The sequence below is a fragment of the Haliotis asinina genome, chromosome 12, assembly GCF_037392515.1.
Source record: "Haliotis asinina isolate JCU_RB_2024 chromosome 12, JCU_Hal_asi_v2, whole genome shotgun sequence".
Lineage (NCBI taxonomy): Eukaryota > Metazoa > Mollusca > Gastropoda > Lepetellida > Haliotidae > Haliotis > Haliotis asinina.
Genome location: NC_090291.1, coordinates 372,985 through 445,073, shown reverse-complemented (window position 1 = coordinate 445,073; position 72,089 = coordinate 372,985). Strand labels below are relative to the sequence as shown.

The following is a 72,089-nucleotide window of genomic DNA, read 5'->3' as shown; positions in this document are numbered from 1 at the left end:
AGTCATAGCCACGGCGGACCAAAAGTTGGGTATCAACCCCGATATTAACACCCCCTATATCCCACACATCCCACCACGTGAAAAGGGTATAGTGGCGCCACCCCCGGAGCCTAAAGTTCATGTGCCCCCCACACACACCCATATGCATGTGGGGTTACCCCCCTATCAGCAGCATATTGATAATAAAACGGCCCTAGTGGTTGGTGGGGTAACTTTGGGACTTATTTGGTTAAAGATTTCTTAGCCGCTACGTACACCAGACCCGCCACGGCAACGATGGCTGCCCACAGGTTTTGACTGAGCCACATGGCAGTTTTAGACAGAGCGCTCAACAACCACGAGACGATGCTACCCAGGATGCCGGGAAGGGCTTCGGCGGCTTTACCAGCCAGTTTAGCTAGGCCTTCCCCGAGTTTTTTAATCCAGTCTTTAACACCCCCACCGCCACTTGGAGTTCCGCCGCCGCCAGGTGTGGAGGGAACTCCCATAGTACCCCCTGTTAGTGACACCACCAGGGTTGATATAATGAAACCCAATGCAGTCAGAATGCTGGCGATGGTGATCCCTTGCTCCCGGAACAATATCCGAATCCTGTCTACGTATACGGCTGACCTGGGATCTAAGCTTTTCTTTGTAGCCGGACGCTGTCTCCAACCAGGTCTGCCTTTCATCTTCCAAATTACGTATTCGTTCCTCAATGGTGGCTTTCATAGACTCGTCCTCAGTTTCACCGAGTTTTTTCTTTTCATAGGCGATGTGGTCGTCTATCTCACTTATTTTGGCTGTGCTTTTCCAGAGCTGACCACGAATGGTTTGCATCAACAGGTCCAACCCCCTCAGTTCCCGAACGGTAAATTCGAGCCCCGGGAAGGGCTCGTTCTCGTAGTCGGCCAACATCTTTTTAATATCATAAGTCATGTTTTGATCTGATGTGGGGTCCCTGATGCCTTCCAGACCTTGAACTAACTTCGGAGGATACTGCTTAGGTCGCGCGCCACCGTAATCTATGAAACCTAGTTCATCTTGGACCAACTGACTTCCATGTTTACCAGCTAATGTTGATAAAGCAAGCGGTTCTCTAGTGCGTTTATTCATGAGATCGATCTCCGGGCGAGACTTCAAACGCAGCGTGCCATTGCTGAGGGTAAAATCGGAATAGTTCCTTCCCAACGGCTTGAGTTTGGATTTATTTTCAACTGCGTTGTAATAATCGTCGACGGCGCCTTTAAGGAGCTCGTCACCTTGCGAGAATGAGGTCTCCTGGTCATCATTGAATGCCTGGGCACTATCGTCCCACATATCATCCATAGGTATGTCTTCATCCATTAGTATTAAAAATATATTTCTTTTATATAACAATGTACGGTAGAAAATTAGATCCTTTCAGAAGATTGAGAGAGCCATTAGGTGCCAGAGCCGTGCGCCAGTCGGTGACTATCACCAACAATCCCAGCAAGATAGACCAGAACCAAACTCTGCTGGTTAGATTTCCAAACCTTGGTGAGAATGACCTCATTGTACCAGGCACTGTTCGACTGGCGTTCAATATCACGTTGACCTCCGACAACGACAAACGTGAGCTAGTGCGGAACGTGGGTCGAGCTATCATCAAGAAAACGACCGTCAAGATCAGCGGTAACGAGGTGCTGAGCATCGACGACAGCGACGTGTTTCACTGCTACAAGGATCTCTGGAAAAGCGATGGAGAACGAGTCAATGATGTGTACCAGGGTATCAGCAAATCAACCCGGGCGCGCATAGGGTATGTCTTCACGCAAGACCAACAAGACAAGCTATCGGCCGGTGAAAAGGCCATCGCTCTAGCATACGGGAATCGATTCTGCGTGCCGCTCGACTTCGAGTTGCTCACGGGACACGCGCCGTTTTACCAGGCCGCGCTGGGTGATAGGCTCGAATACGAGCTCACGTTTAACGACTATAGCAAAGTAGTGCGTACGCCGAACGGTGATGAGGCCAGTTATGCCATAGACAACATCTCTCTGGAGTTCGACATGGTCACTAGCCCGGAGCTGGCCAGGCAGGTTCGAAGCCAGTACTCTGGGAAGATGGCAATTCTGTACGATCGCGTACTGAGGCATAGATCAATCATGCGAGATAAGAGCGACACTGTGTGGAATATCAACCTGAACGTGCCGGCGAGATCGATGAAAGGTATCCTGGTCGTCCCCGTGGAGGATTATGAGCCATTCCAGAGGGACAGCGAGAAGTTTTTCAACCCCGAGATTGAAAAGGTGGAAGTGACCATCGAGGGTGTGCCCAACCAGCTGTTCAGTCATGGTATGAGACCACACCAGCAGTGGGATGAGATAAAAAAGCTACCAGTGGGGGATTACATAACAAAGGACCTGGACCTAAGCTCCGTGCAGATCGGTGAATACCTGACCACCAAGTACGCCCTATGGTTGGACATGCGATCCACGGATGATGATAAACTGCACGGTAGCGGGCGCCGTATAGATAACGGCAGCGAAGGGATAACCATCCAGATTACTAAGAAGGCTCAAACCGCTGGTAAGTTGAAATTATATCTGTACGTTATTATGGACGCGCAACTTAATATAGACAATGGGAGATTCGTGCAAGCCATCTACTAGTGGGGGAGACCCCCACACCCCCCGGGGGTACCCACAACTACCCACTGACCCACACTGCGCTATCATATGCGGGCAGACTGGCTGTGGGAAGACCGTTTTCGTGTTGGATATGTTGGAGGGTTACTACAAGGATGTGTTCGATAACATCGTTATCATATGCCCTACTCTGAGTATGAATAAATCGTACGCGCGACCTTGGGTGATGATGGACCCGGACGTACACAAAATCGACCCTGGAACACGCCTGCAGGACTGGTTGAAAGCTCTTCACGAGAAATTTAAAGGGGAACCGACGCTGTTTATACTGGACGACTGCAGCGCTAATCGCGAGATAACAAAAAAGAGAGACATGCTATCGTACCTGGCCTTCTCCGGCCGGCATGCAAATCACAGCGTCTGGGTGCTAACGCAGAAGTTCAACTCGGTGTTGAAAGACCTCAGGGAGCAGACGCGATGGGTGGCCTTATTTCACTGCAAGGACAGGGATTCGTTTGAGGAGTGTTTGAGAGAGAACGATGTGATGAGTAAATTAGAACGGGAACGGGTGAAGAAACAGCTCGCTGAAACTAAACACGCTAAGCTCGTTCTAAAGACCGACCAACCAGTAGCATATATAGTATGCTAAAGCTAAGCAAAAGCTAAGCAAAGCTAAGCAAAAGCTAAGCAAAGCTATGATATTTGAAGTATTTGTCGTGTGCAACTTAACCTTCATTTCTCTGTGTTTTGTCTGCATCGGGTATTATATAGTTAAAACTAAATCTTACTTGTTATATTATAAGATGGAGTGTGAGGAATTGCTCGAACAATTGTCGTTGGAGGGTTCCCCCAGTGGGGGTGTGGGGGATTCCCCCAAGCGAGAGAAACTGGTGGCATTGGCTGTTGGCGGCAAAGCCAAACATTACTTTGGAGACTACACTCCAGATAAAATTAACAAAATGTCAGCCGAAGAAATCGATAAGCTGTACGCTAGATACGAGTCCCGGCTCGGAGCAGAAATGACAAAGACAATAGGATCGGCTATGACCCAGATATACACCGGTATTGTATCACACTTCCTTCCCATTCCACCAGAGCGCCGACTTTACCTATGGGAGGACCTCGAGAAAGACCCTTTTATCGAACACGCCGTGAGCTCTATCAGCTGCGGGCTGTACCACAAATATGGCATGTTGTTGGCTCCAGTGACGGCGGCGATTATCACGGCAAAACATTGTCAATTTGAGAGAAAGAATAATAATAATAGTATAGATGGATGCTGCACAGGAAACCCCAGTGGAGGTACCCCCAACAGTGGAGGAGACCCCTTCACAGGAACCAGTGAGGGAAGTGACCAGACAGAAGAATCCTAAGAGAGTAGCTGCCGGTAAAAAACGGTGGTGTAACCAACATAAAGTGACCAACCCAACCCGACTGTTGTTGGCTGTAGGTGTAACTGCTGCCTTGGCTATCTCGTGGTTATATACACGTGAGGGACGTGAGGTGGTACCTGAGGTGGTAACCCCCACTGTGGGGGGTACCCCCACCGTCGACCCGCATATCATGTTATAATTTTAATATTTTATATCATATACATAATGTCTGAGGGGAAAACGTTCGTCAACGACGCATACCACGCCACAGTGGTCGCCAGTCTAGCAGTAGGGTACGCTCGGTTGACTAAAATGGTGCTTAAACAACCAACTATCAAGCTAGATTTCAACCTGCAGGATATGGGTATGCTCATAATGAACCTTGGTATGGCGATGGCCACAAAAGACATCCTAGTAAAACAAGGAATAATACCTGATAATATAATGAAATAAAATATAGGGATGGCCACGATAGCTATGATGGTCGGTGGGGCGTTAGTGAATGCCCTGGCATTTTCCGGGAGTAATTTCCTCTTCTCGAAACTACGAGATGATCACGCGGCTGAAATACAGGAAGAAAGGAAGCGGCACGATCTCGCTACTGAGAAATTACAAAGAGCACAGGCTGATTACACTAAAAAACGCCTCCAGAGGATCGATTTTATTAACGAACAACTCACGCGTGAAAACCATGCCGTTCAAACATTCAACGATGTCGATGAAGCAATGAAAGAATACTACCTACTAACTGGTAAACAATTGGAACCGCTCAATAAACCCACACTCGCTCAGTACTACACACCATCCAAGGGACAAATGAATCGTGAACTGGGCTTCATAGTGTTGGGTATAGCAGCTACTGCGTTGGTTGCAAAGCAATTAAACTAAAATACCTATATAAGTAAACATGAGACCCGCTCCATACCGATGCGAATACATACTTATGGGGAAGACCGAGGCCTGTGGTAGGAAATGCAGGAATCAGGGGTTCTGTTGTTTCCATATGGGAAGTCCTAACTACACGTGTTCTGTGTGTGGTATCGGGGTTAAAGGGCACTACTGTTTATGTAAAGCTCACGGAGCGAACGTAGTCAGACATCAACTCATATACGAGAATAAAAAAGGCTACATAAAAGAACGTAGGCGACTGCTCAAGATAGCCACTTAAGAGTTACCTCCCCTTACTGTGAACCAATTAGACATTAGTTCTCTTAGGTGTAAACACGATGTCTACTGTAAGCGAGCTCAAGAGGGCCGCAAAACAGAGAGGTGTTATCGGGTATTCTCGAATGCGGAAGCCAGCATTGTTGAGATTACTAGGTTTAGAAGCCCCTCCTACGGTAAAACAATTAAAAGCTCAAGCAAAACAGCTTGGACACACGGGTTATTCAAACCTGGGGAGAGCCGGGTTAACCGCATTGTTATCACATGCCCCCGTAGCAAAACCTCCCACTGTAAAACAACTGAAAGCCGAGGCACACGATTTAGGTTTAGGCGGGTATTCCCGTATGAGAAAACCACAGCTTGTAGAATTATTACGACAGAATAGAGCTATTGACCTACAGTTCGTGCGCACTGAGCGCGCTGTAGGCAACTATTTGAGAGGTTGGCGCATGCACGTTGATAGAAACATAGACATTACAGATATCAAGCCTCTGATAGCTGATAAGGTCAACCAGGAACTAAATAATCTAGGAAGTATCAAGTTTCAGATCACAGTGAAAATGTCGCTCGATAAGCAGGTTGGGAGTACCACTGAGTATGTTCAGCCTTACTTCCGAGGCCAACAAGAGGTCGTCACACATGCAGAGACCATTGACGCATCAATCGATAATAGTTTTCAGCAGATACGAGAATACCTAGAACGCTACACACACTTGGGGTCCGGGTGGGCTGTAGATAAAATCGATAACGTCTATCTAGACATAGCTAACTACGTGCCGTTCAGAGGCGGGTCATACCTAGCCTTGCCTCCCTACTATAGAAACAAACATGCCATAGTAAACGTTAAGAATAGAGGAAACGATTGCCTGAGGTTAGCTATCAGGTCAGCCTTATTTCCAGCTGACACTAATCCAAACAGGCCTTCTAATTATCCCCAAGACGATGGGCTTAATTGGGATGGTATAGATGAACCCACCCCAATATCCCAGATCACTAAAGTAGAAAAACAGAATAATCTGGCTATAAATGTCTTTGGGCACGAAGGTAACACAACAATAGTACACAGGGTCAGCCCGGTGAAGGATCGCCAAGTTATCAATATATTCATGATCCAGCGAGGTGAAAAGTATCACTACACGTGGATAAAACATCTCAGCCGGTTGTTGCACGACCAGTCGAAACACGTTGGGGAAAAACACTTTTGTGTACGATGCCTACACGGTTTCAGTCGAGCTGATTTATTAGAATCCCACCGGGATGATTGCCAAGGTGTGGGGCAGACGGCCATACGAGTCGACATGCCTAAGGAAGGTGATAATATCCTACAATTCAGTAACCACAAGAACCATATGTCTGTACCTTATATCATATACGCCGACTTCGAAGCCTTAGTTGTGGGTGGGGATTCCCCCACACCCCCTAGTGGGGGTAGCTTCACCCACAAGACACAAGAGCATAAAGCCTGTTCGTTTGGATACATTGTCGTCCGTTGTGACGGGGAAACGAAAGCTCCGGTAGTGTATAGGGGCCCTGACGCGGCTGAAAGGTTTCTAACGTGTTTACAGGAGGAAGAAAAAATTATTAGGAATGCATTGTATAGAATCGCTCCCATGCGTATGACCCGAGCCGACAGGCTAGCTCACGCTAGTAGCACTAACTGTCACGTGTGCGACTCACCACTTAACGGTGATTCGGTGAGAGATCACTGCCACATAACTGGTAAGTATAGAGGCGCCGCTCACAACGCGTGCAACCTCAAGCTTAAAATCAACCCTAAGACAATAAACATCCTTGAGAGGGTACGACTCACACTTGATCATGCAGGCCATCGCGAAAATCGATGGTAATATAACGTGCATCCCCAACAACATGGAGAGATACATCTCCTTCAGCTTAAACGGACTTAGGTTCATTGACTCGTTTCAGTTCCTCCTGTCGTCACTCGACAGTCTGGTCAAGGCCAACAATACCTTCCCTATCACCGATCGATACACAGACGCCGAGACTAGACCCCTGCTTATGAGGAAGGGTGTGTACCCCTATGAGTACATGGATAGTTGGGCCAAGTTCACCGAGACCAGACTACCTCCTATTGACTGCTTTTATAGCAAGCTGAATGAGGCGTCCGTCTCACGAGATGATTACTCGCACGCGACTAACGTATGGAATAAACTGGGTTGTAAAAACCTGGGTGATTATCACGACCTGTACTTAAGGACAGATGTACTGCTGTTAGCCGACGTGTTTGAAACGTTCAGGCGGACCTGTTTAAAGCAGTATAAACTCGACCCCGCATGGTATTACACCAGCCCAGGTCTGTCGTGGGACGCCTTGCTTAAAAAGACCGGAGTTAATTTGGAATTGCTCACAGATTACGACATGCACCTATTCATTGAGAAAGGCTTGCGAGGTGGGATTTCCATGGCATCCAAACGATACGCGAAAGCAAATAATCAATACGTGAAAGGTTACGATCCTAACAAACCAACCAATCACATTCTCTACCTCGACGCAAACAACCTGTACGGCTGGGCCATGAGTCAGTATCTACCTACAGGGGGATTCGAATGGGTACCCCACGTTGATGTTATGGAGGTTGCACCAGATTCAAACAAAGGTTATATCCTCGAGGTTGACTTAGAGTATCCCAAGGAATTACACACATCGCACAACAGCTACCCCCTTGCACCCGAACGTATGAGGGTTAACACAGACTGGATGTCTGAGTACCAACATAACTTGTCAGGTGGGCGTGTGACAGACGTTGAAAAACTCGTGCCTAACTTAATGAATAAGACCAAGTATATCGTTCACTATCGCAACCTACAGCTGTACCTGTCGTTGGGTATGAGGCTGACCAAAATACACAGGGTGCTCATGTTCGACCAGAGCCCATGGATGGAGCCCTACATCAGAATGAACACAGACCTACGAAAAAAAGCCACCAGTGATTTTGAGAAAAATCTCTACAAGCTCATGAACAACTCGGTGTTTGGTAAGACTATGGAGAACCTGAGGAAACGCGTGACCGTGAAGCTGGTTAGATCTAGTGAGGAAGACAAGCTCAGGAAATTGATAGCCAGTCCGGCATTCAACCGTAGTAAGATATTCACAGACAACCTGGTTGCCCTACACATGAAGAAAAGCCACATAAAATTCAACCGGCCTGTTTACGTGGGGATGAGCATCCTCGATTTATCCAAACACCTGATGTACGACTTTTACTACAACGAGCTCAAGAAACAGTACGGCGACAGGTGTGAAGTGCTGTACACTGACACGGATTCCCTGCTGATGGAGATTCGAACCGAGGACGTGTACGAGGACATGAAGAAACACCTCGATTTATACGACACCAGCGACTACCCTAAGACCCATACCCTACACAGTACGGTAAATAAAAAGGTCCTAGGTAAGATGAAGGACGAGTGTGCTGGCACGCCCATAGCCGAGTACATAGGTTTGAGACCTAAGATGTACTCCATACTGAAAGCCGACAATAGTGAGATCCGGAAGGCTAAGGGGGTTAAGAAGTATGTGGTGAAACAACACATCAAACACGCCAGATTCAAGGAAGCCCTGTTCAAGACCCGTACCTTTAGACATAAAATGAACACACTTAGAAGTGATGGACATAAGATATACGGACTGACTATAAACAAGACGTCCCTGTCGCCTATGGACACGAAACGTTGGATAGCTATTGATGGAATAAACACATACGCGTATGGACATGAAAAAATTTGAGGCTATTTACTACAGCCCGCGTGGGTACTGGAAAGGAGCTAACGCAGTAGATAAGCTAGCTAAACTAGCGCGAGTACCCCCGGAGGAAGCCAAAGCGTGGCTTGAAAAACAAGCCCTGTGGCAGATCTATTTACCGGCACCACGCTACGTGCCTAGAAGGAGGTTCGGTATTAACATACCTAATAGCATTCACCAGGCAGACCTATTGTTCCTACCCCACGATAAGAGGTACAAGTATGCCTTAACCGTAGTGGATGTAGCCAGTCGTTACAAGGAAGCCGAACCCTTGACCACGAAAGATTCGGCCCAGGTAGCCAGAGGATTCGAACGCATATACAAACGCAGCCCGCTGACGTGGCCAACAGAGCTGCAAGTTGACCCCGGACGGGAGTTCATGGGTGCCGTGTCACAACTGCTAGCCAAACACGATACAAAGGTCAGGCGTGGCACGGCCGGAGCCCATCGCAGCCAAGCCATAGTTGAGAGATTTAATAGGACTTTGGCTGAGCGCTTGTTCGGCTATCAGTATGCTAGGGAGATGACCACCCCTGGAAAACGATCGACTGAATGGGTCACGAGGTTACCCAAGGTGGTGTCGGCAATCAACCATGAAGTCACCCGTCTCACCGGTAAGAAACCGGCAGACGCTATCAAACTAAAATCACAACTGCTAGCCAAACACGATACAAAGGTCAGGCGTGGCACGGCCGGAGCCCATCGCAGCCAAGCCATAGTTGAGAGATTTAATAGGACTTTGGCTGAGCGCTTGTTCGGCTATCAGTATGCTAGGGAGATGACCACCCCTGGAAAACGATCGACTGAATGGGTCACGAGGTTACCCAAGGTGGTGTCGGCAATCAACCATGAAGTCACCCGTCTCACCGGTAAGAAACCGGCAGACGCTATCAAACTAAAATCAATAGTTGCAGAGTCGGCCGCTCCATTGCATGGGAAGGAGAAACAGATACCAGATAGGGCCCTAGTGAGGTATCTATACCAGCCGGGGGAACACGAGGGCGATAGCCGTAAGCGAGCCACCGATCCTATATGGTCAGTCAAAACTTACAACATAGATAAAGTGGATATGAAAGCCGACGAACCTAACTTGTACTACTTGAGAGATGGGCCAGGTAGGGGTTTTGTAAGAGAAGAATTATTGATCGTACCGTACGGCACAGTGTTACCTCCTACCAAGGCACAGTAATTACCGCCAACTTTTTTGTAGTAGGGGTAATAGTAGCAAGAGCTAATGGCCCAACCAAAGCCTTATTTAGTAAATAAGGCTTTGTAGAGACATTTTGTGAAAGTGTTTTAGAACTATCATTCCCTATACTACTTATGTCATTGTAAATTATGTATAGAAATGCATCCAACATCCATCAAACGCTTAAACAAATATAAAGTATTGATCTGAATACGCATAATAGCAGGCTAGCCGTACTGCTGTGTACACTACCGGGGAACAGAAACTTATCACCTGATGATGTGGCTCATAAAGAAGACACCAAGACGCTATATGATAGAAATATTTTTATACAAAACGTAATCATTTTCTATGCATGGAACAGAATCACCAATGTCCAGTTGATAGTAATCTGGTCACGGAACCAAGCAGAAGTGACGTGGAGTCAAAATAAAAAGTTATTCAATGTCAGATCATTCACACGATATTTTGTGTTTCAAGTAACATTGTGGAACTGTCCAAGTATTCAGCAGCATGTTAGACGATCCCTTGAATCGATACATGCCAAAACACGTCTCCTCATGGATAACGTTAGTCGCCGTTAGCCGGATGTTGTCAGCAGGAATTCAGTGCCACAGATCCAAGATAACTTGTTCGCGCTGATGTCAATTTTGCTGGTGGCGGTTGCTGTCAGTCAAAATCATCCAAGAGATGCTCTATCGGATTCATATTCAGAGATCGTGCTGGCCAGGACTATAAGGTGATGTTCACATTGTTGAGACAGTCTTGTACGAGTCTGGCAGTGTGTGGACGTGCATTGTCACGTTGCAAGATGAAACCCCTCGGGCTGTTGACGCACAAACAGTAAGACAGCTGGTCTCGAGACTTTGTATCTGTACCTTTGAACTGTCATATTTCCATGAAGGGCGGCAAGTCGTGTTCTATGCTGATCACAAATCCCGCTACATACCATGACCCATTTCCACCGACAAGGTGCAACTCTTGGACACAGTTTGGCCCCAGTCGTTTACCCCAGCGTCTGCGAACACGAGCTCGCCCATCATTTCGAAACATGTTGACTCTAGTCTCGTCTCTAACAGAACTCTCTGCCACACACGTCGCTGCAACCGATGTACAGTTCGAGCTCATCGTAACCTGCGATGACAGTGTTGATGGGTCAAAGCAATTCCACGAAAGGGACGGTGCGCTTTGTTGCCAGCCATACCGAGTCTTAGTACTTTTCGTCTACTGAAGCCGCTGGTGGTGTGTCCCAGAGGCAGTCGCCGCCGTTGACGTCGCTATAACGAATCTGTACCGCAGGTGTGGAAATAATTGATCTACTCACTTTTGCACGGTCTTGTATCTGGTCTGTCTGTTGGTAACGGCGCAACACGTTGCTGATGGCTGCTTGGCTACAAGTGAAGGCCCCCATTTCTGATGTTCGGCACTGTCATGTTCGGCTTGTGAAAGGCATTTGTGGTGTCCTTTTTGATAATGTATGGTTGCACTGTTCCATATTCGAATCCCGAATCTGAATATTTTGTTCGGATTTGGGATCAAATCCCGAATCTGAATATTTTTTTTAGATTCGGAGTTATGAACAACACTGTCAATATACATTATCTCACCCCTTCTAAAGTACTAGGGGCCGCTAGTAAACCTGGGTTTCGTAAAAACATGAAGACCCAAACCTACATTTTTCCATATTTCAGCCTCATATGCGGGTTTCGGCATTCGAATCCCGAATCTGAATGTTGGGTGTTCATGTTTGTAAGATTTTAATCCCGAATCTGAAAATATAATATTCATAGATACATAGATACATGGGTACACAGATAGATGCATAGACAGATACATAGATAAATAGATAGATACATAGATAAATAGACAGATACATAGATAGATACACAGATACATAGAGACATACACAGATACATTTATGATACATGATACATAGATACCTACATAGATAGATACATAGACAGACACGTAGATACAGAGATGCATACATAGACAGACACGTAGATACAGAGATGCATACATAGACAGATACGTAGATACAGAGATGCATACATAGACAGATACGTAGATACAGAGATGCATACATAGACAGATACGTAGATACAAAGACGCATACATAGACAGATACGTAGATACAGAGATGCATACATAGACAGATACGTAGATACAAAGACGCATACATAGACAGATACGTAGATACAGAGATGCGTACATAGACAGATACGTAGATACAGAGATGCATACGTACACAGATACGTAGATACAGATATGCATACGTACACAGATACGTAGATACAGAGATGCATACACAGACAGATACGTAGATACAGAGATACATACATAGATACGAGATGCATAGATACGTAGATAAGAGATGCATACATAGATACGTAGATACGAGATGCATACGTAAATACAAAATGCATACGTAGAAACGTAGATACATGATGCATACGTAGATACATAGATACATGATGCATACGTAGATACATGATGCATAGGTAGATACATGATGCATACGTAGATACGTAGATACATGATACATACGTAGATGCGTAGATACATAATGCATACGTAGATACGTAGATGCATGATAAATACATAGATACGTAGATACATGATACATACATAGAAACGTAGTTACGTAGATACATGATACAAACATAGATACGTAGATACATGATGCATACGTAGATACGTAGATACATGATACATACGTAGATGCGTAGATACATGATGCATACGTAGAAACGTAGATACATGATGCATACGTAGATACGTAGATACATGATGCATACGTAGAAACGTAGATACATGATTCATACGTAGATACATAACGCATATGTAGATACGGAGATTCATGATACATACGTAGATACGTAATGCATACGTAGATACGTAGATACATGATGCATACGTAGATACGTAGATACATGATACATATGTAGATGCGTAGATACACGATGCATACGTAGATACATGATGCATACGTAGATACGTAGATACATAATGCATACGTAGATACGTAGATACAGGATGCATACGTAGATACATGATGCATACGTAGATACGTAGATACATGATGCATACGTAGATGCGTAAATACATGATGCATACGTAGATATGTAGATGCATGATACATACATAGATACGTAGATACATGATACATACATAGAAACGTAGTTACGTAGATACATGATACATACATAGATACGTAGATACATGATACATACATAGATACGTAGATACATGGTACATACGTGATACATGATACATGCATGATACATTATACATACATGATACATGATACATACATGATGTGATACATACATACACACACACACACACACACACACACACACACACACATACACACATACATACATACATACATACATACATACATACATACATACATATTAACATTCGGGATTCGAATCCCAAATCCCAAATCCCGAATCCCGAATCCCGAATCCGTTTCTAACTTCATGTTCCTCTCCACATTGCATCCACGTGCTTCTGACTTTGTAACCCGCACCACTTGCTAGTTCCAGCGGTATCTGTTAAGATGTTCGAGCCTGCTACCCCCTTGTCACGTGTCCAAATATAATATTTCTGATTCCGTAGTCTCTCGTCGTACCCGTGATCGGAGAACAATGTACACTACACATCGGTGATTAACTGATACTTCAAGAGTCTTTTAGATTCTTTTTCTCCCAGTCATTATGTTCAATAATCCCTTGATTTACTACCAAGCAGTGATATCAGCAGTTCAAACTCGAATACCGCAATTCTCAAGAATGGGTTTGTTATACTCTTCTTGTAGTAAAGATGCATTTTTAACCTTATAACACTCTGTACACATTCATTTCGACAGCTTTCACTGTTTTATTTAATAATACGTTTTGATGTACGCATATCTGTGGAATCGTTATCCCTCGCCTACCTGTTATGGCAACACTGTTGCAAGGTGCGCACTTCAAACCGTATTACCCTCTAGCGAAGCATGCGAGCACAAAAAGCAAAATTTCATAATCTCGTGTTTATCGTCACAAAGACCGTGAAAATTGATTACCGCATATCGCCGACATTGCAAATGTACATCACATGCTATTTATAAATCTCGGATTTTGATAGTGTAGCTGCTAGTTTTATGGGCATTCTAGAAGTTGGTGAGTCAAAACTGAAACATACAGCTTTCTGGATTACAACGTCTTGTTTATTGTGTTGAATGATGTAGATTCTTACATCGTTAGATTTTTCACATTTAGCTTGATATAAGAATATACATCGAAACGTCGCTCATCGTAATGAACAAGCAGTTATAATCCATAAAGCTGTATGTTTCAGTATTGTAGCTGCTTTGCTGTCCTTTGTCAACAGGTTCTATACAATAACGTTAGTCTTCATTACCGAATGACATGTTCGGCTGAAATATTGCCAAGGCGACTATGAATATTTAACCCACTTACAAGGAAGTGTTCATGGGAAGAAATATAACAGATATCAACCAGGCAGTCGTACAGCTGGGTACGTGGGTGTGACCAAAACCGTTTCTACTTACACGTATAATGTATTATTCGCTTCTGAATTCACTACAACTGACATAAAAAACATGAACAACCACAAAAACAGCGTGAATGATAAACTAGGTGCACCATACTACGGAATGAAACACATTCACAAAGCATCTATCACTCAAACCAATGGTTACTCTCAGACCAATTAACACATCGCTGTATGGGTAGTAATGGTGCCAATACTTACTTCATCTGTTCCTTTTTTACAATCCAGACATTATCCTTCCTGGGAAACATTCCATCTATGATATCTAAACTTGTACGATGAAATAGTACAACGAAGTGGCTTGCACAATGATCCATCCGTATCATTAATAGAATTCCTTTAATGGCAGTCAGTTACATTGCGTATTAACATCTTTGTCCGAACGCAATAGCTAATATCATACTGAGACAATAAACATCAAATACGTGTTCTACTTTAAGTCTTTGAAGGGCATTTAGAAGTGAAATGCATAAGAATGAAGAATTTTATGGATATCAACTTCTTTGCGAGAACACAACGTTGCTTACTCCTTCATCAGGTGAATGGGAATGAGGTACAGAGCTATATTTATATGTACAGGTAAACCAACATCCAAGAATCAAGTTCACCGTGGAGACTGAGACCAACCAACACCTGTCTTTCCTTGATGTGTCCCTCCACACCACAGACGATGGACTCAGAACCTCAGTATACCGCAAGCCGACGCACACCGACAGTACATCAACTACAACTCCTGCCACAATCCTCAGATCAAGCAAGCTATTTTTGCCATCCTTACCAGACGTGCCAAAGCTCTCTGCCATCATGATGCCTTAAACAGTGAACTGGACCACCTCAGCAAGACATTCACTACACTCAACGGTTACCCTGCCCAACTCGTCACAGCCACCATCAACTAGACCCTCAAGGACCGAGAACCCCGCCTCAAGCCTTCTTCATCCCCCATCGGAGTAACCATACCCTACCTTAGCCCCATCAGTCATCGCATATCACGCCTCATCATGACCAAAGCCGGCACCGATGCCACCTTCTCCAGTGGCAAGACCATCACGACCTACCTAAAAGCCAATGGTAAAGCACCCAACTGTCAACAACCTAACCCGAGAGGATGCATCTACCAGATCCCTTGCAACTGTGGCGACCTATACATTGGAGAAACGCTGAGACCAATCAACACCAGTATGAAGGAACACCTGACCTCCGTCAACAAACTCAACCAGAAATCGGCCATCTCTGAACACATTCTCAAGAACCCTGGAGATTCAATTCGATGGGAGGACACTAGGATACTATCTACCAACAACAACAACTGGCGCCAAAGGAAACTACAAGAGGCCATCGAGATCCGGAGACTGAAACCAGCAATCAACCGTGACCATGGAGTGACCTACCAAGTGCCTGGGACTTGTTGATAAATTAATCTCTTCTATCTGTGTACATTCCATCTATGTAATTCATTAGTGTTTACACAACAGTGTGCCAATATATAGCCAATCCGCCTTATCATCATCCCTATCATGTACATCATCCTTAATCCTCATCCAATCATGTGTATGTCATCACCATTGGCTTCCATCCTTAATCCCCAATCATGTACATCGCCCTTATCCCCATCTGTGTTATGTAAACAAAATCTTACCATTGGCTTCTATCATTGTTATCAGAACTGTCGCCTTCCTTCCTATCAGTGCTTGTTTATACTGGCTTCCAGCTTTTGTTAACTCATTCCACTTGTTACTTTGTTATTGTTTACCTGTACATATAAATATAGCTCTGTACCCCATTCGCAATCACCTGATGAAGGAGTAAGCATTAACTTCGAAGTTGATATCCATAAAATTCTTCATTCTTGTGTTCTACATTGTTGATCCCAATAAATTAGACCTTGATTTCCATTAAACGTACAAAGAAGTTTCCCTCCAAAGACAGACGACGAGGCTGCACTCCGGACTGCCGCTCCAGAAGCTCCACCTTGAAAACGTCATCCACCACAGCCTGAACAGTATTGGGAATATTGGCAGAAACTTTACAGTATTGTGGTTAAGCCGCATATTAACATATGTTAAATGAAGTTACAAGTGTTGTTCACAACATGACGTTTCTACAATATGACAGAGTTAAAACGATTTCTTCAACGTCACTAATGGCATTATTGTTAATGTTCAATAAAATATGAATACCATAGTGTATCCCTACAGGTCTATACACACCTGATACTCTCCATTACTCAGAGATATCTGGATCCCCGATTCCTTTCCGATAGTTAACGGAAGCGGCGATAACACCTCAGTACCCCAACGATTGAGAAACTTGCTATTGATTACGGTCTTGTTTATTGCAAACTCAAAGTTAAATCTGAAATCTAAAAGGAACGGCGTGTCCTTGTCTGTCCTTAGATACACAGAACACCTGTAACAAATTAAGACCGAGAATAAAGGACTGGATCAAACCATACTGCCAAATGCATTGTTTGTGAAACAGTTGAAACACCTGGAAACCTTGTGGTTTAATGAACTGACGTTCCTATTATTAGTTTCATGGAATGAATAAAACCGGCTGGATGATTGACGTGTGACAAAGAATAATGACCAGAAGTTCCTTTCACGAAGCAGCCGTTACTGGGGTTAGCCTTCACTCGCATTCTTTAACATTGCAAATGTAAGGAAACCTGGGTTTGGGTGTCATGCTACAATTGGTTTCATGCAAATTGTGTAAATGATGGGTAGGTACAGTCTAGACAAGGTTACATTCGTGTCACCACTGGTCCTTAGTGATCTTTCATATATTTTCCGTCACTTGTTGGCATGTTATATGTTTATTATGTACCTGAGATTGATTAATCGCAAGTTTAAAGCATATAGCTTAGAAGAACTAGCCATTCGTCTCGAGTTGTTAACCTGTTCTTTCTTCATATTCTCGAAAGAAAGTGTCAGTAATGATACATCATGTATACTGTCTAGATAAGTCACGGGAATAGACGTGACCAGCAATTCGAATTTCAAGACACATACAGGGCCATTAACGAATTCATCTGAAACAAATTGGTTGCGTTGTAACAGAGAAGCAATTTGCCCAATCATCAGATGAGGCGAGATGACATTTCGTCCAACATGTATATGTGACATGTACTTAGAACATTACTATCATAAATGGTACGCTATTGTCCTGGGCACTATCAATGCAGACGTCCGAGGTCTCTCATTAACCCCTAATCGAATTTTCTGCTATAATGTATAGACTGTCTAACTTATTTAGACAACGAATAAAAACAACGGCATCGGTTAACAAGCGTATACTGCTAACAACAAGCGACGGAGGTCACTGACACACTTTTCACAAATATTGGTGACCTCACTATTGAACTTTAGAGTTCCAGTCGATGTTTTCCTCGCTGTATGTTGTAATTTACCGTACAATTGTTATAGTTTGCACCGACAAGAAAGTTCATGATGACACGTGTACGTGAGACGAATGTGAGATATATCTTCAATAACGAACACATGTTCAGCCGTGCGTTATTAAACTTCAAGTGTTGAGCTACTTACGTCACCTAACGACTGACCTGACAATGACCCGCCGTCAAGCATTTTGCGAACATTATCAAGTTACAATGGTCCGCTGATTTCTGTCAACGTGCGGGCGTTTTAATGATTACGTATACATGTATTGTAATTCTGTCCATTGCAGCTATAAAATGCAATATCAGCGTTCACCTTCATTAAACAAACTATCACAATGTTGTTGGTTCATTCTCTACTAAACGTGCATTTAGCAGATGATGGCATCACTTTGGGATAGTTATTAAATGTTGATCTGGTAGTGAATAATATATACTCCAAAATGTACCTTATTACCTGACAGTGTCAGAACATGTTTAAGTAACCTATAGTAACTGATTTTATTTATTTTCATTTATCTATGTCCTGTTCGAAATAGTGAACACATTTTCTAAACATTGGATCATATTGTTGTGTCGATAACATAAGTATATATTTAGTACGATTCCGATACTTAAGTATGTCAATGTTTTCCAAAGAGGTAGGTGTCTCCAATTAATATCAATGTCATGTCAGTATTTTACAATTAGTTGAAAGGCGCATGGTTTCTCAGTATTATGATATTTCAAAGAGTACTCTAAACTGTAAGAAGTACGCAAAAATATTAACTGATGCGTCTGAAAGTATGTAAAAAAACATTTTCCCCCAAATATGCGGATATTTTGTTATTTTCGTGGAAAATAATGATCACTGAGAGGAGACCTTAAACAAGCCTATGTCTTTAGAAAGCCTATGACTCTAAATATATATTTGGTCCCATTTAATATTCTCATCTAAATTAAAATGTACTTTTAATGATGTTCATAGCACATGTCCTATTTTTCTATTAATGGCACCCGCTCCCCTAAAAATGACCATTACCCGTTGAAAACAATGACCCATTTCAAACTGTAAGTTTGAAGTAGGTTGTATTAGGATAGAATATGTACAGTATTTTTTTCTCTACTTGCAAGAATTTGTACAGGGATTTTGAAAACAATACTGAAACAAATGACATGGGAATAACTTTCTGAGGCATAGAATATATTTCTGTACAGTACATTCGAACATTGTTTAGGGAGATGAACAGAGTGAACAGAGTGAACAGAGTAACAGTATTAGGATTCTGACTAACACTTTAAATGTTCGTGTTTTTTAGTTGATAGTGCTTCGAAATACCTTTTTCTAATTACCAAATATTCACAAAATGACAACATGTGATTTCAGTCAGTGAGAGGTTGTTATGCATGCATTGAAATATTACGTGTGACTTGAGGTTTACAATGTAGAAAGACTTACATATTGACTTTAAGGATTCCTTGATTATTGTTACAGGTGGTTATTGGCTACCATCATTGTCATCATCACAGCTGTCAGCATCGTGCCTGGCATTGCAGTTTGCCACACTGGAGCAGTCTAACAACATGTCTGCTTCTGAACACTTCATACCATTTAACACATATGCACAACGCGATGGTCGACAACTTCTTGAATATTCGTATGGCATGATTTCCAAAACGATTTCTGATATGGATGTACTGTCGTCCTTTTTGACGAGTAGATTCCCGCGTGTATCTTTATCCTTACCATGTCCATCTGTGGCGATTGGAATGCTTAGATGCCAATCGAGGCTGTTTCTCCAAATAGCTGCTTGATATTTTTGGCGTTGGAAAAGAGCATCAGCAGAAGGCAACAGTTCTCCCTATGTAACATCACCTCCTTTATAATAAAACTAGCGTTCCCGAATTTCGTTGACTTAAAAAATGTCAACTTTCAACTTTCAGATTCCAGTAACTTTTACCTTCCACAAATACTTTCCTAAACGTTTGGTACTGGAGAATTATTTTCAAAGCCTCAAGCTTTCCTTGTCCGGACAGAGCACTTACCGAATCACAACTAGCCCATGCATATAAACCAACTAGAGCACAACACACATCAACACCGAGAGCAGAAGTAAGCTTGCTTACATCCACGATACGAGCTCTGGTTCCACGGCTGATGCCTGTGTGGCTGCATTCAAGATCTTCAAAACCTTAGTGATCATCATTTGTCAACCTCATGCAGTGATTGCCATATGTCACAAACAATGACTCGCTGCCTAGCTTCTGTTCCTGACAAGCTTTTTATTTCCTTCCAACTCTCAACAAGCAGAGTTTCTTCCATTTGTTGATCATGTGACCTGGTTTCATTTGACCGAATAAAACTCCTTCTGTTAAGCCCTGAATGATGTCTTCTGTAGACAATTGATTTGTCTCTGTAAACAACAACCAGATCAACTAAGACTTGAGTCCTCACCATCATGCAGCTTTTGTGATAGAGCAGCATTTGAGAGTCCAGCATATGTATGGTTGTCGCCATGAAGCGTCTGGAGGATTACCATGGCATCAAGAAGTGCAGCACCTTGTTTTTGGTGGATTCAGCCTAAGACACGTTGCGTTCAAGATGGTTTGCAAACATAGTTTTAATTTGTTGGCCTTTTCAAGTCTATGGGACACGTCGCATTGATCATGGGAATGGTACCATGCCTTTTCTCTTGTCCAGTTTTCGGTTTGGGGTAATTAACACCAGAATTGCAAATAATCGTTTGCACTGTTTCCACACAATGTGTTTGTCAGTGAATGTTTCCAAGTTGAGCTGGTTTATTGCAGAAAAGGCGACCCCTTCGCCAGTTTATCCTGAAATTTGTTGTCTCTGTAGTGCAGTCAAAAGGCCCAGTGATACTTAGTGCAGTCCCTGGTGATTAACAAATTAGTTCTGTATGATTTCCAACGAATGGGTTGCACATAATGGATAAAAAGTGAGCGAGTATCTGATATCACACTTGTCCTTCTGTGTTCACGTTTTCTTCATGTCAGCATGGCAAAGGTTTTGTGACACTTGATGATGCTCTGCTGTTAGGTAGTACAGAGACACAGTTTCTGGTTTCATGCTGAAGCCTCGAGTTCCAGCGGTAAGTTCTGTATCTTTGCTGACAGTTTCCTGTGTGGCTGGTTCAGCAGCAGTTTGTCCAAAAGGATTTGTATTCCTACGCTGAACTGAAAACCATTTGTTATGGAAATGGTTGTGCAATTCTGGAGACATTTCTTAAAGTCAAGTTATCGTGCACAAGAAACAGGAAGATATCTTGTATGGTATAGCTTGTTCATGGCAAAACATAACGGTATTATGTCATGAATACACGTAAGATGGAGTACCAACTGCCTTCTCTACATGCACGTGTGATAGCAAGCAAGATTTCCATCAAATCAATGTAGGTCATCCAATTGGCTGCAAGATGTCCCCTTTTGTGGCGCAAAACATTGAGATAAGTTGTGCAGAAGTTGCAGATTTCTACCTCGGAACTGCTTTCAAGGATTTCTCATTGTCTTAAATGACTTATACATTGAATAAGCACACTTAATTGTCCAAGGACAAGTTCAAGTTGTTGGATATCCACATTTTGCTTTGCTGAAGCAATTACACATATTCCAGCCAATATGTTGGAAGAAAAGAATGGTGGATGTATCAAGAAGACGGACATTGTTACAGTCAACTTGCTGGAATTTGTCAATTTCTTCTAAAGTCGAATAGGAACAGGAATTTCCAAAACGATTCATAATCTTTATTAATCAAATATTGCCAATGAGAGTTTTGATAGCGTGTGTTCTACTGCCCAATGTTTTCCCACAATGACACCTATGATGGTATCTTGAACAACAGACCAGGAAAATAACAAAATATCTGTATTTTCGAGGAAAATCATAATTTTTCATACATTTTCCCAATTTTATAAAAATAATCATTTGAATCAAATTACATATCAAACTATGTGAAATTCAATGCTGACGACATTTTAATCCGACATTGTTTTCAGTGGGTGATGGTGAATTGTTACTAAAAGAGGCCACTTTAAGTGGAAAATAGGACCTGCGTTATAAACCTGATAAAAAGTCTTTTGTAGGTTGGATTCAAGAAAATGGCGATCATCTATAAAAATGGCCGCCAAAACGCATTTAGCTGAACATGGGTGGTGTCCATCACGTGATTTCATAAACTACAGATCTTAAGCTATATGAAAATCATAGTGACTGTTTGCCCCTCGATTTCCCATCAGTCAGATCCCATCTGGCTCATGGACTATTATGCGACCTGGATGGTATGATACATCGGCACCAGATCATGTTTATTTAGTCACACATGCCAAGGCCCATGTGTGAAGAGTAACGTCACAGATTTCATCTTCTGTAAGGGTTCATAGGTTTCGGTTTAGCATTATTATGCGTTGACCTACTACATGTTAGTTTTAGTACAAATGCTAGTTTTATACCCTTTCGTTTTGGTTTGAACCAGATGCGTGACTTTAGAGTGACACATACGTACGCGTGACAGTTTGACTATTTGGTAAAAATAGTTTCTTCGGAAGGTCAAATTAATAAATTTCTTCTTTCTGTATTTTGACCATATCGTGCACAAAGAAATACCCCCTTGGAGAAATATGAACATCTATTGTTCATTTCCGGTTTTTAGAAGAAAATCACATGTTTGTAATCACAGAATTAATGGTGGGAGTTGTTGGGGTTCTTTATCCAAACACTACTTGGCCTCCTTAACAGTGCCATACATACCCACTAGGCATGTGTTTTGTAGTGCCAAAGGTATCAAGAAAATTCAATAAAATACATTCATATCTGCTTCGTGCATGTTGTTTTGCAAATACTTGCAGCTAACAAGTGATGTAGGAACCAATAGCAATCCAGCCATTTCAGAAAAATGTTCCCCAAACCTTTCTCTGCAGGTTGCCTGAATAAATGATAGTGTTTGAGACAGTTTGTTTCTCAGGACGCACACCAACCTATTTGCACGTTTTCTGGACAATGGACCCTGAGTAACTGTGCAGTCAGACTTTCATGATGACAGCAGAAGTAGTCAATGTGAATAATCCATAGATCTATCACTGTGGAGCGAACAGGTATCTGTCATGAAGTGCAAGTGCATTGGTTCCCTCCCTCATAGACAAATTCTTTCATACAAATGCATAAAATCGGTCATTTACAATGTGATCGGGGGCTCTGACAAAACATCCACTTGCAAAGTTTGAGATCGATTGGATCACTGGATGAAGAGTTATTGACAAAAGACGGGTCCACGTGCATTTCCTGACAAACTATAGTGGCGTAGATCGAAGCTCATGCAGTTGATCGCTGCACTGTCTAGTCCAGTCTCGGGTATTTACAGACCACCAACATATAGCAGGAATATTGCTGATTGCGGCGTGAAACTACTCTCACTCACTCATTCGAATTCCTCATTACCTCTGAGGTGTCGTTGGGGTAGCCAAGAGAAAAACACTGAAATTGCTTTGAGGTCCACATGGCAGATCATACGTCTGGTTCACCTTCTAAATCAAATGCAAATATCGGTGTCAATTATTGATTACAAAATGCACAATGAGCCCTTCCTTCTAACGTCAACTACAACCACAGGTTTACTGAACACATCATAAACCATTATGTCATCTGGCAGCGGAATAAAAGTAGCTTATAACTATCGAAAGACTTCCAATTGTGCTTCCCCATAGTGATGGGTTGGAAACCAACCTGTTCATTATCCACTAAAATAATGTTCATTGGATTGTGACTGAGTGTGTATGTATCGTATTCTTGCAACTGTGTCGTTAACTCTAACATGCTCGGTACTAAGGTATTTAGTAAACAGATATATTTGCATCCCAGCATCCAAACAGAACTGATAACAGGCTGTATTGCCTGTTGATAGAATATCATTTTGTAAACAAACATTCATTTTTCTCGATTAGAAGGAAAATATGGTATGGGATATCTATCATACGTACTGGGTTCCTCCACCTGAACTTTCCACAGATATCAGCCACAGTCTTCCATTGGCCAGATGCATGACAGACACTGATGTTTCTCTGATGACAGAAGGTGTAGTCTTCCTTACAGGTATACCTTGCCATGGCACCCTGGTAGTGTCCGTCGTAGGTTATGCTGGCCCCGGCTACATCGGGAGGATGACCACATCCTCTAAAGTCTGTATAAATAATCACTTTCAAATGAGAATGCATAAATAAATGCAAGCAGCAACAGGTATTACCTACATTGACCTTCTGATATCAAGTCATTATCACACAATCACCTAGACCCCGAACACACAGTGAAATAGAGCACTATCACACAATCACCTAGACCCCGAACACAGTGAAATAGAGCACTATCACACAATCACCTAGACCCCGAACACACAGTGAAATAGGGCACTATCACACAATCACCTAGACCCCGAACACACAGTGAAATAGAGCACTATCACACAATCACCTAGACCCCGAACACAGTGAAATAGAGCACTATCACACAATCACCTAGACCCCGAACACACAGTGAAATAGAGCACTATCACACAATCACCTAGACCCCGAACACACAGTGAAATAGGGCACTATCACACAATCACCTAGACCCCGAACACACAGTGAAATAGAGCACTATCACACAATCACCTAGACCCCGAACACAGTGAAATAGAGCACTATCACACAATCACCTAGACCCCGAACACACAGTGAAATAGAGCACTATCACACAATCACCTAGACCCCGAACACACAGTGAAATAGAGCACTATCACACAATCACCTAGACCCCGAACACAGTGAAATAGGGCACGATCACACAATCACCTAGACCCCGAACACACAGTGAAATAGAGCACTATCACACAATCACCTAGACCCCGAACACACAGTGAAATAGAGCACTATCACACAATCACCTAGACCCCGAACACAGTGAAATAGGGCACTATCACACAATCACCTAGACCCCGAACACACAGTGAAATAGAGCACTATCACACAATCACCTAGACCCCGAACACAGTGAAATAGAGCACTATCACACAATCACCTAGACCCCGGACACAGTGAAATAGAGCACTATCACACAATCACCTAGACCCCGAACACACAGTGAAATAGAGCACTATCACACAATCACCTAGACCCCGAACACACAGTGAAATAGGGCACTATCACACAATCACCTAGACCCCGAACACACAGTGAAATAGAGCACTATCACACAATCACCTAGACCCCGAACACACAGTGAAATAGAGCACTATCACACAATCACCTAGACCCCGAACACAGTGAAATAGGGCACTATCACACAATCACCTAGACCCCGAACACACAGTGAAATAGAGCACTATCACACAATCACCTAGACCCCGAACACACAGTGAAATAGAGCACTATCACACAATCACCTAGACCCCGAACACAGTGAAATAGGGCACTATCACACAATCACCTAGACCCCGAACACACAGTGAAATAGAGCACTATCACACAATCACCTAGACCCCGAACACAGTGAAATAGAGCACTATCACACAATCACCTAGACCCCGAACACAGTGAAATAGAGCACTATCACACAATCACCTAGACCCCGAACACACAGTGAAATAGGGCACTATCACACAATCACCTAGACCCCGAACACACAGTGAAATAGGGCACTATCACACAATCACCTAGACCCCGAACACACAGTGAAATAGAGCACTATCACACAATCACCTCGACCCCGAACACACAGTGAAATAGGGCACTATCACACAATCACCTAGACCCCGAACACACAGTGAAATAGGGCACTATCACACAATCACCTAGACCCCGAACACACAGTGAAATAGAGCACTATCACACAATCACCTCGACCCCGAACACACAGTGAAATAGGGCACTATCACACAATCACCTAGACCCCGAACACACAGTGAAATAGGGCACTATCACACAATCACCTAGACCCCGAACACACAGTGAAATAGGGCACTATCACACAATCACCTAGACCCCGAACACAGTGAAATAGGGCACTATCACACAATCACCTAGACCCCGAACACACAGTGAAATAGGGCACTATCACACAATCACCTAGACCCCGAACACACAGTGAAATAGGGCACTATCACACAATCACCTAGACCCCGAACACACAGTGAAATAGAGCACTATCACACAATCAAATAGATCACTACCACACAATCACCTGGACTACTACCACACAATCAAATAGATCACTACCACACAACAACTTGCCAATGTGCTTCAATTACTGCCAGTTGTCTTAAATTGTTAAATTAGTGTCACCTGTTTTAGTTGAAGTACTGTTTGTGATACACTGCTACCGTCACCCGGTCTCAAAGCACTAGTGGCGCTTGTATAACGAACGGTTGAATTTTGCCATACATTTTGGGGCTCTTGTGATCACTTCTGAAGGTTATGATTAGACTTAGAAAAAACATTTTATATTTGGGATTACACTTTCGTAATAAAGTACAAATTCTAGAAATTTGTTTGTTGAATTTCATCTGGGATTCGAATCCACACTCTCAGAGTCAGGCACCTAATCGCCAGCACACTCCGATAAGGAAGTCGGCAGAGCGGGTTAGTCGCCTAACTTTGTGTGCTGGTGATTATTGATTAGGGACAATTGATGCTCAAGTACTTACGAACGGTTAATTATTCATTAATTCAGCAAGTTATCCATGAAAGTATAACGTCTAATCTGTACGTATATATAGCTAATCTATGGTTGTATACTGCACGCATGCATTGACACATATGCAGTATTAATATGTCTGAGTAATGAAACGTGAATCTGACAAGTAACTTAATCAAACGTTTCCTATACATCAAAGTTATCAATTTCTCATTTGTAGTTTTAGGAATGTCAATATGTTGCGGTTGAAAGTATTCTGATTTAAGTCATAAAATGTAAATGAAAAATATACACAATTAATTCATAAAATAGGTTTTTGATGCTAGTACTTCTCAGGTTATTTAGTTCATTTGTGGTGAAAGATTTCATCACAAATATTGATTACAAAGGTACCATTTCAAGAGAAATGCAGTTGTTCTGAGATCACTGAATATATTCAGCTGTGGACAAGGTCAACGTTGTCAGTCAAGGCTCACGGTTCAATGTTTTGTCATATCAGGTCACGACACCGTCAGTGGATTATCGTATAGTCGCTTATGCTGATTTCTGATTGGTTGATTTACGTGAGGTACAAGTAAAACAAGTATTATAATCCAACACATAGCGAAATATTATTGAATGTTTAACTATAACTGTATTATAATTTCCTGCAGTTAATAAATTCGAATTTGTACTATAATAGAAACTTATAAAATATTATAGCTGCAAACCTAAAGTTTCCAAATTAAGTTATTCCACTTCATAATATGATTCCCTGCACATTATCGTTCCCCAAAATCTCGAAAGTGTGATTTGTGACTGAACGAATTTCTGTGTTGTTTGTGTGCTGCAGACGGTTACCCCATATGATGTGCATGCATATGCAATTTCAAGTAAGAATTAAAGTATATATACAGATAGCTACACCATACGGAAGCGTATTAGGGCCACGGTGAAAATTTTTTTTGGGGTGTCACTATCTCCTACGTAGGACTTACTATCTTCTACGTAGAACTTACTATCTCCTACGTAGGACTTACTATCTCCTACGTAGGAGTTAGTATCTCCTACGTTGGACTTACTATCCCCTACGTTGGACTTGCTATCTCCTACGTAGGACTTACTATCCCCTACGTTGGACTTACTATCTCCCACATAGGAGTTAATATCTCCTACGTTGGACTTACTATCTCCTACGTAGGACTTAGTACCTCCTACGTAGGACTTAGTATCTCCTACGTAGGACTTAGTACCTCCTACGTAGGACTTACTACCATCCTACGTAGGACTTATTATCTCCTACGTAGGAGTTAGTATCACCTACGTATGAGTTAGGAATACTATCCTCTACGTAGGACTTACTATCACCTAAGTAGGACTTACTATATCCTACGTAGGAGCTATCATCATCTACATAGGGCTTATTATCTTCTACGCAAGACTTATTATCACCTACGTAGGACTTACTATCTCCTGCGTAGGACTTACTCCTATTACTACGTAGGAGATACTAAGTCCTACGTAGGAGATAGTAACACCAAAACAATTTTCACCGTGGCCCTAATACGCCACCGTAAGATCACGCCAGAATTAAAGATATATATACAGATAGCTAGATCACGCCAGAATTAAAGTGTGTGTGTGTATATATATATGTGTGTGTATGTGTGTGTGTGTATTATTATATATGTGTGTGTGCGTGCGTGCGTGCGTGCGTACGTGCTTGCGTGCGTGTCACACAGTTAAATAGAAACAATGCCGTTTTCTCCAACGTGTTTCATTCTATCTTCAGGGAGATTGTGGTAGTTACAGTATGGCGCCATTACATATTTATTATAATGTCACAATAGGAACAAAATTCTAGAGTGGAAAGGTCAAAGCAAAAATGTTTTAACATTGGTTTGAAAATTTCTGTGAAGTAGTGGTCATTGTAGTGGTCATCAATATAGTACAGTAAAACTCGACCAGAGACACAGGTCACTCACATCAGTATAGTACAGTACAGTAAAACTCGACCAGAGACCCAGGTCACTCACATCAGTATGTTTCAACCCATACAAATGTTCAATTCATTGTAACATACCTGGGACACAGATTGCACGGCCATGTCGATCTACTTGACACCTAGTGGTCACTGGACATGACATCACAAAACAGGGACCAGAGAGAGCCTAAAAGTAAACCATCCAAATGCTTATCTGAAAGCTCTGAGAGAAATGCTACTGTAATAGAAGACTTATCATAATTAAAGACTGATTTGACATAGGCGTCTGGCCATTAAAGCCGTGGAGATAATGGTTAAGTCAAAGTTTAAAGGACATCTGTTGCTAGGTGTTTTCATAACTAAATCATTCTCGTTGTTAACAGGGAAAAACGGAGCGATGATTTTGCAGGTTGTTTTACAGCACACGTCCAAACAACATTAGTAAAATCTGAATAATCGACAAAAAATAAGGTAACTAAGAAATTAAGCAAACGTCGAGGTGAAAGAGTGCATTATAACACACCATTGCACCCGAACACAACATCCAATGACACTCAAATTCCACATAATGAATTACCAACACGTGATGCACGTGCACACAGAAGTGAACATCTGTAAGCGTATTGGAGCTCTCACCACGGCAGGATCATCTCATTGCGTTAATGGCACTACGCAATACTGCCATCAATAGGAAATTCCGTACACTCACTGGGCGCCGAATGTCACTCAACCATATTTAGCCCGTCTGAAAGCAAAGCGACCTTTCAAGGGTGTTACCCTTACAGCTCACCATAGGCCCAAAGATTGTCATGGGCTAGGCGGCATTGGCCTCACACCATGTTCTCAGATGAGTCCAGGCTTTGCCTCAGATTCACAGATGGCAGAAAACGTAGGACGCGTACCGGTGAGCGGTATGACAGAGAACAATTATTGCCCATGATCGATATGGGGGTAGTCCTGTCGTGGTCTGGGGCGCGGTTACACATCACAGGCTAACAGATCTGGTCATCGTTAATAGATCCTTGACTGGTCAGCGATATGTTGATGAAATTTTGTGTCCTGTGGTGTCTCCACAGGCTAGAATCATGGGAGGGAATTTTTTATTCTAAGGTGATAATGCCAGACCACATTGGGCCCAAATTGTCACAGCTTATCTCTGACGAGGGGGCATACAGGACCTTTGTCCTGGACCTTTAAGTCTACAGACTTACAGTTGAATATCTATGGGACATTCTCGGTTGAAGGGTGTACGCCAGGCGCCCCGCTCAACCTGGTCCAGCTTGGAGTGGCTCCTCAGGAGGAACGGCGGGCTGATACACTTTCCAGGCTTTAAAAGTATTTTGACTTGATGCTGTATGTATATATTTGCATTATATCATTGTAATTTTGCCAGATGTCTCTCATTTTATTCATATTGTTCCATGTCATGTTATTGTGTTAGTTATCTTGCTATGTTTGTAACAGAAACTTTCTTTTCCTTAAGGGGATAGTGTTACGAGAGTGTATTTTCTGTAAATTGTATTATCAAATAAGTAATAATTAAACTACTCAAAAACAGAAACGTATAGGTAGTATTTTTCCGTGTAACGTTTCGAATTTGAATCATTGGTGTCAATGTAATCAGTATATCTATGGTGCACGCTGTCTTCAAACATTTCCGAGTCTGAATCCATTGTCATTGAGGACAACTCGCCAAAATGCACCAAAATCTGTTTTTCTCAATAAATGCAATAAATTGTGAACGGTAAGATATTCATGAGTTTCCTTTCCATTCATCATTTCCAATAAAAGTCGTGAGGTTTCAATGCTCTTGCGACAGTTGACAACCTTATATTTGGTGTTAAAGTCATGCCTAGACTTACCGAGGCTCAGCGCAACAATGCGATTGGTCATTTGGAGACTTGGGAGTCTCAGTCTGAGATTGCAAGGCAACTGAATGTGACACAGAGTACCATAGCAAGACTTTGGAATCGCTACCTGCAGCAATTTGACAGCTCGACGTTGCCGTGACGAAATCATCGGGCCTCAAGTCCTTCTTCAGCACGTTCGGTCGCATACAGCAAGAATAACCAGGGATTTCCGTGCCCAGAACAACATTGAGCTTCTTGACTGACCCTCATGATCACTGGATATTAACCTGATTGAACATTGTGGGACGACTTGGATCGTCGTGTGTGACAGCGTGACCCTCTGCCACAAACAGACGCCACATCTGTGGCCTTGAGTAAGAGTACCAACTCATTCCCAAGCACTTCCAGTCTACGGGACGTCGATGCCAAGCAACCATTGATGCTAATGGTGGTCACATAAAATACTGACTGCTCTGCGACCTTGACTCTGGAACACTTGTCATTTGTGACTACAGTTTCTTGCAGCATTGGACCGTTAATGTTCATTCGGGTATTCTTCTTGGCTGCCCTGTATTACTGAACCTTAAGTGTATATATTGATAACAATTTTCAGCTATGCGTTTCGTTTTTGAGTAGAATTGATTGGGTCACAGCGTTTAGTGATTTGAGTGGTAATTATTATGGGTCATTTTTCGTATTATAAATGTTCAGTGCTTTAAGTATTTTGGCAGCAGGCTTTAAGGTAGCGCTTTAGAGTTACCTCCTCATGAGTAAGTGTTTTGATTAGTTGAGCGTACTTCTAGGAGATAACGAGAGAATTCGACGTTGATGGCGATGGTCGCAAAGTGCTCGAATGTTCTTGAATCAGTGATCCCTATATAAAGGCTGATGTCGTGCTGACGACGGGACACACACACGATTAACTGGAGTACATTAAACTTCCTGCCTTTGTCAACGTTCGACCTACATAGCTGCTGCCTGACCACTCACTGTGTTACATTCAACTGCTTCTCAAGCCAAGATTTTAGTTTTGACTGCTAAACTAGCACAATATTAATGCATTGCACTCTTAACATCCCTGGTTTCTTTTAAATAATGTTTGCCATTTGTTATTCCAGGGAATGCTGCTTTCTCTAAAGCAGATTGTGGATTTTGCCTGGACGTAACCTCCATCAAAATGTACACAATGCAGATGCAGGAGGAGAAGTTGCACACGTCCTTACTGAAAGAACACTAACTATGCAGTTCATTAATCTTCTTATTACATGAACTTTAATGACAAGAAACACGCTCTCCAAAATAAAGAAAAACAACTTTGTTATTTTGTTGCTATTTTCACAAGATAACTACATCAAGTCAAGCAGTATGTCAAATAGAGAGCAATTCTTGTAAATAACAACATGAACAGCTAAAACAGTTCCGAGATTGACTACCAAAGATCCTCACTTCTGTATATTTCATTCAATCTGTACTATCATCACAGACGATGACCTTGCTGCAATGTTCGTTGCACATGGTTCTTGTGCATTTACAGCAAACCTGTTGTGACTTCCTGTCCTTCCCTGTCGGGCAAATGCAACAATGTCTCCGTTTAGTGGGTGCAGATGTACTTGTAGATAGAAGCGGATCTGACAAGACTTTGGTAATTTCACATTGCAGTCGTCGAGGGATTGTTGAATTACTCCTTTTTCTCATTTGATGTATCAACACAGCTTCAGCAATTCTTCACTTTCCATGCAGTGTAGGAGGCAATGCCTGCAATATCCAATATGTTAGTGAAAATCGCTATCGGCCATCTCTTGGACTTCGTGGTGTATCTGTGGGCCATCATATCCATGACGTCAATGCCATCCTTGGTACTGTTCTATAATGTAACAATTTCAGGCTTCTTCTTCTTCTCATAAGACCTTTATCATGCATGATGATAATCATTGGGACACTTTTCTTCTTTTTGCATTGATAAGACACAATGCTGACCTTATTCTGAAACCCCAAAAGAGAGTAGTAGAGGTCGTGTTTTGTCTTGAACTCTGCTGGCAGGAATTTCCTGTTCTGTTTGAGGGTTCCAATAAGTGTCAAACCATTTTCCAAAAGTTCCTGGGCTAGCGCTAAGGCAGCAAAGAAATTGTCAGCTGTAATATTCTGGTTGGATCGGAAATACGGACGGCAAAGATCCATGGTCACTTGACGTCCAGGCACTTTTTGGACATCTACCTTCCTTCTCCAAGTATGTTATACATTTCAAGGGATATGCATTTTTGGTATCAACAAAATAATTTTATGTCATATTTATCTGGCTTGGCTTGCAGGTACTGGATAAAGCTGCAGCGTCCGCAGAATGGGACTATATAATTGTTCATCAACGGTGAATTGTGGACCTGGGACATAATATTGCCGCAGAGAAGACTCAAATCTTCCCAGATGTCTTTTGAATAGGAGCAAACTTGTCCTCTGCATGACGAGCACTTCTCGATGCCTTGTCACTGAATCTGAGCATAGAGATGAGATCCAAGAACCGCCTTTCAGACATGGCAGCCCTAACAAAGAGAATTCCATATACCTTACTCCACAACACTCGTGAATCCACCATTGACTGTTTCAGGTGACCAATAGTCATAAGTACTCCTGTCAGGGCCCAGATCTCATCATCATCCATTTCTTTCCAAACACATTCTTCTTTGCCCCTTTCCCTCACAGCTCTCGTGTTCTCTATGTTCATAGAAGAAACAATTTTTTAACCATATCGTCAGTCACAAACGTTGCAGTAAACCTCGTATGATGTTTCTGGTAGGTGTTTTGTCTGGCGGCAACGGAGTGGTTGACCATGTTGCCAAGGTTCATGATTATCATGTTTTCCTGAGCTGTATCAGTGGCTGATGCCGCATCACTGGAAGCATAAAATCACTGTCTGAGAAGTGGTTCTGCTTCATCACTGGCCTCATAGTTGCTTAAACTGGCCAAGATCTCATTCAAACCTTCGTGGCTCTTCCACGTTTGCTCATTTTGATGTAACAAAAAATTACAGTCGGCTACGTACCTGGACTGTCTATACGTTGAACACAAGATCTTGAGCAATGTCCCCGGGGATGTCAGGCCCATGTATGCACTTAACGTGGGTAAAAATAAATAATGACCAAAAATCATTAATTTTTAGTTTTTAAGTGTTGATGAGACAAGCATTCACACAACTTGAGGAATACGTGGAATTTCAACTAAAAATACTAATTCGTTTCTAAGATATAAGAACGGAAACAGCCCCCCAGGCCCCTGACATCCCAGGATACAAGGTAAGGGTTAATGGCAGATACCATACTGGGTCACACAAGGGGTTGATGTCTTTACCAACTTCAACCAACATCCATCTAACCTAGTCAGGAGGACCAAACCCTACCTTTGCGATCGTTCAAAAACTTAAACGGCAATTGACGCGCATAGCATGCCAAGGCTAACGTCTGCTTAACGTGATAAGACCATTGGGATGGTCCGTGGGGTAATGTCTCATTTCTGCTGTGGTGAGACGCTGCAAGAACACAAATGACCTCGTCGATCGGCCACGTTCTGGACGTCAACGTGTAACAATGCCAAACTTTACAGATAGATAAGGGTGAGCCACCTTCGCCACAGGTTTCCGACTGCAGTGATGACTGTCCGGACTATCCTAGGACTTCACCATATTCACCCCAACACAGTTCAACATGATTTCCATCATCACTGGGGATCAGACCACGACGTCCCGCCATACGACCTACCCTAACACAACGTCATCAACAAGCTCGCCAAATGTGGTGCCGAAATCTTTTCTGCAGTCCCTTATTTTGGTATTTTCACAGATGATTCCAGTTTTAATATTTCCCATAGTGATGATGGAACGTGCCTATAGACGCGTGGGAGAATGTTATGCACAGGCCTGTGCTTTGGAGAGGAATCGCTTTGGTGGTGGTTTCGTGATGATTTGGAATGGATTAACAGCACGTCAAAGAACTCCTATGTTGATTGTTTAGGGCCCTTGTGTGGACTACATGGATCAGATTCTTCGACCTGTGGCAATTCCTTTTCTGTAACGTCATAGTACTGGGTTACCATTCCATCAGGACAATGCACGCCCTCATACGGCAAGGGTTGCTATGGATTTCTTGCAACACCACAACGCTGACTTACTGTTTTGGCCTTATATTATTTATCGCTATTTACGAGTATAAAGGTAATTAAAAATATTGGTTAAAATTATTGAACATGCCCCCGTATCGTTTACCCAAAAAATGCTACAATATGTTGGTACTATTTGATAGAAACGGCCACACTAACTGGGTTACTGCAATTAGAAAATTTCTATTCTCAAAAGGCTTTGGATATGTCTGAAACAATCAATATGTCGATTTTAAGAACTTGTTTATTTCAGTGAGTGAGTTAATATTTAACGTCACATCGGCAATATTTCAGCCATATTGTGACGAGAACATTTAACAAAGAAAAGGATTATATGTATATTATAAAATCTGTCGGCGAAGGACAGTAAAACAACTAGAATATCACAATTTAAATTAAAACTAGCGTGGAAAGATAAAATTAATATCACTATTCGGACAATACAACATAAAATCCGGCTATAGATTGCCAACAACTGAAGGTAGATCACCATACTAGGGGCCATGGGGACTTACAGTACCTTTGCTACCTGCATGGACCCTAGTTGGATTTACATCATCCCCTCAGCTGTTAGCAATTTAGTCCCATCTAGCCAAATATTAAAAATACACATATGCTACGATTAAAAACACTGGAAGTTTAAACGTACAGGAAATGTGTAGGGACTTACGTACCCTCTCAGGAGGACAATAATTTTACGGTACTTCAACCCCCTTGGAGGGTACAGCCACCAACAATTCAAGTTACTAATCTAAACTACCATGCATTAAAATGCAGCTATGTACAGAATATAATCATCAAAATTCAGTGATGAAATCAATTTCTTTTAAAAAGCCAAGAATTAAATGAGAACTTACGGTGCTAAAAAGGTCCTTAATTGTTTTTACATTGAAATATTTGTCCCTTATGATGGAGAATTCAACACAGTCAAGCAGGATATGCTTGACCGTGGTTCTCTCATCACAAGGGATGCAAAACGGAGGATCCTCACCTTTCAATAGGTATGAATGAGTATATCTAGTGTGGCCAATACGACGTCGTCGTAAAATAACCTCTTCAAATCTGGACTGACAACCCAAGTGGGTATAACCAATGTAAGGTTTTATCTCATGTAATATATTTATACCCACTTGGGTGTCCCACTTCTTCTGCATCAGATCACGGATATAAGATCTAATGTTAGCTTTATAATCAGTGTATGGAATAAGAAGTGGTGTCACAGATTTGTTGAGTGCCGCCTTGGCAGCAAGATCGGCCATTGCGTTACCAGAAATGCCCACGTGGCTGGGTAACCAACAGAAGACGATGTCGTATTGGCCAGTAGCAAGAGTATTATACAATTCAATAATTTCAATTAAAAGTGGATGTTTACAAGAAATATTTTTAATAGCCTGAAGTCAAGAAAGAGAATCAGAATAGATTATATATTGTTTACGTTTAGGGTGTCTTTGAATATATTTAAGAGCTGTTAACATGGCGTTAGCTTCAGCTGTAAAAATAGAACTATTATCGGGTAATCTAGAAGATATTGTTCTGGATCCAGTGACAGAGGCACAGGCCACTGCGCCACCGTCCTTGGATCCATCTGTAAATAAGGGTTTGTAATTGCTATATTTATGTTTTATTTGATGATATTCTTGTTTATATTGTAAGTCATTAGTTTCTGATTTTTTAAATGTAGTTAATGTTAGGTCAACTTGTGGCCTAACCAATTGCCAAGGAGGAGAAGAAAGAAGACGGGAAGGTGATATACCTTCCAGCTCAATACCGGCAGAAGAAATAAATGGTTTAATTCTGTGCCCAAGAGGTGGAACAAGAGAAGATTTTTTGTTATACAAATCCTCATAAAGGGGATTGAACACACAGTTAAAGGCAGGGTTAGATTCATTAGAATATAATTTAGTAATATATTGTAAAGACAATTTTATACGACTAATTTTATATTGACTAAGAGATGGTTCATCGGCCTCAACGTAGAGACTATCAATAGGTGACGTTCTGAAAGACCCAAGACAAAGTCTTAAGCCTTGATGGTGGACGGAGTCAAGAAGTTTAAGGTTGCTTTTGCAGGCTCCACCATATACGATGGAGCCATAATCAAGTTTCGAACGCACGAGTGATCGATATAGATGTAAGAGGGATGCTTGATCCCCTCCCCACTTTGAGTTGGAAACAACTTTCAACAAGTCAAGAGCCTTCAGGCATTTAGTTTTAAGGGATTTAATATGAGGCAGAAATGTTAAGTGGGAGTCAAAGATTAGGCCCAAGAACTTGGCCTCCTTTACAACTTTGATGGGAGTGCCATCTAGAGATAGTTCAGGGTCTTTATGTGGCTTATATTTTCTGCAAAAATGTATACAATTAGTTTTGGATTTAGAAAATTTAAAGCCGTTTTCAAGACACCATTTATTTACTTTGTTTAAACACAACTGCAGTTGCCGTTCAATAGTATGCATGTTTTTCCCATGACAAGAAATATTAAAATCATCCACAAATAACGATCCATCTATTGAATCGTTTAAAACTTTTGATAAACTATTTATCTTTAAGCTAAAAAGTGTGACAGACAGAATACTGCCTTGTGGAACACCCTGATCCTGACTGTAATGATCAGACAGGGTAGAACCCACTCGAACTTGAAACTGTCTATCATTTAAAAAGTTGGCTATAAATTGAGGTAAACGACCTCAAAGTCATGTAAATCTCTTAAAATACCATATTTCCAGGTTGTGTCATATGCTTTTTCTAGATCAAAAAAGATAGACACAGCATGTTGTTTATTAATTAGTGCATTTTTAACAAATGATTCTAAACGCACTAAGTGATCAACAGTACTTCTGTTTTTACGGAAACCACACTGTATATCTGTTATAAGGTTATTAGTTTCCAAGTACCAAACTAGTCGATTATTTATCAGGCGTTCCATGGTCTTGCAAACACAGCTTGTTAATGAAATCGGACGATAACTGGATGGATCGGTATGATCACGTCCAGGTTTAGGTATTGGTACTACTATGGCGTCACGCCATGAAGGAGGAAAGTTACCCGATGTCCAAATACCATCAAAAATATTTAGGAGAGTTTCCTGACAGGATTCTGGTAAATGTTTCAGGAGTTGATAATGTATGTTATCAGCTCCTGTAGCAGTATCATGAGCTTGATCAAGTGCAGTATGGAGTTCATGAATAGAAAGCGTTTCATTATAATCTTCCCCATTATCGGAATTGAAATTAATAGTTTTCTTTTCTTCTTGTTTTTGATATTGCTGGAATTTTGGTACATAATGTGAAGAGGAAGAATGTTTAGCAAGGGTTTCACACAGTTTGTTAGCAATATCTGATTTATCAGTAAGCAATTGATCTCCATGTTTAAGATGATGGACTGTAGATTTAGTACCTTTACCTTTAATTTTCTGGACCATGTTCCACACCTTGGACATGGGTGTCCGAGAATTTATTTTAGATACATAATTTTGCCAAGATTGGCGTTTGTTCTGTTTAAAAGTACGCCGTGCTTTAGCATTTAAAATTTTAGATTTATTTAAATTATGCACCATAGGATGGCGACGGAAATAATGTTCTGCTTTTTTTCCTTGCCTTCCTAGCTTGTTTGCACTCATCGTTGAACCATGGTTTTCGAATATGGGGAACTGCAGAGGAATTTGGTATACACTCATCAGCTATAGAGTTCAATTCATCAGAAAAGCATTTAATAGCATCAGGAACGTCAATAAAACGTTCAGGTTTAAGTTTTTCAGCACACAGTGTTTCATATAAAGCCCAGTTAGCCTTTTTAAAATTTCGCCTTGATGATGGAGGAACATCAGTTGGAGTTACAGATTTTAGTACAGTAGGAAAATGGTCACTTCCACAGAGGTCATCGTGGACTGACCATTCAAATTCATTTAGTAGTTCTGAATTTGTGAGTGACAAGTCAAGAGCAGAATAAGTCCCTGTACTTGGGTGTAAATATGTGTTGGAAACCATCATTATAAATACATAAATCATTGTCAGAACAAAAGTCCTCCAACAATTTACCTTTAGTGTTTCTAGTTACACTACCCCAGAGTGGGTTGTGCCCATTTAAGTCTCCCATTATAATACAGGGCTTCGGGAGCTGATCATATAGAGCTTGAAGATCAGTTTTGGCAAACGTCGAAGACGGTGAAATATAAAGAGAGCATAGCGTAAACGCTGCATGTAAAGTAATTCTCACAGCAACAGCCTGCATATTAGTATTAAGTGAAACAGGGCTTTGAATAACGTTTTGTCTGACTACAATGGATGATCCGCCAGTGGCCCTATCACCCGGAGGTGAAAAAGAATGATATGCATTATAATGACGAAGGTCAAATGTATCTGTTTGTTTTAAATATGTCTCCTGGAGACATATCGCTGAAGGTGTAAAATCTTGGACTAATAGCTGTAATTCATGTAAGTTAGTCCTCACTCCTCTGCAGTTCCACTGTACAATATTATTGAAATAAACTATCTTTTGGGGGGATTTATTGGGGATCTACCCCGCACTCTTTTGGAGGGCGACAAGCTATGTGCCCTAGAATGGATGTTTTCGGAAACATCCATATCTTCTAAGGATCCGAACTTATTAAAAGGTTGGATTTTGTTACTAGACCCTTTGAGGCTCTTCCACTTTTACCCTTTTGTGAAGATTCACATCTAGATTTAAGCTTGTTTTTTTTCAGTTTCTTTCACATTGGATTGAGACGTCCGTTTTGCATTTGTCTGAGATAATTTCTCCTGTGTACAAGGTACATCCCGAACACCCATGGGCTCAGGAAGTACGTCTACCGTTTGAGTGGATGATTCAGGTAGCAGAGTCTGAGGAGTGTCAGTATTAATCCATGTTAAGTTGGTTTGACAGCAAACAGAAGACTTGATTACATCCACGGTTGGCGAAGGCGATGTTCTGGTAACAGAAGCATAAGTTTCTGATAAGTCTGATCTTTGGACAAGTTTTTTTGCATCTGCAAAGCTAATGTTTTGAGTATATTTGATTTTGTTGATTTTCATGTTCCGCTTCCAAACTGGACAGTCTTTTGAGAAAGACGAGTGACTTCCAGCGCAGTTAACGCATTTCTTAAAGTTGTTGGTACAATCTTCTGTTGTATGTGTCTGCTCACCACAGTGAGCACACGTGACAGACAATGTACAACTATTCACTCCATGTCCAAATTTTTGGCACTTAAAACACCTTAATGGGTTAGGAACATAGGTATCAACAGCGATGTTACAGTATCCAGCTTTCACAGATTTTGGAGCAGTTGGCGAGGAAAAAGAAAACAAATATGTGTTTGTTGGAACAGTTTCTTTATTTTTCCGGGTTGTAAACCTTTTGACATGCATGACACCTTGATCTTTCATCTCTGTCCCAATATCTAATTCCGTCATGTCCGCAAACAACTGATCACGATCTCGAATTATGCCTTTGTTAGTGTTGAGCGTCCTGTGAGCTGAGACTGATACGGGAATTCCTGCCAACATTTCAGTTGTCATCAGGTTTGTAGCTTGCTGTCGTTTACTACATTCAATGAGAAGAGCTCCTGAACGCAAGCGTCTAACATTTTTGACATCACCCGCAATGGCTTGAATAGCCTTCGATACCGCAATCGGGTTCAACTTTAGTGGTGTCTTATCATGAGTCTCGATCACTATAAAGCGTGGCCAGTAGTCAATTGATTGGGTCGGTCTGTGTTCATTATCATCTTCATCAGGGTCTAGTGGACGTTTTGCTTTTTTAATGGGGGTTTCGTAAGCCATAGTTGGTTTTAAACGGTTCATCATCCGAGCTCCCCACCCACCACGGAGTATCACAAGGACAATGCTAAAAACAAGTGGGCCTCCAGCTTGCAGCACCAAGGATACCCGGATCATATACTCCAGTAGAAAAATCAAAGGATTAATATTTCCACCAGATTGGTCCATGAGCCACCGCCTTCTGGGCATACGACTCTAGGCAAAAACATATATAAAATGATGAATTTCAAATTACAATCTCCAAAGAGCCGAGCATGAAAAATCAAATTACCAGTTTCATAAATTTTGAGCATGAAATAGGTGTAGCTCAGGGCTTGGCGGGACCAGCCGATTGATAGAACTGGGCCAGTTCTACCACCCGTCTAGGTGAAGTAAGGGCCAAAGTGGTGTGTTGAGCAATAGGAACACTGGTCCTGCTCCCATTGCCCTCAACCACCAGGATCCCCTCCTGCACCGACACAGGGCCGCAACCCACGGCAAACGGGTTGGTGGACCAAATATCCCCCCGGGTCCACTACGGGGGTGTCGGCGAGCTCTTGGCGTTACCCAGCACCCACCACGAGGAGGTGGCTCGCCACGGGTGCCTGTTCATTTCAGAATTAACGAGAAGACTAAAAGATATGTATTTGCAAGAATGGTTTGAAAACATGTCTCTTTCGAGCAAATGTCTTTACTATAGAATGATTAAATATAATTTAGACCAGGAAATGTATCTGTCAGTTATTAATGTCAAAAAGTTTAGAACGGCGTTAAGTAGATTTAGTTGTTCCTCCCACAATTTATATATTGAGAGTGGAAGATTTAGAGCGATTGATAGAGAGAATAGGATTTGTAAGCTTTGTGATCAGTGTGCCATTGAAGATGAATATCATTTTCTTTTAATATGCCCGGTGTATACTCGATTTAGAAATCTTTATATCAACAAATACTACAGTGTGCATGCAAACCAACACAAATTTGTTGCGCTATTGAGTAATAGAAACAAAATTATACTTCAAAACCTGGCAATGTTTGTGTATTATGCAATGAAATTCAGAGCTGAATATATGTTAGAACATAATATTAGTTTCACGTTGCTACCCATTTGTCATAACTAATTACATAACATGCGATGTGCTGAATAAGATATGCTATGGCATGTTGTATCTGTATGCTGTACTTACAATGATTTTTATCTAAAGTTTTGAAGTTGATTGCTTGTACTATAGGCCTGTGGCCTTTCAGTATATTTGAATAAAGTTGATATTTCATGGGCCTGCAAATTCACCAGATCTCTCCGTTATAGAGCATGTTTGGGACGAGATGGGTCGATGTCTACGCCGTCTTCCTCATCCACCAGATAACGTCATTGTGATTTCTTTAATGGGCATTCTAGAAGTTGGTGAGTCACAAATGAAACATACAGCTTTATGGATTACAACTTCTTTGTCTGCCCACTCAGACCAGTGCATCCACTTCAACTCCGACCACCGTCCTAAAACCAAGTCTGGTGTCATATCTACCCTGACAAGGGTAGATATGACAACTACTTCTTCTGCACCAGTGCCTACCCCAACTACTTCTTCTGCACCAGTGCCTACCCCAACTACTTCCTCTGCACAGTAATAACAAAGACCTTTTCGCAAGACCAACGTTAACAGATCCAAGAATTCATTGTGGAAGGAGATTGCTGCTGCAATGCAAGACCGGGTCATGGTGTAAATAGTGAGATGTGCGACAAGAAATTTAGAGATATGAAAGTGACTATGTGGAATATAAGGGATCAGATGAAGAGGTCAGGCAGTCGAAGGATCACATGACCCCTCTATGAGGAAATGTTACAGATGATGGATTCTAATCCCGCCTTTGCTTCAAGAAGCAATGAGAGCACCTTAACGAGCAAGCCACAGGAATCAGAGTCTTACAGTCTTCGACTTGCACCCCTCACACCTGAACCTGAGGTTCTAGCTTCTCCGGCACGTACGCCACCCGCACTATCAAGACCTAGGACACCAGACTCCAGTGGCAAGAGCATGTGTATCAAGGAAGAGGAGGAGGAGTGGCCAGTCCACTGAAGTGTCAGCTTGGTGCCTGGAGTGGACGCAAGAAGAAAATGAACTGGAAGAACAAAGCTTCAAAAAAAAACGAGATAGGACGAATGCAATAGAACAAAAAGAGAAATGAGCCAGTTGCTACAGGATCTGGGTACCTTACTCAGTGATTTTATGAACAGAAGGTGAAATATGTGAGTTAGTTAGGAACCCAAGTCCTCTTGTGACTGGTTCCATTCTCTTTGTATATAACGTGAAACGTCATTATACCCCCGGCATCTGCATAGTCGACGCCTCGCCTGTCCGTCCGTCCAGGCTTTTGTGTTATATTATTTTCTCTGTTTCCCTGGAAACGTTTCAAGAGAGAGGTGTGTTTCGTTTCCATAACACAAGAATCTTCTTAATAGCAGTCAGGAAAAAACATGGTAGATGCATATGGCAAAGCTCAAAGTGGTGATTTTTGCTACTTACAGATTTTTTATTTTTTTAGTTACCACTAAAAAGATAACATTGGCTGCAGTCTCTCTCAGCTCAAATCTATCCCCAATACCACTAAACGACTCTTAGTTTGCCAATGTCCAAGTGGAGGCCAAACACTTCGACTGCAGGGACACCTTACGTGTCTTGATAAATGACGAGACTAAGAAAATAAGTGTCATGGAAGAATATAAACATAATGACAATAAGTTTCATTCAATACATTTGTACATATTAACTGACGTGTAAATGTAATTCAACACGTCAGGTGTGCACTTTTGGAACCTAACGTCTGTAATGGCTGTAGACTGCACGGTCCCGATCTGCGGAGCCACTGCAAGACCTACCTTTTCTGTCATTGATGTGCTCTGACACAAAATCACATGAATCTCAATCACATTCATTTATTGCATGAAGCAACAACACTTGTCCATCCTAAGCAGCCAACCCGGATACCGCAAGGAGCTGTAAGCTCCTAACCCGGCGCTGCTCGCCGCTTTGCTGCAGCGATGAGCTTCGGCAACGATCTCCTGATTATTGCCGTAAAACTCACAGATGAAGACGAAGACGGGAGGTAGCTGAAAGCGCAGGGTGGGCCCTGGTCATAAATAGTGCAGGATAAGTATATTAGTATAATAGTATACTAATCTAATAAGTATAAAAAAAGTCTAGATTTTACGAAATTTGTAACTAATCCTGCACTACTGACTTCCTTCACATTTATCTGACAGGCAGGATGGAGGGCGTGGTCATCTGCGGTAAACAAAAACACCTCGGTCAGTGTCATCAACTACGCCAGGGCGGTGGGAAAACCAAGTTGCACCCAAAGCGGACAGCGATTTACGACCATGCAGTGGGAAAACGAAGTTGCACCCAAAGCAGACAGCGATTTACGACCACGCAGTTTTAAAACGGCTATAAGACACGTTTCCTTAAAGATGTCACACGGACATGTATGCCCTTCCTCTTCAACCTTCAATTTCAAGTCCAATAACATTCTAAAGAGACCGTGCACATAAATATACTTCTCAAGTTTGAGTTCTTCGAGACATTCCTCTATACCATCCACTATTATCTCAGACGTAATTAAAGTGCTTAAAATAACCTCTCAAAACTGACTTCATCGTAGATGTCACCAAGTTTCACACTATACAAAATCGCCATTCACAGCGTTACTTGCTCTACGTTTCGAAATGTGAAAATCAGATAATTACTGGGATACTGAATTTCAAAAATAGCACATTAATGGCCACTGATATCAAGTTTTCATGTAACCAGTAATGATATTTCTGAAACGTCGCCGATGAATCGGTTGGGATGTTTTCGAAAATACTCTTACATGAACATGGAAGTGCGCTTTCCGCCATAGTGGATAGTGCTTACAAAACCATCGTTTGCGAATGCCGGTATTGAGACGCCAATTGCAAATGCATCACTGAATTCCTCACACATTTTAGAATCAGCTCACAGATGATCTCTTTGTCACCAATACCAACTATCTAGATAAAACAAAACGAAAGACACGGGATGTGAAAATGAACGCTGTGCTCGAAAATGTAAAGGTTAAAAATTCGATTTTACACTGCAGCATTTTAGGGAAATTTCCGATCTCCAGTCGTCTAGTAGATACAATGCAATAATTTGACAATTTTTTGGAAACTGTCAAAGTTTCCGTGGAGTGTGTCGCCATCACCAACACAAAATCACACAGAAGGACTTATCAGCATTTCTGGCTTCTTCTGTTATTTACGATATAAACAATAAGCACATATAACAATCCTGAATCAAAAATCTGTACACCCTTGTCAGCAAAGCCGCCATTTTGTAAGAACACTGTCATCATCGGTAGTGATGTCACACGTCAACGTTGTTGCACATATTAGGCAATTTCATTGAAGTGGAAGTCGGTTTAATAACGGAAAACACGATCACTCTATCATTTCGATTACACTGTCAGTATTAGGACAGTATCAGTATCTTCATTTAGCCTTGCTCAACATCATATCATACAATATGTTTGAGTAATATTCACATAGGAATTCCACACATTTAGTGTAGTATACCACATTCTAAGCCTTTATGCAAGTGTTAGATGATCACACGTAGCCATTACTGCAACATGTACTTTAGTTCCTGTGATGTACAATATCCAATACGTTGGGCCTAACGTTGTTGTTTCATACGAACAGATTAATAAACAGCGATTTTATTCAATTTTGAAAGTAACACTGATAATATTAAAGACAATGATTGAAATAGTTTATGAAATGTATAGACACACATATTTAAACTAATTATCTTTTTCATTGAATTTGTTTGTGTATATATGAGTGAGTGAGTGAGTTAATATTTAACGTCACATCGGCAATATTTCAGCCATATCGTGACGAGAACAGATTAGAAATTGAAATGGGAAATGTGCAAACTATAAAAAACTGTCGTCATAGGACAGTAAAACAACTAGAATATCACAGTTACAGATAAAACTAATATAGAACGGTAAAACTGATAGAACTATTTGGACAAGAGAAGATAAAACACGGGCTATACACATCACCAGCAGCTGAAGGTAGATCACCATGCCAGGGCCCATGGGGACTTACAGTACCTTTTCTATCTGCATGGACCCTGGCTGGATTTACACCATTGCTTCAGACACTGGCAATGATAGGAATATTTAGCCAGAATCTAAAACAATAAACACATTACGAGTAAAAAGTATGGTTCAGCAAAATTGACTTTGAAAGTTTTTGGGACTTACGTACCCTCGAAGGAGGACAATACTTTAACGCTACTTCAACCCCCCTCGAGGGCACAGCCACTAACGATCGCAGTTGCAAATTTACAATACCATGCTTAAAAGATATATTATCTATGTACCAAACATATTCAGAATTTATGTAGCAATTCTATTTCCTTTACAAATTCAATTACTAAATGATGATTAACGTTATAAAAAAGATCCTTTATAGTTTTCACAATGAAATATTTATCCCTTGTGATGGCAAAATCAACACAATCAAGCAGGACATGCTTAACAGTGATTCTCTCATCACAAGGGATACAAAACGGAGGATCCTCACCTTTTAACAAGTGTTCGTGAGTATATCGCGTATGGCCAATGCGACATCGTCGTATAACAACGTCTTCAAATCTGGACTGACAACCCAAGTGGGTATAACCGATATAGGGCTTTATTCCATGTAATTTATTGATACCCACTTGGGTGTCCCACTTCTTTTGCATTAGATCTCGGATATATGATCTTATGACGGCCTTATAATCAGAATAGGGGATGAGAAGTGGTGTCACAGATTTGTTGAGGGCCGCCTTGGCAGCATGATCGGCCATTGTGTTACCAGAGATTCCAACATGGCTGGGTAACCAACAAAAGACAATGACACATTGGCCAGTAGCAAGATCATTATACAATTCAATAATGTCAACTAAAAGTGGATGTTGAGAAGATACATTTTCAATAGCCTGGAGGCATGAATGAGAGTCGGAATAAATGATATAATGTTTATGTTTAGAGTGTTTTTTTCAATATAGTTTAGGGCGGTTAATATGGCATGTGCTTCTGCTGTAAAAATGGAACTGCTATTTGGCAATCTAGAAGATATTGTTCTGTATCCAATGACAGTGGCACAAGCAACTGCGCCACCATCCTTGGACCCATCTGTAAATAAGGATTTATAGGTACCATACTTACTTTTTAATCGATTATATTCCTGTTTGTATTGTAAGTCATTAGTTTCTGATTTTTTATATTTACTTAATGTAAGGTCAAGATGTGGTCTAACCAGTTGCCAAGGAGGAGAAGAAAGAAGACGAGAAGGAGCTATATTATCTAGCTCAATGCCAGCAGCAGAAAGAAAACGTTTTACTCTTAGTCCAAGAGGCGGAACAAGAGAAGACTTCTTATTATACAAATCCTCATCGAGAGGATTGAAGACACAGTCATATGCTGTATTTGACCTATTGGAACATAGTTTTGTGATATACTGTAAAGATAATTTTATACAGCGTTGGTCAAGAGATGGCTCATCAGCCTCGACATAAAGGCTGTCAACAGGCGAAGTTCTGAAAGATCCAAGACAAAGTCTTAGACCTTGGTGGTGGACGGAATCTAAAAGTTTAAGGTTGCTTTTACGGGCTCCACCATAGACGATGGAACCATAATCAAGTTTAGATCGTACTAATGATCTGTATAATTGAAGAAGGGTAGCTTGATCCCCTCCCCACTTTGAATTTGAAACAACCTTTAAGAAGTCTAGTGCCTTCAGGCATTTAGCTTTAAGGGATTTAATGTGTGGTAAGAACGTTAAATGAGAATCGAAAATTAAACCCCAAAACTTGGCCTCCTTTACAACTTTGATGGGAGTGCCATCTAAAAATAGTTCAGGGTCCTTATGTGGCTTATATTTTCTACAAAAGTGTATGCAATTAGTTTTGGATTTAGAAAGTTGAAAGCCGTTTTCAAGACACCATTTATTTATTCTGTTGAGACATAACTGTAGTTGTCTCTCAATAGTGTGCATATTTTTCCCACGACAAGAAATATTAAAATCATCCACAAATAATGATCCATCAATGGAATCATTTTAAACCTTGGATAAACTGTTGTTCTTAATACTAAATAAAGTGACAGACAAAATACTACCTTGAAGGACACCCTGATCCTGATTGCAATGATCAGACAGGGTTGAACCCACTTGGACTTGAAATTGCCGGTCTTTTAAAAACTGTGATATAAAAAGAGGCAAACGGCCTCTCAAACCCAAATTCTGTAAATCCTTTAAAATACCATGCTTCCAGGTCGTATCATAAGCTTTCTCGAGATCAAGGAAAATTGATACAGCATGTTGTTTATTGACGATAGCATTTTTGACAAAGGATTCTAAACGTACCAAATCATCAATGGTACTTCGAGTTTTCCTGAAACCACATTGAATATTTGTAATAAGATTGTTGGTTTCAAGATACCAAATTAAACGATTGTTTACCATTCGTTCCATGGTTTTACTGACACAGCACGTTAAAGAAATTGGTCTGTAATTAGACGGATCAGAGTGGTCCCGGCCAGGTTTTGGTATAGGGATGACAATGGCATTACGCCACGAAGATGGGAAATTCCCCCAAGTACATATAGTATCAAAAATGTGTAGAAGTGTTTCCAAACATGATTCCGGTAAATGCTTCAAGAGCTGATAGTGAATATTATCATCTCCTGTTGCTGTATCATGAGCTTGCTCAAGGGCAGTATGTAGCTCATGCAGTGAAAATAGTTGTAATCCTCACCATTGTCTGAGTTGAAATTAATTCTTTTCTTTTGTTGTTGTTTCTGGTATGTCTGAAACTCAGGGACATAGTTGGTTGAAGAGGAATGCTTAGATAGTGTTTCACCAAGTTTGTTGGCAATGTCAGCCTTTCCTGTCAATAAAGAGTCACCATCCTTGAGATGATGAACAGAAGATTTTGAACCTTTACCCTTGATACGTTGAATCATATTCCACACTTTTGAAATCGGTGTACGAGAACTGATTTTGGAAATATAGTTGTGCCAAGACTGACGTTTATTTTGTTTGAATGCACGTCGAGCCTTGGCATTTGAAAGTTTTACTTTGTCTAAATTATGGACTGTGGGATGTCGACGGAAGTATTTTTCAGCTTTCTTCCTACACTTTCTGGCTTGTTTACATTCATTGGTAAACCATGGTTTACGAATGTGAGGATTTGCAGAGGACTTAGGTATTGTGTGATCAGGTATGGCATTGAGCTGAAAATAACTGAATTGGATCTTCGGTATTATTAAAATGGTCAGGAGTTAGATTTGAAGAACACAATACCTCATACAAGTGCCAGTTTGCTTTTTTAAAATTCCACCTAGATGACGATGAATCAGCATGTGGGCTGGTCGCTTTCAGAACAGTTGGAAAATGATCGCTGCCACAAAGGTCGTCATTAACGGACCATTCCAATTCAGTTAATAAGTTCGCATCTGTAAGAGAAACATCCAGTGCTGAATACTTTCCAGTGGCAGGATGTAAGTACGTGTTTGAATCGTCATTAAATATGCACAGATTATTGTCATTTATGAATTCCTCGAGTATTCTCCCTTTGGTGTTTGTACTTATTCTTCCCCAAAGAGGGTTGTGTCCATTCAGGTCCCCCATGATAATACAGGGCCTAGGAAGCTGATCGTATAGCTGTTGAAGATCAGATTGTTAGTGTAGTAGATGGAGGGATATACAGTGAACACAGAGTAAATACAATGTGCATAGTCAACCGTACAGCAACAGCTTGGAGATTTGTCTTAAGAGGAATGGAGCTGCTTATGGCATCCTGACGTATCAAAATAGAAGATCCTCCTGAAGCCTTATCTCCGGGTGGAGAGAAGGAATGGTAACAGTTGTATCTTCTTAAAGCAAAGTCGTCAGTAGATTTAAGATACGTCTCTTGGAGACAAACTATGGGCTGAATATCTTGGACTAATAATTGTATCTCATTGAAATTTTTCCTGAGTCCTCTGCAATTCCACTGAATGAGATTTGAGCCACTCATGGGGGCTGAACTGGGGATCTAGGACATGTAGAAGGACCACTCCCAGGCACGATACAGTGTGAGGAAGTGATATCCATCTCAAGCGGTTCAAATGAGTTATGAACCGTCACAGGTGTTTCCAAAGTGGAAGGCAGCTCCAAATGCATAAGCGTTTTACCCCTTTTCTTTGAATGTTTCTTTTTATTTCTTGATAGTTGACTTTTCTCATTTTCTTGGTCACTTGTAGAATGAAGCGTATAGACAGATAGCGGTTCAGGGGGATCGTCCGTCTGAGAGGCTGATGAACATTTCTGCAAAGTTGGAGATGAGATAAAGTTACCAAGGCTGATCTGCTTATCTGTCACCCAAGAGAAATCTGTTTGACATGAGAGTGATTGTCTTGAGACAACATGTGAAAATTGAGTTTGCTGAGTTAAAGAAACTGCAGCGGAGTAAGTAGAAGCAGTAGACTGTGTGACTGTGGAAACTAATTTTCTTGCTTCACTGAAAGAGATATTGTTTGTGTACTTAATTTTGAGGATTTTAGATTGGGTTTCAAAACTGGGACATGATTTGGATGATGCTAAGTGCTGTCCGTGACAGTTAGCACACTTGATTTCATTATCGCAGTCAGAGCTCTCATGCGCCCCGCTGCAACGGACACAGATAACCTTGTGATTGCAAGTCTTGGTACCATGACAAAATCTTTGGCATTTAAAACATCTCAGTGGTGTTGGTATATACACTTCCACAGCAATGTTATAATACCCGGCCTTTATAGATTTGGGCAAAGAGGACAAGGCAAAGGTAAGGAGGTATGTATGTGTTATGACAATAGTGTTATCCTGTTTCCTAGTGAACCGTTTTACAGATGTAACACCTTGACTTTTTAAAGCAGCTGATATTTCATCTTCTGTCATGTCAGACAGACACTTTCCATAATCCCGCACTATTCCTCTACATGAATTGAGTGACCTGTGCACCGTGACAACAACCTTGGTGTTAACAAATTGCTGAAGGTTCAGCAGATTGACAGATTGTTGCCTCCGTGCACATTCAACAAGCAGTGAACCACTTCGGAGAACATTGACATTTTTCACCTCTCCACATACACTTTGAATGCCTTTGGACACAGCGAAATGATTAAGTTTTAGTGGGTTTCCGTCAAAAGAAGAGATAACAATGAACTTTGGCCAAGAATTAGCTACATCTGAAGAAACTTCTTCATCAGAGGATAAAGATTCTACGTGGCGACATTTATTTGCCTTCAATGAACCAAGATTGGGGATTTGAGACATGGCGTGTGAGTAATATTCAGCACCCTTGACCCCCACCCGCCATCGAGTGTCAACAAGGACGATGTTGCAGAGGCAACCATCTACAACACCTGGGCCCCCTTGCACAGAGCAATCTTAGTTACAATCAATCTTAGGCCCCTGCAACCAACTTTAAATCACCGTGCAATTGCTCTAATTCACTTGCACAAACACGGTCTTAAGACAGCATGGATTTAAGATCGCAACCTTAACTAAGATCGAACTCTTCAACGCTGGAGGTAGAAATTTCTTAAACTCGACTCCTGTCTACAGTTGTCTTCAAGTGCGCATAGCATGCAGCGCAAATAAAACGTGGAACTTGTTCCAGCACGCAAATGACATTCCTTCCTTAATCGCACCTTGCAGATTTTTCATGAAAACAAAACAAAACCAAAAAAAACCAAAAAACCCCCAACCCACAAATCTTTGAAGGAAATGATAACGTTGAAGAAGGAAGCGATATCGTGGAAGGTAGCATGTATAATCACTCGTATCTCAGGGGTTATTCTCTAATTTTTCTACATTCTAATTTTTTATAAACTAAACATGTGATACTGCAACCACAGAACTATCATGTTTTATGCAAGTATTGAAATACAAACAAATACGTTAACAAATTGGGTCTTGAGTTATTGACCTAATAATCAAGAAATTAAAAGATAGCATAAATAAAAATTTCCTTATGATATAACACCTAAATATACCATGATTTGTCAGTGGCTGTCAGTTGAACATAGTTTGGCATCTCGTAGGTGTTATTTGGAGTAAATTCCAAATTCTTGACAGGGAAATATGAAAACGTTATTATTTCGTGTGTGTTGTATGTGTTGTTGAATGCTCATCCACAGTATATTAACTACTTTATGCTATTTTGTTGATAATTATTTTTTCGTTTTGTTAAAAACCGTTTTATGCAAATTTCACATACCCCAGCAAGTGTATTTTTCCCGTTTGAAGGATACTTGTATTATATTTAAAATATAGAGATTACAACTCTTGTCTCTCGTCAGATTCAATTTTTACAAGTAGAAAAAATACATAATTTTGTACGTTATCCAACTGTAGATTATTTCAATGATAAACTAAGACAAAATCATTAAGCGAAAAGAACAACACAACAGAACATACATTGTATTTGGGCATGGCAGATTTTACGGCAACGGCATAATCTGCAAAGGGAAACCACTCCCATCTTGCGTAAAAACTAAAATTAGCTGCCCTTGAGTTATTGAAAAGGTCATGGCCACTGCTAATCGCATGCAGACACTTTTCGTTACTATCCTTTCCTTGTTTATCAAAAAGTTATGGTGTTCATACTTTTTCCAACACTAAATCGGGTAAGACTTGTACTCTATGATATCGACTCGATAATGAGTTTGCTCACTACCGCTAATAACGCAAAGTAAGTAAGTTTCTTTTTTCCGCCAGGATATAATAGTTGCCAATCTGATGTCAACATAGATACATATAGGTCATTTGAATATTTCATGTGTTCAGTCAGTTGTGGAGAGAGGATTTTTAGATTGGTTTGCTTGTATAGGACACCTCTTACAGGATAAACAAACTGACTGATTCCATTTTGGACTTTTTTTTTATTCGGTGCTGCCTTCGATCTTTGAGAAGACATTGATTCTAACTTTAAGAAGTCTGCTTAGAAAATTTTCAGATGTATTTCCTAATGTCGATGCTGAACTTGAAAATAACATTTTCTGAAGGTAATGATTCGGATTCAAGAGGGCTTAGCATGTGGGCAATATAATTCATCACCTGAATCATTCTTTCTGGACACATGATTGTACACTTTAACCCAATTTCTTTAGACGAGAAGGACGACAGACTTAATCTCAAATTGAGGTTAACGTGTCGACTGAATCCACTTCCGTCAGACTTTCTTTCAAAAGGTATGGATGTGTATGGATCTGTTGTTGCTAGTCATCACAACTTCTAAATAAGAAACATTTCTTCTGGTATTGTACTATTATGTTAGACATCAACAGTCGTCAAGAAATCATCACTTGCCAGTAGATGCACACCAATAAACAGGACTCAAATCTACATTTTATGCCCTTGACACTTGAGAAGGTAGTCTAATGACAGTTATGTCTATTCTTCTCAGACTACAGAAATCTTACTTTGTGAGGAATCCATTACAATCTCACAGTCCGTTACAGATCTTGGATCTAATCACAGAAGATCACATTAGACATCTCTGCAGAACGCGCCACTGTGTGGCAGCAACACCCATGGATCACGTATTCTGTCCCGATTGGACTAGCGCATCAGCCGCCTCTATGGCCTTTCCCAAGACAACTTGCAAAATCTTCGTTCAGTTAATAAATTCTTGCTTTTTGTACCTATCTAGAAGTTGAAAACATTAAGACATGCCACACACGCTGCTGTGCTATGGATCTCGTCTTCTTTACCTCCGATGTGATCCGTCCTTACATTTTAAACATCTGGCTTAAAGACCTCCTGTTTCATTGTAACCACTGTCAGCGCTGTGTTCAGCGCAGTGTATTCATCCATCCAAGGACCGCAAATTTAGCTTTCATTAAGACAAAACGTTTACTGTGAAAAACAGCATGAACTGCCACAGAAATATTAAAAACACTCCCCCAAAATAAAAAAGAAATGTACAGTATGAAACTTTGCCATGACCATGTTATCATTGTTATTATGATATTTATTTAGAGATGAATAAAAGTAAACTAAAATACAATCTGTTTTCTGTTTTATAGAATGGCTGTTTTCTCTAAACCTAAAGGCCGACGCTAGCAACTTCTCCCCCAGCATGGCAAACTGTATCACAGTTTGATAAAATCAGTCGTGAGGTGTTTGCGAAGAATGGTAAAGAATGACGTACCTTCGGCCAGCATTGGATATCACTGAAGTCGAACCCAGACTTTGGAGAGATGCTTACATAGTCACTGGTGTTACTATAGAGAAAACATGCCAATGTATTGTGTTCAAAACCAAAGGAGAGACACACAGAGGACGTAAGGCATTCAGACGCACAGTCATACAGAGAGAGGCTTCCGAGTTTCCTGAACACCTGGTGTTCCATGTACTTGTCCTGTTGCATTAAAGCACTGAAGCAGTTTTCACGAATTACAAACCTCCCTCCAACAAGAGACACGATTACAGCAAAGTAAAATATCGCAGCGGAGCAGAACGTTGCCATTTTGCGACCGTCTTTCGTCTTGTACTTAAACCTCTTTCGATTGAGGTTGAAATTCCCCGACTGCGAACAGTCCTAATAAATACATAAACTATTAGGTAGATTGTTTTTCGTTATCGTTTTCATATGAACAACCCTATGTAATATTAATCATATGGTATTCGATGACAGATGCAAAATGCGTCATCTTGTTTGAAAACAATGTTCCAGAATTGATTTCACGATTTTAAATGAAAATTTAATATAATTACCCCAAGTTACGAGCATGCAAACAGTAAAAACATCGTTCTAAATGTATGACATGTGGTGTTTTGGTGATGAAGATCAAGTTGGAAACTTCAACTTTCTACTTTGTTTGTTTTTAACAACTGTTTTCGGCAAAACAATGCATTTTTTCGGGCCCAGTAATTGAAGTATTTGAATATGAAGGTTTTCCGGCACTCATAAGTTAAGCAATATCTGTGTTAGCTTTAGGGCGCAATATGAAACCTGTGCATATAAATTCAGATTTGCGTTGACAATTTCTTCCTAATGTTCAGATACCAGTTCTGTCAGGAAGTTATTTTCTCTGTGTGGAAAGGTTAAGCGTCCTGGAACAGACAAATATACTGCTGTGTCATCTGTATTTAATCGACTAGATCTTCGCAACTGAGATACAAGTGTTGTTGGTCAGTTTTCTTTCAGCTATATGATAGTGGACAGTAACCGCATATCGATCTACAGTGACATCAAAAGAGGCCGCAATCCTTTCGACTCGATACCGTCAGTCGTGTTACACCGCTCTTAGCATTAGTCCAACAACACGACGGCGATGGACACCAGGAATGGGCTTCTAACATTGTAAAGACGTGTGAAATCGCACCCCCGTGACACTGGCATGTGATGCTGAAGACTGATTCTAACACCGAGTTACAGAGTGTTGTAGAAGTAGCAAAGCCACTTTTTTGCATACATGCGTGGTTGTTTTGTTTTAAAATATCCGTAAAGCATTACATAGTAGAGCAAGAGCAAGGCTACAGGGTTAAGTTACCATGCCCACTACATGACCCATAAGTCTCATCTTGGAAAAGGAAGAGATTGTCGGGGACATATTCTTAGTCCGATTACCGGGATGTCCACCGGGAGCACAGCCCTTCTGACAATATGGGTTATGCAGAAAGCTGCAGTGTTGGGGAGCCTTCACATCCTTCCGGGAGGTTCTTGGTGCGTTCGTCTCGGCAGTGTTTCCTGGGAGAAGTCCCATTCGCTGTCTGGGCTGAGTGCAGAGGGGTCGATGGCCTTGAGCTGATGATGAGCTTTACTGGCCTGACTGTGCCAGGATCACCAGAACCCTCTCTGCTGCATTTCCACCTTAATCTGTAAAATATAATAAGTCATCTTCTATAGCGCAGTCTCCAAACACCAAGTGTAGGATATTGTGACATAACTTTAGCCACACCGGGTACCCATTTTCTTCTGGGTGAACAGAGCCAATTTTGAACAAACTCACTTGCCTAAGGTGAGACCACATGTATCAGACATGCTTCGTTGTGGAGCAAGACTGACATCATGGAAGCTGATGCCAAACATGGTCGCCCATCAAAGGACTGTCCGAGCTCAACGCTTCTTAACTTCAACTGATTCGTGACCTGAACTCTGTGCACAAGACCACATGACACTATGATGCTTCTGGTCAGGAGGTCAAGACTTTGAATATCTTGTTTTGTTCAACCAACTTTTCAAATACAATAGGAAAGGACCGACAAAACCAAAGTATTGGTGGCTTGAACCTTGTTTCGAGCATTTCGTTCTGAGCTCCAGATTTTCTGTAAGCGAGATTTTACTCGGTCCGAAGTTTGTCTTGAATCTGGGCCTTCTGGAGATTGTCTCGAACTTGCATTTAAAGATAGGTATAGGCCTGATCTCCGACAAGATGTTTAACGACCTATCCCCGTAGTTATTTGTTCCGGTCCTGCTCATGTGAATTAAACTATTGTCTCACGATGTCGATTATTTTAGGTTTTAGAAGTTTATCATGCAAGCGTGTGTTTTTCATGAGCCAGGACAATGTTCAGTTGTAACATACTCGGAACACATGTTGCTTGGCCATGTCGAACCACTTGACACCTGGTGGTCACTAGACCATACCACGAAACAGGGGCCAGACAGTCTAGAAGCGTGACATATTCCATTGCATTGATTCATCCTCCATACATACACATACACACGCACACACACACGCACACACACACATACACACACACACACACATACATACATACTTACATACATAGAATTCAAATGCTCCAGTAAAGAGACAAGTCTGTAGATCTCATTTAAAAACAGCTTGATCAGGTTGTCCTCTGAGGTGAGATGGCAGATCACCAGATGTTTTTACCAAGCATGCTACTTAAATAAGAAATAAATGATTAACAGACATTTACAGTTACAGAGAGTGAGTGAGTGAGTGAGTGAGTGAGTTTAGTTTTACGCCGCACTCAGCAATATTCCAGGTATATGGCAGCGGTCTGTAAAAAATCGAGTCTGGACAATCCAGTGATCATGAGCATCGATCTGCGCAATTGGGAACCGATGGCATGTGCCAACCAAGTGAGCAAGCCTGACCACCCGATCCCGTTAATCTCCTCTTACGACAAGCATAGTCGCCTTTTATGGCAAGCAGGGGTTGCTGAAGGCCTATTCTACCCCGTACCTTCACGGGTCCAATTAAAGAGAGAGTTTGGAAGTATAATACTTGCCAGTAGCAAGTTTTGAGTTAAATGTTTATTAACATGACTGTGGAAGAACTGTAAAATTATCAATATGAATAATCCTATGGGTCAAACATATTCTTGGATTTACATGATTGGAATGTTAAAGGAAAGCGAGGTCAGTCAGCTCTTCCTGCTTGAACGTCTTGATTGAGGCATCCGATAACTTCGATATATGAAGTGTTCACTTTGAAGGCAAGAGACTATTGGATTTGTACGTCCTTTGGGCATTTCTTGGCACTGGAAACGTATCCCTAATATACCAGTCTTGTCAAATATTAGTATACGGAGTCATGAGTATCAATGTATCTGGTCCCACAACGTAAGGATTGTGTCGTCATACCCTTTCAGAAAATATTCTAATAATCCCAGTTGTCAGACTCTTGTCGTCTGTTAAAGACCCGTGAAGTTCCGAGTAGAACTGATCTTCGGTAACCAATGTTTTTCGTAAGAGACGACGAGCGGGATAGGGTGTATCCTGATGATGGTGACCAGGGGGTTGTTTACAGACCACCGCCACATAGCTGGAATATTGCTAAGTGTGGCGTCTTCTGTTCAAGCCAAGACGCAAAAGACGCATTCAGTCCAACTTTCCTGGACACCCGATGTTCTATATAATTGTCCTGTTGTATGCGGCATTGGACAAATTTTGACTGTTCTCAAACGTAACTGTTCCGCAAAGAACCAATGTCTACATAGATAGCCTACGTGTCTGCCGTTTGTTCTGCGACAGCAAGACTTCTATGCATTTTCTTTATCGTGATGAAATGGCCGAAAGGTTTCAAGTCAAGTTCTATGTCTCACAATTACAATGGAATCGCGTTAACGTATTAGACATCTACATCAAGTGTAATACACAGAAAAGTTAATCAATGAGCACCCCTTTAATAACAGGTTCAATATCAGCCTTAACTTATTAGTGTATTGCCACGCGGCATGCTGATGCAGAACTTGTAAAAGTAAAGATGCAACATCAGATTTCAACTTAACATTATAATTCCTACGTACAATTACCTTCTGTCAAAAGAAGAACTGGAACGTAGAAGTAGGACAATTGATTCATTTCGATGAGATATGTCAGCTCTAATTTTCATCATCAGGTTTTAAACTTTACAGATAACAAGTGACTTTATTGTATTCATCAGTCAAATAGTGTATATGTTTGTGTTTAAGCAAAGTTTTATATGAATAGATAGATATTTCAGTGAATATTTTTATTTAGGTACAGTGTTAACTGTATATCCTCCGCGAGGCTTAATGGCATTATTCTTACAGTCAGACCGTGATTTTAAAATACTAGCTTTACAAACTGGCATTAGGTCTGTTTTAGATAATACTGACATCGTGGCACCGGCGTTGGAGAGTGATAAAGCGAAATTTGGCATGTAATTGGGTTTCTTTTCCCTACGACGGTCGGTCATAAAGTAGCCAACCTAACTATATTCTCGATGTCCAGTGTTAGCAACGCTTCCGTTATATTTAGAAGGAATCAAAGACATATCCACAATTTCATCGTAATCAACATTCAAAGATTTGAATTGCTTGATTTATATTTATATAGGGACTGTTTTTCTAAGTCACCCCCATTTTAATCTTTCAAAAACATCATGTCAAGGTATTCAAGCCGTCACTGCTTACAATATATTGAGAGTTCAATCAATCAGTCTTTATTTACAGTACTGAAGAGTCATAGACCTGTAGTACATTTTACATCAGCAGCTGAGGGTGCAAAATACATAAATATCAGGTAGGTAATATCACATGTGTAATACAGAGGATCCCATATTCATGGCAAGGTATATATACATTGCAAGGTTGTGTAAAATCATATATAAAATGCTCTGGTGCTGTTACGTTTTGTTCTCTCAAAATGTAATGATAGCTGCAAGACTGAAGTATCTTTTTCACACCAGAGGTCCAGTTGTTTTTATCGGTATCATCTTAAAGTAACATCTCGTTATTGCGTTTTAGGGGTAGTGTGGTGCTTGGCATTTTAAGCTATCACATCCAGTATTTTGTATCACATCCAGTATTTTGTATCACACCCAGTATTTTGTATCACATCCAGTATTTTGTATCACATCCAGTATTTTGTATCACACCCAGTATTCTGTATCATATCCAGTATTTTGTATCACATCCAGTATTATGTATCACATCCAGTATTTTGTATCACACCCAGTATTTTGTATCACATCCAGTATTTTGTATCACATCCAGTATTTTGTATCACACCCAGTATTTTGTATCACATCCAGTATTTTGTATCACACCCAGTATTTTGTATCACATCCAGTATTTTGTATCACGTCCAGTATTTTGTATCACATCCAGTATTTTGTATCAAATCCAGTATTTTGTATCATATCCAGTATTTTGTATCATATCCAGTATTATGTATCACATCCAGTATTTTGTATCACATCCAGTATTTTGTATCATATCCAGTATTTTGTATCATATCCAGTATTTTGTATCACATCCAGTATTTTGTATCACACTCAGTATTTTGTATCACATCCAGTATTTTGTATCACATCCAGTACTTTGTATCACATCCAGTATTTTGTATCACATCCAGTATTTTGTATCACATCCAGTATTATGTATCACATCCAGTATATTGTATCACATCCAGTATTTTGTATCACACCCAGTATTTTGTATCACACCCAGTATTTTGTATCACACCCAGTATTTTGTATCACATCCAGTATTTTGTATCACATCCAGTATTTTGTATCACATCCAGTATTTTGTATCACACCCAGTATTTTGTATCACATCCAGTATTTTGTATCACATCCAGTATTTTGTATCACATCCAGCATTATGTATCACATCCAGTATTTTGTATCACACCCAGTATTTTGTATCACATCCAGTATTTTGTATCATATCCAGTATTTTGTATCACATCCAGTATTATGTATCACATCCAGTATTTTGTATCACATCCAGTATTTTGTATCACATCCAGTATTTTGTATCACATCCAGTATTTTGTATCACACCCAGTATTTTGTATCACATCCAGTATTATGTATCACATCCAGTATTTTGTATCATATCCAGTATTATGTATCACATCCAGTATTTTGTATCACATCCAGTATTTTGTATCATATCCAGTATTTTGTATCACATCCAGTATTTTGTATCACATCCAGTATTTTGTATCACATCCAGTATTTTGTATCACACCCAGTATTTTGTATCACATCCAGTATTTTGTATCACATCCAGTATTTTGTATCACACCCAGTATTTTGTATCACACCCAGTATTTTGTATCACACCCAGTATTTTGTATCACATCCAGTATTTTGTATCACACCCAGTATTTTGTATCACACCCAGTATTTTGTATCACATCCAGTATTTTATATCACATCCAGTATTTTGTATCACATCCAGCATTATGTATCACATCCAGTATTTTGTATCACACCCAGTATTTTGTATCACATCCAGTATTTTGTATCACATCCAGTATTTTGTATCACACCCAGTATTTTGTATCACATCCAGTATTTTGTATCACATCCAGTATTTTGTATCACATCCAGCATTATGTATCACATCCAGTATTTTGTATCACACCCAGTATTTTGTATCACATCCAGTATTTTGTATCATATCCAGTATTTTGTATCACATCCAGTATTATGTATCACATCCAGTATTTTGTATCACATCCAGTATTTTGTATCACATCCAGTATTTTGTATCACATCCAGTATTTTGTATCACACCCAGTATTTTGTATCACATCCAGTATTATGTATCACATCCAGTATTTTGTATCATATCCAGTATTATGTATCACATCCAGTATTTTGTATCACATCCAGTATTTTGTATCATATCCAGTATTTTGTATCACATCCAGTATTTTGTATCACATCCAGTATTTTGTATCACATCCAGTATTTTGTATCACATCCAGTATTTTGTATCACACCCAGTATTTTGTATCACATCCAGTATTTTGTATCACATCCAGTATTTTGTATCACATCCAGTATTTTGTATCACACCCAGTATTTTGTATCACACCCAGTATTTTGTATCACATCCAGTATTTTGTATCACACCCAGTATTTTGTATCACACCCAGTATTTTGTATCACATCCAGTATTTTGTATCACATCCAGTATTTTATATCACATCCAGTATTTTGTATCACATCCAGCATTATGTATCACATCCAGTATTTTGTATCACACCCAGTATTTTGTATCACATCCAGTATTTTGTATCACATCCAGTATTTTGTATCACACCCAGTATTTTGTATCACGTCCAGTGTTTTGTATCACGTCCAGTATTTTGTATCACGTCCAGTATTTTGTATCACGTCCAGTATTTTGTATCACATCCAGTATTTTGTATCACACCCAGTATTTTGTATCATATCCAGTATTTTGTATCATATCCAGTATTTTGTATCACATCCAGTATTTTGTATCACATCCAGTATTATGTATCACATCCAGTATTTTGTATCATATCCAGTATTTTGTATCACATCCAGTATTTTGTATCACATCCAGTATTTTGTATCACATCCAGTATTTTGTATCACATCCAGTATTTTGTATCACATCCAGTATTTTGTATCACATCCAGTATTTTGTATCACATCCAGTATTATGTATCACATCCAGTATTTTGTATCACATCCAGTATTTTGTATCACACCCAGTATTTTGCATCACACCCAGTATTTTGTATCACATCCAGTATTTTGTATCACATCAAGTATTATGTATCACATCCAGTATTTTGTATCACATCCACTATTATGTATCACATCCAGTATTTTGTATCACATCCAGTATTTTGTATCATATCCAGTATTATGTATCACATCCAGTATTTTGTATCACATCCAGTATTTTGTATCACATCCAGTATTATGAATCACATCCAGTATTTTGTATCACATCCAGTATTTTGTATCACATCCAGTATTATGTATCACATCCAGTATTTTGTATCACATCCAGTATTATGTATCACATCCAGTATTTTGTATCACATCCAGTATTATGTATCACATCCAGTATTTTGTATCACATCCAGTATTTTGTATCACATCCAGTATTATGTATCACATCCAGTATTTTGTATCACATCCAGTATTTTGTATCACATCCAGTATTATGTAGCTAAATATATATCTCCCACACTCCCCATAAACTGTGGCATTTTGGGTGTTGGAGTTTACACCTAAAAGTCTTTTGCACGCATGTAGATGTACCTTGTCTTGAGTGTCATAGACTTCTTGGCCTATGCTTCTGCACCCTAGAGTAGAATAGTGTTACGGTTAAGAATTTACCGTGCCAAACGAGGTCAGAAACCTGCTGTGAACCAGCAAAACAGAGCAAAGACACATTCATATATTGTATTAGCAAGAGAGCAAGTTATACAAAGTCACAAGTCAATTTCACAATGCTGATTTCAAATACAATACAAGTGAGACAAAATCTAAGGCAATGGGTCACAAAATATAATATAGCAAACTGACCAAAGTCTTAGTGCGAGAGGGAAACAGTTATGTAGAATGTAACACAGCGAGCGACCTGACAGCGGCTAATGTTGATTCAAGCGTTGACGGATTTGTTGGCGATGTAAACTCCAGTGAATGTGCGTGTCTCAACATGGCAACCAGCCTTTGTATATATATTCAGTCATTTCCCGAAAGTTCGGGCACATACGACCATCGCCAACACTGTAGAAATCTCTAGCAGGCTCCCGGAAGTAACAAATAGAAAACGAATGGCAGATAATTTCCGGACAGCCTCCTACCAAAATCTTAAAAATGCTGACCATCTATTATACGAAATGTGACCCATCATAATTATTATTCAAAACACTCAACATCGTGACCCAATAATAATTATTACTTAATTAATAACTAAAATATACAGGAAATACGCACTCGTAACAATAGGACTAATTTTAGAGTCAAAACCTTTTAAAAAGGTGTCAAAGCTAATATTTGGAAGCGGTTTTAAAATGCCTATTAAAATCCTTTAGCTTGTCGTGCTGCTTTGATGCGGCTTAGTCGATTTGTAAAAAATACACCCAAGTATTTGTAATTCTTACAACCTTTAATCTTCCAACTTTATAAAACCATTTTTCCCGTGTTGATAGTGTTCCTCCATTTTTTAAAGCTATGAATTTGTCTTATCGATACTGACATTCAATTTCCTCTGTTGACAGTAGTACTCAAGTTGGTTTATAAGATTTTGAAGTTCGGGTATTGTGCTCGCGAACATAACAATCTCATCAGCAAAAACAGAGAAGAAAAACCTTAATAGTTTCTGGATGTCCTCATTACAGTTTTCATATACATGTATTTGTAGCAATAGTTTGTTGATGAAGAACGAAAACGGAAATGGACTTAGTGTATATCATTGTCTCACCCTAGTGTTACAGCAGAAGGAATCAATTATTGTTTCGAACACAAGCCTTTACGTTGTTATATATGCAGCATAGTAATCTACCAGTTTTACAACTGATACCTTGGGATTTTGAAAGGGACCATAGCGACTTCTGTTAACCGAATCGGAGGCTTTAACAAAATCTACAAATATGGCATATATTTCTTATCCCTTTCGTGCTAAATATTTCTGCCCAAGTGTTGCCATTATCAGTTGTAGAGTACCCGTGCCTAAACCCGGCTTGTGCTTCACCTAACTTTTCAAAGGAAACAGTCCAAACTACTAAACGTCTACGAATAATACTGGTAAAAATCTTACTGAAAACACTTAAAAGAGTTATATCCCTATAATTGTTGGTATCATTGGTTGATCCCTTTTTTGTGCAAGGGAATAACAATTCCAAAGGGCCATTGTTCTGGAAAGAGAAAGTCGTCAAGCATAACGTTAAAAAGGATGTCAAGGTAGGGGAGGAGGATTTCAAGTTACCCTCCCCGGGAGATTTATTACTTTTTTGGTTTGCAATGCTTTCTGAAATTTCATTTCTTGTTATGGATCAATCAAGAATATCTGAAGTTAACTGGCAGCACGACTTATCAAACTCATTCCATTCATAGGTATCACAAAACGTCTCGTCATTCCGTGTAGAGCTGGAAAGTAGTTTCTTGAAATGGGAAAACCAGTCCTCGACTAGTATTATATTGCTGGTTTTTTGGGTTTTTTTTGTTTTTGTTGTTTTTATCACTTTATTTATTTTTGATCTGGGTACAGCATTGACAAGTCAGCGTATCTGTGTATACTCCACTAGAAACAAACCAAATTACGAAATTATTATTGTGTAAATAGATTATGGCAAGACGACCAGAATGTCACAACAGAGTCATATTTGCACTGGGAGTATGCGTTAAATTTATGTAGTTGGTAATTGTAATTCAATGTTTGTTTCAAACCAGTGAGAGAAGGTACAGTGTTTCTAGAGTATATGTATTCTTTAGTTAATATAAATATGAAACTTAGCACGTCATTTCTTCTCTCTTTGAGTCCGAGAATAGTGGTTTCATTGTTTAATTTCAACTGAGTGTCTGTTTCATTCTCAATCCATTCCAGTAGATCTTGCCACAACTTTTTGACATATTTACATACATATAATAAATGAATGATCGATTCTATTTCAGCGTCATTAAAAGTACAAAGAGGTGATTCTTTTAGTTTGTATTTATATAAATCTGTATTAGTTGTAAGAATCCTATGTAAAATACAGTATTGTAGCCATCTGTGTCTAGAACTATACAAAGCTCGAAATGGTATAAAATTGTATGTTTTCCATTGACTAGGAGTGATATCTATGTTCAGCTCTTTTTCCCACTTGCTTTGATAAACCGGGTTTTTTAGTTTATAGTATCTTTATGAAGAGGCCTGTGGTAAAATATGCTACATCCTTTCTTGGCTTTGAACAGTATTTCCAAATTAGGGGGAATAAAAGGTTAGTCTTTTTAAATATTAAATTGGAACGAACTCTGTTTCGAGTGTGATTTCAGTGAAGATAATAACCCTGTACATTCAAGGAAATTTGTTTTAACCCATACAGATCGACGAATTCATTATAAGGAAGAAATGTATCGTCATCTTTTAAGAACTCATTTACAAATTTTACGTTTGATTTTAGGTAGTGATCATATACTACTGTTTTTTTTCCCTATTGTCATTTGCCCATATATATTGTCTGTTGTAAAGGTCATTTTCGTATTTACTTTGTTCTTGTAATTCAGACCAGGCTTGGAATACATCTTTCCAGAATGGGCTGATGAGTGTAGTGTGTCTTCAGATACAAATGTCCCATTTCTATGGGGTTTAGTTTACTCACTGGTTGAGAGGTTTATAAAAGAGTGTTTAATTTTGTGTCATTTACGAATAATCTTCTGATCCATGATGTTTTCTGGGACTTAATTGTTTCAAGTATTTCTGGTATTTTTAGACCACCTTCAAGTTTTTTGTTATCAGACATCGGTTTACTCTATCAGGTTTACCTTTTCCAATAAAAGAGAAGCATTTTTTTTAAGGTTAATTATCGTTTCTAGTTTAGGGTTTGCTAGCGAGATGAAAAGATGATTAAGTGTTGATAAAATTAAGCTCTTTAGTATAGTTATTCTTCCTAAGGGTGTAAGGTCTCTGAGAGACCACATTTTCATTATTTTGTCAACTTTTTAAATTTTATCTTTATAGTTTTTTTCCACCATTACTGCTTTATTATGCTGCAATAGAATGCCTAGGAGTACAAAGGGCGGTATTCCCTGCATTATTGCAAACTTGAATATTGTTTGGAACCTATCCAAACAAATTTAGTTTTGGCAATAATTATTTTAAGTTCAGAGAAGGAAGCGTATGTCACCAGTACTTGTAATGTTTCCCTAAACGATCGCTCTGACCCGTCTAAAATTATAGGTTTATCATCGGCGAATTGTGTCAGTAGGTATTCTAAATCAGTCATAGTTATTCCTTTTATCTTTTTGTTTTATCTTAACAAATGCGGCAGAATTTCTGCTACTATGAGAAATACATACGGCGAGAGCGGATCGCCTTGTCCGCAACCCCGCGAAATTTTTAAGAATTCTGATGGAAATCCGTTTACAAGAACACTATAGTTTATGTTATTGTATAATGTTTTTAACCAAGTCTTGATAGAAGGCCAGAAATTAAAAACGTCCAGACACTTCGCGACAAAGGACCATTCCACGGCGTCGAATGCTTTTTCAAAGTCTATAAGTAACAAAAGTCCAGGTTTATTCGCATATTCTGTGTAGTCCATAATGTCGTTAATCAGCCTTGTACATTCTCCATTGTATCTACCTTTCATAAAACCCTTTTGGTCTTCACTAATTATATTAGGAAGTAAGTTTTTAATATTTGCTGATATCACGGCTGAGGCTATTTGTATGATATGTTGAATAATGAAATGGGTCTAAAGTTTTTTCAAATTGTCCTTAGATTTATCTTTTGGGGGATACATGTTATAAGACCTTGGTTTTGACTGATAGATAGCTCACCTTTCCGATATGCTTCATTTAATGAACTGATCAAGTATTTATTGATGTCTTCCAAAAAACATTTTATAAAATTCAACTGTAAAGCCAGATGGACCAGGGCTTTTTCCATTTTTCATATTTTTTAAAGCTGAAAACACTTCGTCGTATTGTATTTCGCCTTCGAGAGAATGGGTGTCGTTGTCAGATAATCTAGGTGGGCGTCGTTGTCAGATAATCTAGGTGGGCGTCGTTGTCAGATAATCTAGGTGGGCGTCGTTGCCAGATAATCTAGGTATTTCACTACCTTTGAACAAAAATTATAAATCGACATCTTTTACATGTTTGCTAGTAAATAAAGTTTGAAAGTAGGTCTTTGCGCGGTTGATAATATCCTTTGTTTCGCTTATTGGACCTTGATCTGTTTTCAGCTTAGTTATTGCTTTGTTAAGGAAATTCTGTTTTTCAAAGGTAACAGGAATTTCGATGGTTTTTCTCCTTTTTCATACCATTTTGCTTTTGATGTCAGTCTAATGCCTTCTGTTTTATGTTTATTTAATTCAAGTTGTTAGTCTTTTATTGTATTAATTTCTTCTATCAATTTTGACTTAGTTTGTTCATTGTCAGTACTGTCTAGTTTCACTTCGAGGCTTTCAGGTGATTCATTTTATTCTTCTTTCTAGTTTAAGTTTTTCTTTCTTTTTCTGAGATGAATATTTTATTGTGTGGATTCGAATATTACACATGAGTACCTCGACAAACAATCGTTTATTTATCTTTAGTATTTTATCTCCATCTTCATCTCGAGTGTGATATTGATCTACGGTTTCATTAATAATACCTTTGATTTCTCGCACGTGTTTGGGGTCATGTAGCAAACTATTGTTAAATTTCCAAAAACCTTTTCCTTCCTCGAGAGATGTAAATTCCAGATGTAACGATATTACTCAGTGATCTGATCTGTAACTGTGTTGTATTTTAGAACTAATGATAGATTTTTCTATATTTCTACTACGTGGAAAGAAGTCTAAACGTGCTTGTTTCAAGGGTTTGGGTTTTCTCCATGCATATCTTCTCATATCTAAATTCAATTCTCGCCAGGGATCATAAGTTAGGTTAAGTTAGTCCATCATATCAAGTACCGCTTGTTTTGAATTGGGATGATTTATGTGTAAATAATTGAAAGTATCTATTTATTGATCTTGGACTAGTTTAATATCGCCGCATATTCTATTAGTTTCAGTTTGTAGACTTTTCGTTGTTTTCATTTTTTCGAACGCATCAATCCTCTTTTTTCGTTATTCGAGCCTCGACAGTTTGCAGAGAAGATGTCAAGTTTATGTGCCATCTCGAGTCATAAAGAACAGAGTGGCAAATAACATAAAATTGAGCAAAGTAAGTTGGCAAGTCAAAGAGAAATAAAAGTGAACATATATGGTTTAACAACATACTTTTAAAGAAATGAAAAAAGGACACACTGACCTCCGTCATTGTCCCAAGAAGAAATGGTAACAATTGCCCTCCCACAGGATAACTATGTTAACTGGAAAGAATATAATCCTACCATTATTCTCAAACTTTTGAAAAGTAAAATAAGAGAGAACAAAAACGGTTTCTATTGGTTTGAGTTCAGAAGTTAAAAAAAAACATCAATTCGCTATTTATCAAAATAATAAACTGTGGGGTTACTCATGATAGCAACCAAACCAAAGCATACTCATAGAACAAGGTTCAAAGTCACAATCTAACTGGCACAGATTACATAAAGTAATCTGCGAAAGAACACCAATTTGCTATTGTTTTGTAAGTGACAAATAGTGTTCAGCCATGTAAGAGTGTCCCCAGACTGCTTAGAATCGCTTATACAATGTTCGAGTTTTTCCTCTTTCTCTATGAGAAAGTTCGCATTCTTTTCTCTGCATACACTGTACACTTGGCACTGTTCTCCTAAAATTGTTTAAATATTTGCTTCGTTCCTTTTTAGTAGCTCACATTCATGGTCAAACCACTGTTGGCTAAACTTACTGGGAGAACACATTCTTTTCGTATCACTTGCTGCATCACAAGACATCTGAGACGTAATTAACACTTTTGTCTATATTGTCGACAGCTTTTTCTAATAAACACAAGCTTTATCGCTGGCCCAAACAAATCTGAACGCAATCTTATTACTGTGGGGTTGCAAGGACTCTTTCCGTACACAGGTGCGTAGGGAAGATGACGGGGAGATTTGGCGATTCAGTGCGTGACACAATGTTAACATTAAGCATATCTTAAACAATCTAGCTGAACAGATTTCGTAATCTACGACGCTTGCATCTTGATTACCAATAAACGTGTAGTCACCAACTTCTGACCCACACCTTCCATTCAGAAAAATGTATATTTAGTACACTAAGTAAACGTATCAAACACTTTCCAAAGTTGTTTAACACTTTGTCTGATGAAGTACGTACCAAGTTAAAGTGGTCAAGCAGGAACTTATACACTAAAGTGTTGTTATTATCTAAGTATCCAAGGATATCATCCTCAACAACATTCGGCTCAATATCAGTCCGTTCATTGAAATCTCCATCTAACATAATATTGACTTCGTAGCAGTGCGAGAGAACATCTAGTAGCTCCTCTTGTAACGATAACACACCGTTACTACAGTCAGGTGATAACGTATTACACCAGTTTGACTATTCTGGGTGGGTATACACAGAGGAGAACATTACATCTTTACTAGATTGAACGTTCATTCGTCAAGTAGGACAAATATTCCACTTCCGTCCATATTACAAAAATCTCATTTTTTCCTTTATAAGATGTGGCAACGTACCCGAGAGGCGACCAGAGTTGGATATTTTATCTCCGTCGTTTGTTAAAGCTATAAAATCTGGAAATATAGTTGTTTAATCAATCTCCTTACACCACGATTCTGACAATCCAATAATATCACACTTACATATGAATTCTACACCCCTACTCACAGTCTTCCTACTATTAAATCACGAGTTAGGGAAACCGACTCCCCTGGCAAGAGGTATGACTATACCAACCCACACACAACGCAACACCTGAGTAAATAAGAAAGGATTTTAATGCACAGCAGTCAGAGGATAATTCATTTGTAATATGTTATAATTATAGACATCAAAGAACATAAACATCATACAAAGATTCGTTATACATACTGCATCAGTCATGATCGCGTTTACCGATAAAATGTATGATAACGTTGATTATTGTGAACTTGAGATTAGATCATTTAGATGGACCGAGGCATCGGTGACCAGTCATGAGTATGCCACGAAGGTATACGTGATTTGACCAGCGTCAACTAAATTTGGAAACAGCCGTAAACACAGATACATGCATTGCACCTTCGCTCTGTTAGCTTTAGAGAAACTGGTCACGGATTAAGTCAGATGCGCGTTATCACCATGACCCTTGACAGGAACTTAGAAAAACCAAGTTGCTTGAGATTGACAGAAAATATGTAAGAAATACAATATAAAAACAGCTGCATGTTATCATTTTCTAGGTAGGGCTTAGAAGATTTTGAACGCCCCTCTAAAATCGGACAAAAAGATATAAAAGAGTAAATTAATTAACATTTTAAAACGTCAATTTCAAAGTTAGATCACGGTGACGGTTTCGAACGTGACAATTTGATCAGCTATGTGTATCTTAACATTCACAAAAACTGTGAGACGCAGCTGAAAAAATGTTGAGGAATGAAGTTCCTATATGTAGCTCATATAGTGAGATAAATAATGTATATTCAGTTTTCAAGAAATGGTGGGAATGTTTGTGTCCTGATAAACGAGGTTCAATTTATTTAGGTAGATATGTGAGCTCATAATGGCAGTTAGGTGCCTGGTCACATCGACTGATCGTGGTTTCGTGCGTGCCGTTTATGTACACGATCCAAACAATAAGAAAATCAGTCATCTGTTGAATTCGACCTGTTGTCAGGCCAGATGCTCCCGACCATGATGGAACAACCCCACCCTCCAACGTCAACACAAGTTTGCTTGGTATTGTTGTGACGCAAGAGAGTTATCTCCATTCCCTAGCTCTCGCAGGTTGTTTCCGCCTTGTTACGCGAATGAGCGAGTGTTCACTGCGTTCACTTGTTCACTTGTGTTTCACTGAACGTGGTTTACAGGACAGGAGGTAGCGCGCCAGGATAACGTGTGGGGAGATGTGTGGTTTCATTATGGCGAACACTCAACAGGCACCGAAACAGTGGTGCCTTAGCAAAGCGGAGGCAGTGACTTCGTTTGAAAGTTGGAGGTAAAACCTTTTGCACATTTTGTCGCTTGATCCACACTTCGCCCCATTTCCCACCGACAGGGCTACCTGGCTGAAGAATAAACGGACAACTCCCCTGAGATTGAGAGGTATGAAAGACGATGGTGAAGACGCCCGACAAGTTCAAAGGCGAACAAAAGGTAAGCAGTTTAGAACTAAAAATTGCTGATTTCTGCCCAATCATCTCGAGAAATACTATCATCATACACTTTGGATTTCAGGCCACTGGTGGTTATTTCCTTGACTTCGAGGGCATTAAGCTGGAGCCCAATGGGAGACCTGAAGATGTATATCAGAGACTCGTGGCTTTTGTGGAGGACAATTTACGCCGTCGTGATGTTGGTATCGTCCACCTTGGCGCTGGATCAGACGAGGATTATGAACTCTCATCATCATTAGAAAACTTGTGGTTGTTACTTGGCTGAGACTACTTCATGTTGACCTGTCTAAACCGCTTACACAAAGTTAAGGTACAGACCTGCGCTCGCTAACTGTGGCCTCACTGAAACCTGAAATCTCTCAGGCTCTCGACTCACTCCTGGACGAAATTCGCACTGCAGGGGATGCTAAAGTAACGAGAGCTACCACGGACCAAAAGCACCCATCACCATACCCATTTTGTAAGCAAGCAACACGACAAGTTCAAAAGGTCGTTCCTCTTGCAAAGCTGCTTGTCGTCGGGACCATGCTCACTTCCTCGGTGAATGCAAGTTCCTTCCAGATCATGATTGCAAATACATGCTTAAGGCCAGGCAAATAAATTTAGTCAATATCCTTGATGACTCTGAAGAGGATGGTAACGATCCTGGTTACACACTGGACACCGTGGGTACTGAAGACCTCCCTGCAGATTCCCTCTCAACACTTTATGTTCAAGTTCGACAATCACCACATATGGACACCTTCTGTGCTCACCTGACTGTTTGTCTGACAATAGTGGAGCCACCGGAAATATGATAAGCCTCTCCAAGGCAACACATCTTGGTGCTGTTATCAAGAAAAGCTGTCAGTCAGCTCAGCAGGCAGACTGTTCATCCCCCTTGAGGTTGTAGGAGAGACAAGAATTCTTTTATGCCGTGGCAACAAGGAATTCAGCGTTAATGGTCTTGTGGTTGAAATCCTTGATATGGATATTCTCGCAGGAATACCATTTATGGAGACCAATGATATAGCTATCATCTTAGCAGATCATACTTGGTAATGAAACACTTACGGTTCAAAAGAGCCGTCAGAGAAGCTTACAGTTTGAGAGCTTGTGTACTCAGAAGGCCAAACAACTCTGCTACCATATGGCCTGGGGACTTTGTAGAGATACCTGTTCCAGAATGTTATGCCTCCACAGATGGCCTGTTTGCCATTGAACCCCGGCTTGAGGCCCGTTCAGGACATCTAAATTGTCAATGACATGACCAGGGCCAGATGTTCTTTCTAGTATCTCAGGCAAACTAATGATTCCTAATCTGACAGAAACACACTTTTCCATGCACGCAGTGTAATGTGCTCATTATCAGGTGGCGGAACGATTTTTTGTTCGTTGCTTCGAACTTTTATAGGGACAATTGTGAGATTGTGGGTCACATTGTCTGCAAC

General features: G+C 40.3%; 1 protein-coding gene across 1 annotated transcript; it reads right to left on the bottom strand.

The window, feature by feature from the left end:
* Window positions 1-16,523: 16,523 nt before the first annotated feature.
* Window positions 16,524-53,863, bottom strand: LOC137258063 (uncharacterized). The gene is made up of 6 exons (XM_067795611.1): window positions 53,663-53,863; window positions 28,763-28,850; window positions 24,012-24,211; window positions 23,473-23,558; window positions 16,856-17,054; window positions 16,524-16,640 (listed from the first exon to the last, which is right to left on the bottom strand). The coding sequence occupies exons 1-6, from the start codon at window positions 53,861-53,863 to the stop codon at window positions 16,524-16,526; spliced, it is 891 nt and encodes a 296-aa protein (XP_067651712.1).
* Window positions 53,864-72,089: the final 18,226 nt, after the last annotated feature.

What these genes read in the sequence shown, in the direction of transcription:
- LOC137258063 (XM_067795611.1), bottom strand. Translation starts at nt 53,863, where the DNA reads ATGGAACACCAGGTGTTCAGGAAACTCGGAAGCCTCTCTCTGTATGAC. An exon ending in CCGTGCAATCTGTGTCCCAG is followed by an intron (nt 24,212 to 28,762) that starts GTATGTTACAAT and finishes TTATTTATACAG; the next exon opens with ACTTTAGAGGATGTGGTCAT. An exon ending in AGTTCAGGTGGAGGAACCCA is followed by an intron (nt 23,559 to 24,011) that starts GTACGTATGATA and finishes CATTTGATTTAG; the next exon opens with AAGGTGAACCAGACGTATGA.